We start from the raw sequence: 72,089 nt of genomic DNA, 5'->3' as shown, positions 1-72,089 counted from the left end.
CTCGTATCGATGACAACGACAGCGGACTTTATGTATCTATAACGGATATTCCGTTATAGTTCTATGATGTATTTTAAGGTGAGAATCCGTTAACCAGGGAATGTATTAAATGATTTCTTTAATAATATGAGTATGGTAGCAAATGAGTAGGCCTACTCGGTGAAGCAATGATCATTGTTGGCTACTTACTTAATGCCTAGCTTTTTGGGGGGGGATGCGCCTAGAATAGATTTAGGCCCTAAATATAATGGGTAGAGCCAGTCAGTGGAATGCCTTAATAGCAGCTAGTTATGGCCTGGTTTACACTGAATGTGCATGACAATTTATTTTGATTACTTTCTTTCCAGCTATTATTCGTGGAATGAACTGGGCACTACGGTCTTCAATTCCTTTGCGGATTCTTGCAGGAATATTAAACCACAGTGCGCAAATGTATGTTTCTAATTAGGCTTTTTCGACATTGACAGCCAAAGACGTAACTTAACACGCTAACTTAAGCGCAACTGTCTCAGATGCTGTAAGTACTTGACGTTTTGCGTAATTTTTTTTTTTGTAATGCAATATTTGGATTAGTAATCAGTCGTGCTAACGTACATGCAGAATTGGATTCATTGTAATTATGGGATGATAATTCATGGGCGTCACGAGTCCTGCGACATACCCTTGATATGAAGCCTTTTTAATGTTAATCATTGACTTGTTTTGGAGTAAACTGAATATCCCTTAAAATACCAATGCCACGTGGCTTGGTGTCTATGCTCTACGAGACTGTAGTAATAGATTTTCACAACAAACTCATGATTTCAAATAGTCTCCTAAGATATCTATATATTATTTCGCTCCTTACCTAAGTAATTCTTACATTTGATTGCTTAATTACAGATGGAAAGAGGTCAGATGGCATGAAAATCGACTGTGGCTGACTAATTGGCGCGAGTAACCAAAATGCTTCAATCATCAGGGGTAGACAAATTAGCCGAAGATGAATGAAAACTTCACCTTGATGATCATCAGTTGATTTTGCTATAATTATTTGCCTGGATATATCCTTCATTTCAAAATCTGTCTTCAGTAAAATTTCTTTCAATAAAATATTTTGAAGATTGAATTTGAATTGATCTTAAAACCAGAGAAAGCATTCAGAAATTTAGAAAATCCTTGACTCATAATCAAATTCTGTGAAGTCAGTTAAGATCTTTTTGGTCGAATCAAGCCGAGGGCTCAGGTGACTAAAACTCAATTCCTCGCTGTCTTATAATGCGGAGTACGACGGAGTTTACACACTGAAACACGTTGGGCTGTGTAAGTGTAATTTGTATAAGTCCACAATATAATGACCGCCCTGCCCCGCTGCATCTGAGACGTCAACAAGTTGGACTGTATTGCTTCGATGACAAACTGACTCCTACGCAAGATAACCATCCAATTCAAATGTAAATTAAGAAAGAAAACAACAAAACTAGTTGCGTTGATCAACAAAAATAAATCAATAGTTTATTACAATACTTCAATTTCAAAATAAGGATAGGAAAAAATTTAACAATAAGTGTGTTTGCCATGCGTCTTTAAATATTTCCCAAGAATATGTCTTTGTCTGGCCACCACCTGCCTCGACGTCAGACTTTTTCGAGATTTTCGCTAAAAATACGAAACAAGACAAAATTGATGGATGGGAATCATACATGCTACATTCACTTTTACTGCGAACATTGGAATGAGCTAAAGCAATTTTCTAGGAGGAAAAATTGAGTCAAATGATGTTTCAAAATCTGGACGGGAAAAGTTTTACTGAATTGTATGGCTAATGGCAAATACATGTTTATATTGATAAGGTAAATATCTGTATAAAAGGTTGTATAGCAACTTGAATTGAAGGATTAATGCAATAGGTCTCTTATTCTAAAAGACGGCAAAAGGTAGAAAGTTTCTAATGTCCGATCGACAGTACCGGTAGCGCCGCTACTTAGCAATAATAAGAACTAATGTTATTGACGATGTTTTGTTAAGTGGAAAGACGCCGAGTACCAGTATATATCCGATAGGTTCGAATCCCCAATTTCTTCGGGATGATTTGATTTTAAAATAGCGATCGTTTTAATAGATTTGGTGTACCTTATTAAACTTACCCACCGTCAACACACCTGCCGGATGTGAAACAGGGGACGTCCTATTCCAATGACGCTAAAGATTTTGTGTGAATTTTATGGTACTGTAACGGCGGTATGAATTAAATTCAGCTTAGACTGAGAGTAAAGTATTTTAAGGCAAACTCTAATGGGCTAACTGCACATCGTCGAAAGACTTCTCATCCATCGATACTTGATAAAAATGAAATAAAACATCTAGTTCCAATTATCTCATGTAAGCATAACATTTATTTTGAAAATCTCAACCATACATCAAAACATTTTAAAGCCTTCTATATCAAATGCAATCTTTTGCTAACATAAACAATAGACAAATGGCCATATCTCTATCATATTAATTATATCACGAATGCTAAATATTGCGATATTAATTGAAATCGTTCAACCAACAAATGAATTTAGTTAACATAATATCATCACAAACCATTCATATCCTTGGCAAAGGACTTATAAGCTTTTAGAATATCCAAACAGGAAAACTTTAGTCTCATTTCTATGCGAGTAGAAATACATTATCTTTGCATTATATATAACATCCATATCTGTGCATTATATATATGTTTATAATGTCATATCTCTTAATAATAATCAATCCAATAATTAGATTAATAATACTAATTTATTTATAAATTAATAATTGGTAATTAAACTATCAACTCTGCTATAATTGAGTTACACATGAGGTAAAAAAATTATGACATAAAAACTCCTGTCAGAGTAATAGAAGTAACTGTCTAATACATGAAATAACACATTTTATACAATGAACTGAGCTCTGAATCTGATGAAAATATTCAATCTGAGATCTTACGAATGATGTTATTTTAGCCCTCTACTTCTGAAAACTGAATAGCGCGCTGTGAACTTCAACTTCAAAACAAATTTGTTGAACAGCAGTGTATCGAAAAACTGTACGTACAGTGTACCGCGAACTGAACGCGGCGTCTTCTCACTTAGAAAATTATCGACTTGACAGATTAGTTCGATTTTCGACCGCAGCGGCGCTATACGACATTGGACAAAAGAAACTTTCTACCTTTTGCTAAAAGACGAGTGAGCCATACTTACTAGATTGGTCATGTGAATCAACATCAAATTTAGAACTATCATCCATTTTTAGTTTTCAATCAAAGACCAACCTATGAAATAAAGTACATATTTTTCTGATAACAACCTGGAATAAATTAAAATAAATCTGAGGAATTCACCAAATTTCTGTATCGAACCCCTAATAGGGCCTATATAACCTATAGATTGATACTTACATACGACAAATTGACGAAGAAACTTCATTTGACAGTATACAAACTCGCGGACAAACTCCCAAAATGAATCATGTCCTATTCACCTAGAATCAAACAAAATACAACTAAAAAATTCACAATACAGATTTCTGTTTCGAATCCTTCAAATAGCTGTTTACTTGAATGAAACGAATTATCAAACTACTTCTGCCGACAGCATACAAACTCGCTGACAAACCCCCAAAATGAAACGTGTCATGATAAACATCTGGAATTAAACGTAATAAAGCTACAAAATTTACAAAATGTCGGTTTCGAATCCCTCAAATAGCCTTACACTTACAAATGATGGATTATCAAACAAGTATGAACTCCCACAACGCCACATGTCTTTGATAATCTACAGTGAAAACCTGGAATTAAATGAAATAAATCTTAAAATTCCGATTTGAACCCAACGTAGGCCCTCTCTCTACTTGTAGGCCTAAGATCTTGAAATAGGATAAATAATGTTATGATGAAAGAGGCATAATGGTTCGGAAAAAATTGAATTCAATATGGCTCTTGGCCCGGCAAAGTTTGCTTTTGAAATATCCTTTTGATTAGGCCTAGTTACACATTTTAAAAGCAAATTTCATTTTGCATCAAACTAAAAGCGGCTTTGTTGAGGAAAAGATTCGTTTGAGTCGTAAAATTTATAGCCTAGAACCAATTTCTTCGTCAAAGCGTGATGCGCAATTTTGACTGGGTCTTTATTTCCACGTGGCAGTGGACAGAAAATTTGAATAGGCCTAAATAATAGAATAATCTTTCTCATTAGCGCCATCAGGAAGGTCTAGGGATTCAAAATCAGTAACTTTTGACCCAAAAAACTTACTTTTACTTGACTAAAATTTAGATATTTTGGCCCTAAATCGCGTGTAAAATCGCCGATTCGCGACGTCAACAACGCCATATTGGATGTCAATCAAAGTTTCTAACCCTCTACTGAAATGTCATGACATTAAAACTTTGCAAAAGCCATGTTTTCAAACATAACCATCTCTGAAAATGACGTGTATGTTTGCATTATTTTCATACTTAGCTATTGATCTAAAGATGTTCTGATGAAGAAAAGTTATATGCCCAAAAACGAAATTTTATCAATTCAATTCAATTAAATTTATTGAGATACATTTATTCAGATGTTTTTAGGTGGTAATTAGTGCGGAAACATGGCCGACCCATCGGTTTGGATCGAGGAAATCGGCCCCAAATTATCAGAATTTTGGCTAGGAAAAAATTAATTTTTTTTGTCAAAAGTAATTTATTTTGACTCTACAGACCTCCCTGATTAATAATATACAGAAATAAAAAATTTTGGGAGGGGGGTACGAAAGTGCAATAGCGCCCTAAAATCTTTCTAGTGGAGATATCTTGAATTAAACAGGCAATGTACTGGATTGCTGAATTTTGAATCTGAAACATTGATATTTAATGTAATTGATTGAACCGTTTACGCGGAGAGGTGCGGATCTGCACTTTTACCCAAAATGTTCCTTATTAGTTCCGCTGCATCGCTAAAAACAAATTGAGATAGGTTTCCCTGCATTTTTTACATATAACATCACTTACAACGATAAACGTCCGTCACCGACTGAAAAATTCACAAAAACTTCCGCATTGAGAGCGCCACCGCACCAATTCAAATTGGATCGGAAACCCTCCAGCGATGCACTCTATGATCTTTAGAACCTGTCTTTGCTGACTGGGAATAAGATATTTCTCAGGGCGAAGGGGGTGGGGCGCAGCGTCACCAGGTCCCGCTCCGCGAGGAAGCTAGATTTTCAAAGAAATGAGTGCACGCGACGGCCGTGACCACTTGTTAGTGACGTCATCAAGAATGATGGCTCCGAGGATCGCCACATCACAGGTTACTGTGAATAAATGGGATTCGACCATTCAAAAGTTCAAAATGTACTTTCTTGTTTTGTAAAACAAGTTTATTCATGTCGTTATATAAAGCATTTTGTTTGAAACATTCTTTAATAATGTTTGTTGAGTTTAAAGTCAATTGTCGTTGTGTAATTCGATACTGGTCACTGACATCAAAGTTTTATTTTCTGTTCACATGTTTCGACTTGTATGTTCTATCTTTTAATACAGGCCATGTGATTAATTGCGTATCACTCCATTAGTTTAAAATGAGAGCACATATTTCGATATTGTTAAATAATTAACTACATTTTTTTCTGTCACACGTTAATTTTTACCCATCACCTGTAAAATTCAAATGTACGTGATGTATTCTGTAAGCTATGTAAGCTTGTTCTTAAAAATACACTATGAATTTTCAATTTGTACTGACCATAATAGTTTATTTTTCGTAAAATTTATATTTTAATTAAATAATTTCAAAATCTTTTCTATGCCCTCTGCAACAGAAAGTTACTAAGGACTATTACATATTCAGATGTACGTTGATAATTGATTTCAATCCTCCCTTCAAATAATTGAACATTATTTCGGAAGATGCAGGTGGCGCACAATCATAATACATACAACTCATCAAGCTGACGAGTCGTTTCCGTAACCAATGTTACAGACGGGTAACCAATCTACTCGACTCCGCAGACAATAAACGACCCGAGTAACCCCCAATTTGACTATAACTATAAATTATGTTATGTTAAACCGCATTGGTGTGACTTGACACGTCAAATGCGTATCCCGTATTGATATATTTTTATTATCCACTTTTCAAACTATGAATAGCACGCCTGCTCAGAAAACCCGTTATCGCTGCTTTGCAGCTATATTTATTATTTTTTTTACCCTTTTCCACACAGTTTTTGTTAAAAGTGTAAAGGCTTCCTTACCTTACCGCTGTCGCCGATACAATCCGTATGACATCCTTCAGTCCACTTCAATCTCCAGATACTGCATGGGAATTTTGATAAATCCACGTTATAAAGGCACTGTCGAGCCGTAAACATCGGAAATTTGGCTCCGTTCAATTAGTAGCCATGTTGTGTTTTCTTGTCCGAAATTTCTCTCTTCTTTATGAGGAAGAGCTATCGAATTATTCCCTCTCTTCTCCACAATTAATTTCAAAGTCAATTTTATGAATTTATTGCTCAGCGGGTCCGAGTCCAAGAGTTTACGAGTCCGGCGTTCGCGAGTCTGACAGGTTTACGGGCATTTGTTGGTTACCTCTTTAATATTTTTGATTTGTTGTTATTCGGGTTATTTCATTTAAGTATATTGCTGATCAGTTCATGTAACCAAAAGAGTCAATAAACAGATTTTGACTTGATCAAGTTTAAATCAAGGTCGTTGAGTCGCGGAGGGCTATTAGAATTACGTTCGTCTCAGAGAGAAAACAAACGACAGAAAAGTATCAGGTGATTATCGATAGCCTACTACGGTACACACAGTCGACAAACAGTGTTAGGCCTGTGCCGGTTGGTGCATACTGGGAATAAATATACTGATTGGTCAGTTGGTTCGGTTGTGAAGTGTGGAAGCTCAGAAAGCCTACCGACTGTATGGTGATCTCCACAGGTTAACCGTACGTGAGTTCCTGTAATCTGCAAACACGCGTGCGTAAAAGAACAGAGTTTGGGTTAGGTGAGGCTAGGCTATTTGTAAATCAAATTTCATCTAACCTGCAGTTACATTCTGTGGCACAGTGGGTAAATCACTGGACTACTACTGGTTTGTTTTTTTTCGTTTGGTTTCGAATCCCAATATTGCATATCTGAGCGTCAAGGTACTCACATATGGCTAACCTGCAGTAATCGCCGTACAGTCACAGGTAACAACAGCGTTTTAAGTATTAAGTGAGTGCGACAAGCCTACCATGCCTATGTGCTACAAACACAACTTTTTCCCCTCTCGTCGGCCCTACAGTGATGTTACTAATAACTGGTGCCATTATTACATGGATAGGATTTGGTCAGGACTAGCCTAAAGTCTAATTCAGTCTATGTACTAATTCACTCGATAGGCCTATTTTTAGCCCACTTGGGACTTTAGTCCCAGCGGGCTATTGCGTTCACTTATCGTCCGTCGTCCGTCCGTCTGTAGACGGAATCCAGTTATTTTGGGAAGTTTTGAAGACGCTTCAATGTAATGTCTTGATATTTGGGTTACACATGTATCTACCCTAGACACATCTTCAGCCCAAAAACTGGCCCTGTCAGAATCAAGATGGCCGACTGGCAGCCATTGTTGTTCGCCAAAATCAACACTTTTTACACATTTTTGAACTTTTTGAGGTAAATTTTGAAGACGCTTTGATCAATTACCTTGATCTTTTGGATGTATGTGAATCCCCCCAGGGCCCATCAGCATAACAAAAATTGGGTCGATCGGACTCAAGATGACCGTCCTATGACCTTTTTAGTGCCCAAAAATGTCAATTTTGGCCCGAATTCGGAGTGCTGTAGCTCCCTACTGGTTCGCCATTTCTCATTGCAATTTGTGATGGGTATTCTTTGAAAAGGGATGTGTTATACCTGAGACAGGTATTTTTGATCAGCCAATTATGACGCAATTGGCGGCCATCTTGGTGTCATAAGCACTCATTCGTAGGTGGGAAAAGTTTTTCCACATTATATTGTTGATATTTAAGCATATTTTCTTACCACAATCAATTGGAAAGTTGTAGCTCATGACATGGTTTATGATTGTGGTGAGTTTGAAGGTCATTGGTTTTTGTATATGGCCACCAGGGGGCGTTGAATAATACAATATCTTAGTATTTCTATATTATATTCGTATCAATGCACATTTTGTAACCACAATCAATTGCAAAGTTGTAGCTCATGACATGATCTATGATTGTGGCATGTTTTAAGGCCATTAGTTATTCTATATGGTCACCAGGGGGCGTTGAATAGTAGAATAACTTAGTATTTCCTTATTATATTGGTACCTAGGCATATTTTGTTACCATGATCAATTACAAAGTTATAGTTCGTGACATGTTCTATGATTGTGGTGAGTTTCAAGGTCATTGGGTTTTGAATATGGTCACCAGGGGGCGTTGAATATTGAAATTGTTAGATTGTTGAGCATTCGGAACTACTTCCCAAGTGGGCATGGTGTCCCTGGACCCCTAGTTAAAACAATACAGTGAAGTATTCAAACGCAGAAAGGCCAATTGATTTGAGCCATGTGATTAAATTTGGCCAGGCCCTCTCTGACCTGCTGACATTAATAGTCAAACCTAGATCCAAAACGTTCATATGGTCACGGCTTGTATACCAGAAATCATTGTAGGCCTGTACATTTTGCTGTCCGTAGGTTTGGTATACCGATTTCTCCATTCTTGACTGATAAGTGTACGGTACAGCTGTATGCATTATACAATTGTTCCAATGGGAATAGGGCCTATTGATTGGGTTTATTATTTCCTGCTTTAGAATACTGAAATAAGCCTAACGTTTATTCAAATATCCAACATCGGTGAAATTTTGATTACTGTATACATGTACTGTAGGTTTTTCATGTTGTATGAATATTTTGCAGTTCAAATGAGTATGATGCTGATTCCAATGTCAAACGCATGAAGTTAGATGGACAGTCAACACCAAGATATCTCTCTTCGACCGATGTTGCACCATAGAAGATCTGATTCTTTCAACTCAAGCAAAGTGATTCAACACGATCGACATAACACTGGAATAGGTTTGCAGTAACTAAACGGTTCATTTCATTTAGTCCTATGTACTTTTTTAGCTGATTTGAATATTATTGTAATTGAAACTCTGGAACTGTTAACAAAAGACAAGTTAAAAAAAAACACAAGTTATGCCTGATTCTCATGTTCAAATTTAATTCAAATTCAAATTTATTTTATTATATCATATTTACAAAGCATATCATTGGTTCATACAGTAATAAAAATTAGGAAAGAACAAATATCATTACAGAATTTTAAAAAAGGCAATGAATTTTAAAAAACTAAATGAACATTATTTTTCTAATAACTCAGAACAAGAGTGACTCTCCCGTTTATTAGGAAACACACGCAACTAGTGGAATAGGTTTGATTTACACACATGTTGCAGGTATCAATTTTTTATCACTATAGAATTTGTAATCCATAAAAGCCAAAATCAACATCAGCCGGAAACCCAGACCAGATCAATTCATAATTTATTGATTGAATCTACACTACAATATATGTACATGTATTTATTCAAATATTTCAATAAAAACATTAACTTCTTCAATCTATTCTAAATCATAATACGTTCTTATCTGTAAATTCACTCAATCTATCGACTCAGGTGCGAGATGAGTTCTTAATAGGACAGATCCATTTTTAAGCATGGTGATAATACAGTATCATGATGTTTGAATGCCAAAATAAATGCCTGCTCAAATAGATTAATATTTGTTGATTGTACGTCCACGTATTTTTCAAAGCTGAATCATATTTGACGTTTACACAGTGGTAGCATATTAGATTCGAATCTGTCAATGCATTTTATTCTATGTATCGATATTTCAATTTACTACAATTCCGATCTTTCTGAATGGCTTTGCAGAAAACCCGTCATCGCTGCTTGGCAGCTATATTTGTGTTTATCATTGGTGGATCTTGAATTATATCTTCATTTAATTCATTTCCTTTATCCATTGATTTTAAAAATTGCTTTTTGTTATATATTTCTTTTCTATCTTGATCAGTTAATTCTATATTCAACGATTCAAAATCCCCATAAATTACAAATGGAACAATATTTTTAAATTTATGATTAGTAAATTTCAACTTACAATCTTTTTTGTTGGCATTATTAATTTGCAAAAATCCTTATTATCGCACAATTCTTTATGCTTTAATAATGTATTCTCAGTCATAAATTTAGATAAACATTTTCTACATAGATAAATTTTACGATGATAATCACTTTCTGTTCTAAAGAATAAATCAATTTGTTTTAACCACATATAATGTTCATTTTCATCTTTTTTGTAATATAACAAATCTATAGCATTTTCATCATCATAATATTCTGTTAAATATAAAGCTTCTAATGTATAATCTTTAATATTTTTACCTTTTGTCTTTGGTAATTGCATTAATTCAAATACATTTATTTTTAAATTATTAACTTTTTCTATTTTAGGAATCATTTTTATAGTTACTGGATATTGATCAATTTTATATAATGTTTCATATTTCCGGTAATCTGTTATTCTACAAACATTTTCCTGAGTTGGGTGTAAAGAACTAATAATTGATCATAGAAAACATTTATTATCTTCATTTTGAACATTTATAACTGCTTTTGTTGTAAATGGTAATTCAATATAAGGTGATCCTTTAATATCCTTTTCTGTTGTAAAGTTTGAATCATTTTTAAACATTGTTTTACTTTTTACTATCAAATCTAGTATTTTTTCCATTATTTCATTAAATTTACTATAATCTTCTATTGTTGTACCTTTAAAAAATCTAAATATAATGGCTGCAGGACCAATTTTACTATGTAATGTTTCAAAAATTCCAATTGTATCTACTATTTCTAGTGAATCGATATAATTTCTAACATTTTCCATGTAAGGTTTATTTGAAATGGATTTAGTTTTTGAAGTTGGTTTTTTTACTTGTTGAGGTTTATCATCAAAATAATCAGTTCCTAAAACATAATTACTTAAATTTTGATGGTGTTTTTGTGATTTGATATGTCTTTTAAAATTCCTTTTTACTATAAATTCATTACAAACTTCACATTTCATTTCATCCACATTCATATCATCTAATCGTTCTTTTCTTTCATTGGAATTTTCTGGAGTTTGAAAATCTATTACATTTTTTATATGATTTGCAGATTTTTCATGACGCGATTTTTGAGATTTATCAATGTATTTTTTACAATATGGACAATAATATTGATTTTCATTAACATCAATTTGTTCTGTCTTATTCCCTCCCATTTATAAGGAAAAAAAATTACTTGTGGTGATGAGTGGGGATTACTTCCCCTTGTATATAACAAGCACGCAATCGTCCGTTCTCATCCAAGCCTCACAGCATCTATCTATCCGAGCACAGTACTACAGTAATAGCACGCGTGTTAATAACCGTTCTCAGTAGCACCTCGCTGTATCGATCTATCCACGCGCAGCTGTTGTTACGCGCACTCACTGTATATGTGTATCACAAAGCAATCGTCCGTTCTCGTCAGCGCCTCGATCAATCAAATTGCTTAGATAAGTCATTTCGGATTCTCAATATGTTATGTTCAATTTCTTTTTTATTAGGGTTTTCTGACTTTCGTCGAAAACCCTCTTGAAATTCTGTTGATTATTATTATTATTATTATATATTTTCCGCCGATTTCGTCAAATAAAATTCATCTTCATTCAGATTCGGCAACTGACAGCTTCGAAACGAAATGTATAAATTGATACTGTAATATCGGTCTCTCTGAACCAACAGATTGTCTGAATGTACTTTCCACCCTATTTGAAACTTAAAATTACCTATTAGGTTACTGTAAATAAAGAATTCCAGCCTATTTGAAACTTAAAATTACTTATTAGGTTACTGTAAATAAAGAATTGAATTGAATTGTTAGACAACAAGCACCGGCGAAATAACAGTTTGTGACGTCATTTAGTAAGTAAATAACGGAGAGCTCCGAGAATTTCCAAATCACGGGGGACTATACTGGGGTTAGACCATTCAAAAGTTCATAATGTACTTTTAGGTTATTAAAAATATGATATTTGATTTGGTTTGGTCTGAATTTAATTAATGAGGCAACCAATGAAACTATGCTTAGAAAATATTGGTAATAAAGTAATTTTGAATTTAGTGCGTACCATGCTACTGGCAAAAACCGTAAAGTTTCCCAAGTCTCCGTTTCTACCTAACGCATGCGCATTAGTCAGTGCTGTAATGGCTCTAAGTCGAGAAATCGGCACATTGCGCATGCGGTACTACATGTGAACTGCATGTGAACTTTAAAGGTCCTATGACCTCTAATTATATCCGCGATTTTACTTCATCGGAAGTTTTTTTTATATTAAAGAATTGATTATAGAGACAATTAAGCAAGAAATAAATTGATCATTGGTTTCAAATTGGTGGTTGAAATTTCACTTTTTACGGTATTTGCCGAAACGCCAGTTCATAAAAATTCCGATAGGTGGCCCGATGCCGTGACGTAGGTTCCGACAAGCGATCTCGCCAATGTTGCGATAACAATAGAACAATACGTCGATTCAAGCGCTAATCATTCGTGCTATTGTCGCAAAATGTCATCGGATGAAGAAATTTTGGATATAACTGAAATAGATGCAAGGAACGTAAATAACGTAGCTCCTTACATGTTTGAACCGCTAGCAGCAAATAGGGAAATTAGGCCTAACTCCGACGACGACAGCTCGGCTTCATCTTCAGACGATATAAGCAGTGATGAAGAATATCGTCAGCGAGCTGACAATACGGACTGGTATGTAGGATATTTTTATTAATTAAATAAGAATAAATACGTTTAGGACTGCGTAGATTAATTCCCATGTTGGATTCTGGCATTTGGTAAAATTGTTTACGTCAATCAGCTGATCGAAATAAATTCAATAAACATTATTATTGCCGCTTGTTTGCAAAACAAATTTCCCGGTTTACATTTCTACTCTCCTCAGCGTGCAAGACTATTTTTGTATAAAATAAAGGTGAATAAAACCCTCTTTTTTCTTTTGCGCCAAAAATAACGAGGAAATATAGTGATTATTCGCTGAGCAAATTTTTTTTTTCAGGTAAGAAATAATTAGATAATATACAATATTTAAAAATGAATATATTTTTAGGTGTTTGTGCAGAAATGTCTGCAGCATTATGGAAAAAACTCGAATGAATGTGTGCTGCCAAGAGTTTCCATGCCTTAAAGAAATAAGCACTGCCAACAATGTACTCTGCATTACTGAAGTGCATGGTTTCAGAGCAAACTGCCTCGAGCCCGAGGTCTTAAAAGTATGTTTTTATGATTTCGTCCGAGATAACTGGCCTGTAGGTGATGAGGAACCAGTTGAAGAGTAAGTTCCTTAAAAATTCATTAAAAAATAATGCATACCTGTGATTATCAAAAACATACTGCTTAGTAAATTATTATTAAAATATTAATGACATTATTAAAACTAAACAGAAGGTAAAACAATTTTGAGAACACACCTAGTTAAATCGTCACAAAATATTTTGACCATTTAATTTTTGTTCTAATTCAACTTTCTCACGTTTATACTAATTTCCAGATTATATCGACACATTGCGTACCGTCGTTTCTGTCGTTGGGCATGGGGCATACTTGGTCGTGGAAATCGTCGTATCCTGCCTTCCTGTGTTGTCTCAACAATACGACTTAAGTGGCCTTCTCCAAATGAACTTTATACCGGCTTTGAGTATCCAGCTATACCAGAGAGGTTATAGGTTCGTGGATGACAAGTAAAAGGGATTTATATATAAAATGTTGTATTTGCCATATCATTTTTGTACATTGTATAATTACATAATAAATCCGATCTATGCATTGTTAAGATGTCTTTGTGTTTTACTTAGATTTCACAGGTAGATTAAATCGGCTAACATGAGCTAAAACGACTTCTTCTTTCACGATATCAGTCCGATCAAATTTATCCACAACATTTCCCTTCTCACTTGCCACACTTATTTCCTTCCATGCTCTAGAAGCTGCCTGATGATTCTCGTGTTCCATTCTTAATCTTATCACCTCATTCATACAGTCGGACAAATAATCTGAAATTGAATTAAGTGTGCATTCAAAATCAGAAACAGTTTCTGTAAAGAGATGTTGCAGCATTTTTCAAAAAATAGAAATTTAGTAAAACTCACAGTAGGTTATTGGGACTTTCACTTCTTTCGCTACTGGTGCACCATGACGAGCCTTTGGATACGACAATTTGAATTGTGGATTGCCAGATTTGTCAACTGCCTGTTCGCGAACACTGTTTTCATTAAAGTGCATAGCTGAGAGCTGAAGCCTGAAAATGGATGCCACAATGAACAATTTTGGGTAAACATTGACAAACGAATATTTGATATATAACTAAATAATTCTTTACCTTGACAACATTGAATCATAGAAGAAATGCATCGATTTTGGGGCAAAGTATATCACAATTTTGTGGTCGGACTCCAAGGCGGATGTTTGCGAACTTGGGGCTACTTGTCAAATATCTGCCAGGAGATTTCGTTTTAAGACAATGTCTTTGAGCAGTTTGTGGCACGCAGAACCTAAAACGAATAATGATATGAGAAAAAGAAAATTGAATGCATGTATTCACTCAGTCGTCTTATTTGGAGGTAAAAACTCCTGAAATTTCAAAATTTATTCAGATTTGTAATGATTTCCATATCAAAACCATAGGGTACCAGCTATCCCATCAGATGGAGCTACTTAGATATCAGACATACTCGACCAAAATAACTTCATATTCAATTAATTTTTATCTCAATATTCAGTCTTACACCAATTCTGTGTATCATACATAGATTTTGAAAAAATTATTTTAACATTTTCCTTGGAGTATACAGTCTTATAACTCCAAACATCTTCTAGATAAGAAATCTTCATACTGTCAGACACACTAACCTGACTTGAGCCAATTTCTTTCCTCCAAATCGCCGTGTTCGCATTGTTTAAATTTCTCGCCATGTCCGTCATGCTTATCAACGACATGGTTGACAATTGACTTCCATTTCGCTAACACCATTTCTGCATCACCCTCACTGCTTGAGGCCACCCAGTAGAGATGATTTGAAATTGACTTTGTCCACTCTGCAACACTCTTGAATTTTTTCTGTTTTGCTGCTTTTTCGAGTTGCTTTACTTCTCCTAAATAAAATCATACATGTAATTATCCAAAACCTGGTACCTTTTAATTAAAATTTTGTGAGAGAAATCCCACAATAGATTCAGCCAAAAATAAAAAGTTCTATTGTAAATTGTATATATTTCGAGCAACGTTTCGGCTAAATACTATTAGCCATCATCAGTACGCCTGATGATGGCTAATAGTTACTTATTAGCCAAAACGTTGCTCGTTATTCATCTTACATGGATATTGTGTATCTTCTCGACTCGACAATTCTAATTATCATATCTGCAAATTGAATACCTTTTGATATATGCCATGCATCAAAGAAGTGGGTAACATTTGTCATTTTCTGCCGTAAATATTTCTTTATTTGAACGTGACGATCGGTGGTAATATCTTTAACTCCCAGTTTATTTTCTTTCAAAAATGCCATGCATCGTTCGAATCCCTCCAACTCCATTGAATTTGAACTTCTTACTTCGTTGCTCTACAAAAAAAAACAATGAATAAAAAATCAGGTTTCACCTTAAGAATGTTTAAAAATTACCTCAACATCTTGTTAGAGTTTCACATAGCTGAGATATCCTGAGTTACCTGAATGAGTTGAAAGTCCAGAATTTTTTGGGTCTCCATATCGATGATCGAGTACGAACCATACTTTGCTGTATGGCCCGGTGAACAGCAGCGTCCATCTCCACCTAGCGATAGCTTGTTTCTCGTCTTTTTATTCGCTTCTGTAATTCCGTCACCATTACCTTCTGATTCCGAGTCCAAACATTATAGATAGCCAAACTCAGGTAACTCCGTTGTAGTCTGAAGAAATGGCGCAAGTTTATCATCTTGATGTTCAGACTTTGGCACATGGTGAAGAACTTACTTGGGCTCAGAGCACTGAAGAAGACACCCGCAGCAGCAAGTAAATTTCCTAGTGCCATCCGTTGATGTTCTGGCTGTGAAGACCATTCCCTAACATGCGAATCGGGACCACTACAGACTGTCTGGTACTTCACGGCTGATCCAGATACTGAACGTTTCGTTACTTGACATGGTGACAGGCAGATCGTACAGATAGTCAGCAGAGACAACACTGCTGACTCAAAACAGAGAAATTTTGCCTCCGTGAGTGGATCATCGGCTACTGATACTGAGTATGTCGTAACCTCTTCATCATCTCCGTCATCTCTGTAAAAAATTTTTAGAATCTAAAATGATTCATGATTTTAGTTTCACTAGCTGTATGTATTAATTGAATATCATAAGTATTCCTTGAGAATTAAAACTAGTGTTTCAGCCTTACGTTTCCAAATAAAGGGTTAGGTAAACATTTATATACTTACTTAAAATCATCAGGATTCCAGGTTGGATCCAAATATTCTTCCTCATTATCCTCACATTCCATGTCCGATTCATCCGATTCATTATTGTCACATAAGAGCTCGCACTGGATAACAGATGTTGTACTGGTAGGCCTACTCTCTGTTTGGGTATCAGCTTCAGCTCTAAAATAACTCGCATCATACTGTACTGCAGTATGACGACGTTCCTATAAAGATTATTTTTCATAAATTTTTAATGAAAGGAAAACTGAATTTCTACGACTGTTACGAAACAAAAGCTTGATAAAAACTTACAATTAATGTCTGTGTTCCAAAGGTACGGATTGGTAGGGCATAATCGTCAGGGTTGAAGATTGCTTTAGGTTTGGTGATAGCAGGTGGTGTAACAGGACTTGAGAACGGTATCAATATATCATCATCATCATCATCATCACGAGACGCGGTGTCCTGTTCCTCCATAGTGAACGTACTCGTGCTCTGCGTAGTTGGAAACAATTCTTTCATTATCTGTAATGAAAGTCTGAATGAAGTTTGTCGGAACCTACGTCACAAAATTAAAGCGCCACACCGTGAGTAGTGGCCAAAAAATGAACTAGTTTTTATGGATATGTGCGAGTAAAGTATTTTAAGACCCGATTTTTCCGAATATGTTCGCGCAAACATAAGAAATAGTGACACTGAGTAGTAAAGGGGTGTCTACTTAGTTTATCGATACCAAAAAAGGGGAAATTCCAAATCAGAGGTCATAGGACCTTTAATGACTAATAGTCGCTATAGTTTCCATTAGGTTCGAATCCCGTAAAAATATTGATCTTATTTACGCTGGTTCATCTTATAAGCAGGTTCGAAACCCGAAAATTACTGGTCGTATTTCAAGCGTTACGACATGAACTTTGATGATTAAAGTGTCGCTGGGTTATTGTTTGCCGAGTAAGTTACAGCATACCGAATATGAAACAGTGAACTTTGATAGCCCCAGGATTTACTTTTAAGTGCTATTAGGTTCGAATCCCGAATGTGTAGCAGAAAAATACATTCATACTTTTTTTTAATATACCGATATATATCTTAGATTTTCAGCTTATGGCAAGACCACTTGAACACAGGTTGGGGAATGACAGGTCTGTCATTCCCCAAAACACAAATGATCCTATTGATACACCGGTCACAATCCTCTCTTTAATCGTTATCTATAAAATACTTGAGTAAGGCCCTGGCGAGAGAACGTGTCCGTGCACAAATCCGAATAAATAAATTGAAATACCGGATGATAATATTGAAGATAATATATTTTATTTACCTTGAACAAAGAATGATTTTCCTAATCCCTATTGTATATGAATCCCTATCGTTCCGAAGCTTCTCCTGTCCTGCTGTCGACACTCGTCTTACTAAGGTACAGATTCTCCCGATTGACTGCTCTCTCAAGATGCGGATCCCTTTTATAGAAAGAATCGGCATTCTTAGAATACCGACTCTCCTACTCGACTTTTGGCAAGGAGCAGCAACCTTACTGTTTTGGTCATATAGAATGTGGCCTTAATGATTTGCTGATCTAAAATTATTTTCAAAACTGATTTGCTAAACTCACTATTTCCTTCCAACCCTCCTGTCATGACGCGTTGTGATTTACTCACTCCTTGCTTGTCGTTGTTGAGAGAGCAGCTATTGTCTGTGAATTACCAACGAGCGCATACAGACAACAGAAACTTCAGACAGCTAGTTTTAACATTTAACACAAATTAATTTTTCTAAAACATTAGCGATTATTAACAATTTGTTCTTAAACAACATCTAGATTACTCAAATTAAATATCTTTTCAAAACTTTGTTTTCTTTTCTAATTACAGTACAAATTCATTGTTTCTTTTTTAATTATTATAATTAACTACGATTCGGAATACATTGTGATTGATTATCAATTCTTAAATTATTTGAAATACTTATACTAATTATTTTATCTACAATTTAACTAATTCTATTTTAATACAGGATAAGCAAAACAACCACATCTTCCTAAACTTCCGGTTTTTCCTTTTACGGAAAGTAGCCGGGAATATCATCAAGTATCAGCGTGATCCCTTCACGAGCCTCATTATAAATACACTCCATTGTTCCGACCCAACCAAATATGGTTCCAACTATTTAAAAGTTTTATATAAAGATTTTCTGAATGTTTGCCAGATCTCACAGCAGAAGAACCGAGAAAGAATTGTTGTTTATAGACTGATTTATGGTTTGCGTTGGTAGATGAAAGCATCAAACAAGAACTTTCGTAATTCTTACTACTATTACGTTCTTGTCTAACGGCTTTAACGTAACCCCTACGCATACGGAAACAACATTAAGAACATTTCTAAATACTACGAAATATTTTCAAATACTACGAAAATCTAGCTGTGGATCAACACTCCCTATCCAGTTTAAATTTCGTCCCAAAATTTTGAATTTAAACCAACTAGTGAATATCCCGCTGATACCTCTAGAACAAATCCTGAAAAAGAACATTAGTATACAATTCATTATAACGAGTAACTATTTCTTAGAGTTCGACACTACAACGCATATTAAAGTTCATGATATAGTTATCATAAAACCGCATTTAAAGTTCTGGATACCCAATCGGAAAAAAGTTCATTCGAGACCGCTGTCCCCGCACACTAAACAGTCGAAAGTTAAGCACAAAACAGTTCACAGTTTGAGTTTAGAATTTACTGCAAAGTGACGCAACAGCTACCAGACACAACAAGGTACGTCATGGACGGACGAATGACGTCATCCACCGCAGTTCCTCGCAGCGCGTACTGCTACGTTGATAGTACGGCAAAACGCATTTATGTTCAGCTGATACTTGCTCGCTATTCATAGACGCTATAGTACTACGGTTACTATATCGGAGTCTTTTCTCCACAGTTAATATAGAAACGGAACAGTAATGTATTCGCATCTTACGGCTTGAGCGAACAACATTCCATCGAATGTTAATGTAACTACACGGGAGCCATCTTGAACACACTCGGCTTTACTCCGCTAAAATTTCTACGGAAATTATCACTTTTCATCATATTTCGTATCGCATTGGCCAGGTGTCTTTGTCCACCCTTCATCACTTAAGTTTGTGAGTATATAACAGGTCTTCGAGAGTGACAAACACCACTAACAATGGCCAGAATCGCATGACTAATCATCGAGCATGATTCCATCCCGTTGAAACGGCAACGCCCTAGATCGTTGTTGAAGGCTGTATATAGTTGTTCCTTTTTCCTCGTTAATTGACGAATCGGTGAATTAATATCACCCATCTCGGCCAGAGCATACCAGTTGCTGGTTTTTCAAACTATCAGTTGCATCGAATAGAGTTTCAGGATACCTCCCAACAAGTCCCCATCTCCATATGGTCACTATCAGGGGGTACCCATCAACATCTATTGCGGTTGACAGAAGAAGGCATTCTTCCATCTTAGTGCTATCGTATCTTCGGCGGTCTCATTCCAACACATCCGATACGGGTATCCTACAATTAATATCATAATAATACAGAGATTATTCAAACATATACGAACAAACAGTATTTATTCAAACAGTATTTGTTTCATTGTTATTATTAACAATAACTTTTTTTTTCGCAATAATAATTAATGACTTTTCTTTAAACTATCGATAATAAGTACCGGATACTTAGTCAGGCTAAAGCCGATGTCATGTCAATTACAATTATTAATATCAGCAATTGTCACGATTATCCTTATTTCCGTAACTCATGACCAGGCCATGAGTTCACTCACGAACTAAGTATTATGATTCTAAATTTTCATATTTCTTATGTAATGATATCTTAATCACTTACTACTATAAATCAAAACTTTCCGATAATTCAACAGGACATACGCATCCTGATTCAACTATTAATTAGATTATACTTACGACTTATAATACAACTAATTCAATTTTGACACGGAGCGCACCCGCGCGCCCTCGTCATAATATTTAAATTTTAATTTCAATACAAATGTGGATACAGTCTACTGGTATCAGCCAACATAGAATTCCTGGGAATTCCTACCGAATAATCCGGAGGCAATAGCCCATCACAAGGAGGAGCTGTGAGTGCCAGTACACCGGTCCCACGTTCAGTCTGGGCCTCATCATCTATTACTACGATCTCGGGCTCCACTGACGAAACTGTCAGCTGAGTCGCTTCTCGTAATTCAGTACTAAAACAACGATACACCGTGACAACCACTACCTTACTCGGAACTGATACGAGCTGTCTCATCGTGAAAAGACTAACCCGTAGGGGCACCGAGCAAGACGTCGGCAGATTGTACATCGTTCCTTGCGAACAAGTCAGTTGCTTAGTCTGCCAGGTTAAGTTCAAGCGGGCGACTCCACAAATGACCCGTAATGCAACCTTAGTGAGAGCTGGAGGTTCAAAACGACATCTCGTTTCACAACCGGACAATGTTAGTAGAGGCAAGTCCAATGTCTGAATTCCATTCTTAAGCCTTATGGCTAGCCTAACCGGATATTTTCCCGGTGAACAAGGTGCAGGCAAACAGTGTCGGCACCTGTAGCACATAGCACGCAATAAAGGTCGGAACACAATTATAACTATACCTACTACAATAACTAAGAACAGGACGACATCGACGCGCACATTTTTAGCCATGACAACTTCCCGAATGACTGTATTATTCCAGCCCCCTCGCTGTAAATCATGAATAGCGGGGTGAACAGTCACCATGGCCTCAGCGGTCGGAAGAAGTCCTGCTCCCAGAATTGATAAGGATCCTTGCGACTTAAGTAAAACAAATATCGAGAGCAACATGCTGCCCGCCGAGAGACCAATAGCAAGCCAAGTGAGCCACCCTGTACCGGTTCCAGACGAAATAACAGGTTCAGAATGATCAAATAAAGCGTCTGCTTGCGATCGGTACAGTTTAGCGTCAGTTTTAACGGTTCTTGCTAACTTTTTGAAATCCATGCTAAATTTTGTGTCCACTTTTGACCAGTTATTAGCCTTGAAATCCAGACTAGGCAGCGGTGCGTATGGCGTTCCCTGGAACATTGTTGCTCCAGTAACGTTGGACACTACATTCTTTGAAAAGAAACTATGTAGGACCGGTAAATTAACAGCGTGCGCAATGGTCACCGTGTCTTGGTTAATACATTTGTTAATTCTACCGGGCACAAAAAATTTTGATCCACGCAATGCACATGCACACCCAATTTTACCCAAAAAAACGACATGCTTTTATTGCTTTTGGTAACTTGCCAGGGCAGGCGAGAGTCCAAAAATCGTCAGTGCCTGAAACAACAAAGTAGCCATCCCCTACGTCGACTGCCAGTTCGGCCAGGCCCTGGACCTCATACCGTATGTGGCATAATGCTAGCACCTGTGAGGGTTTATCGAAGAAAAGGCTACTCAGGCATGATTCTACGGTTGCTTCGCGCATGGACACGCGCTGCCGGCAAGTCATCACATCGGTTACATGACAAGTAGCAAATATATCGTGACCCATTTCAGTGTAGTAACTACCGTCCCTAGTAGCGCCAAAATAAGGGGCTGTACCAACAATCATTGAAGTGTTATAGGACGTTGCGTTTATTGGCACTGGCATTAAGACAACCGAGTATAAATCAAAATATGTCTGACTAGATTGCAAGGGGATTTTGATTGATATGTAAACAAATTTATCGGTCTTAGTAAAGCACACATCCTTAACTATGTAATAATAGCCTACATCCCTATTAGCTATTGAAAACCCAGAATGCATCCTATTTAATTTTTCGGACACATCGTCAAGAACCTTCGAAACCATTTTTGGATTAACCAGGGCTCTAGGCAAATATCCCTCCAATAACTTTTCAACCCCCTGCAACCACTCACTGGAAACTGCCGTCAGTCGTTCCACTAGGATGATATTTCTTATTGTCATGTCAGACGCTAATGCTAGCATACTCGCATCGACACTTTGCTTTAGCAGTGTCGTTCGAATTGATTTAAGTTCTTTTGAATTGGCCACGTATGCAGAGGTCAGGCTGCTGATTCGTTTGTCAGTCGCGTTAATAAATGAAGAGAGTGTCCCCTGTATGTGGGTGATTTGATCCGAATTCAACTTGACTATTTTTTCGACGTGATTTTCTACTTGCTGAACTTCATCTTCGGTAGCAGTACCGAACAAGGAAGACGAAATCGATCCGATAAATGAAAGTGGTGCACGTTTGACCCTGCGCCCACTGGCGTGTCGTTTCTTTCGTGAGTCGGTATCTGCAGCATCAGGTATCATTTGTCTCATATCAGCCAATTGTCCCCTGATATGGGTCAACGTGTCTAACTGTAGGCGATGCGCCTCACGAAACATTTCCAAATAGCCGGAGCAGTGAGAACGAAGTTCTGGCTGGACAAGAGAACAGCGTAGCCGCAAGCCTTTACTCGGGGGGTCATTAACAACTAGCCATGGTATAGCGAACGTGTCAAACCAGGCACTGTCGCCATTATGGACTCCACCAATCCGATGAAAGGCGACACCATTGTTTGGCCTCAAGACCGTCGAGGGCATCAGACAATAGGCCGACGACCATATGGCCACCAAGATTACGACAATTTGCATCCTGAAAAATAGGGAGAGCAAGAATCAGTAATCTCGAAACCACGTACTAGTCGTCTCTTTCTCGACGTCTCCTCTTATTTTTACGAGTTTTTCGCTTCACTTTAGCGGCATGGTCATCCCAATAGGCTCGAATGATTTCAGGAGGCAGGTTTTCGGCTGGCTCAAACGTGTTCTCATTATCGTCATAGCCAACCCATTTTATAAGATATTTCAGAATGCCTTTCTCTTTTTTGTGACGAATCACTCGTTCTACGTAATAGATTGGCTCAACCGGATTCGCAGGCTGATTTTGATCGCCCGGATCATTCGGTGCGAGCACAGGCCCCTCCTCAGGTTTATCCCTGTCCTCCTTGTCAATAGGTGGATTCTCAGGTATGTCGTCCTCAAGCGGCCTAATGTCCGTTGAAAAGAAATGCTTCATTCTATTACAATGTACTGAGACGGCCAACTCTTGATTCCTCTCATTCTCCAAAATGAAAGATACAGGAGAAATCTGTCGGACAATTCGATAAGGGCCCGTCCATTGATGAAGCAATTTCTTACTAAGCCTCTTTATTTTCTTTGGAGTGAATAGCAACACTTGATCACCTACTGCGAAATTTGGAGGAACGGCAGTCCTGTCGAAACGTTCCTTCATCTTCTCCTGCGCCTTTTTGATATTAGCCTTGGCCAACTTCCTGGCCTCTTTTAACTTTGGCAACATTGCTTGGACAAAGCCTCCTGCATCAAAGTAAACGTCCCTCGGATTAAGTAAAGCAACGTCCATCGGCAACCTCGGTTCTCGGCCATACGTGAGGTAGAATGGCGAGTATTGCGACGTATCCGAAGCTGGACTTACCCGATATGCAAATAGAATGGGGTAAAGGTATTCGTCCCAATCGGTTTGGCGTTCATTGCAGTACATGCTCAGAGCCTTGACAATCACAAGATTCATGTGCTCGACTTGTACCTGAGTTTGTGGTCTATACGCACTGGACCGTGCCCGTGGCGTATTACATAGCCGCGAAACCTCAATGACTAATTTACTCAGGAAATTTGTTCCGCGATCGCTCTGCAAGACAGAGGGCGCCCCATGGCGACAAATGATTTGTTCATAGAAGATCGTAGCGACCGTCGTGGCTTCTTGATTAGGCATATCAAAAGCTTCAACCCACTTTGTAAGATAGTCGACAAAGACCAATATGTATTTATTTCCCGAGTCCGTTGTTGGAAAAGGACCACAGACATCCATTGAGACTCTATCCCACGGCCCTGTGACAGCTATGGGGTTAACCGGGGCCCTAATGGGCTTCCCTGGCTGATTCTTAGTCGCACAGTCCTTACAGGATTTAATCCAATTTTCAACGTCTCGATACATACCATGCCAGTAATACCTTGCTCGCAAGGTTTCGTAGGTCCGTTTGTGACCCAAGTGACCGCCAGTCATTGAATCATGACCAGCCTCTAACATTTCCGCATACATACTTTTAGGTATGACTAACTGACGAGGCCCATCAGCCTCAATTTTCTTTTTAGAGTCTACATGGTAAAGAACTCCATCATCATCAACAAAGAAGTAGTCTGACTGCAAGATAATTCTCCGGGCTTCCTTGTCATCATCTGGCAAGGTACCATCAAGTAAATAGTCTATAAGACACACTAATTGTAACTCAGACCGCTGGAGCTCGTCCATGTTGACGGGCACAGGCCGCTCATTGTCAGCCTCGAGAGCACACGTGTCGATAGTGTCTTCCATACTATCAGAAATGGGATACGGGCGACGAGAGAGCCCATCGGCGTTCCCGTTTGCCTTGCCCGGGTGATGCGATATGGAGTAGTCAAATTGCTCTAAGTAGAGTGCAATACGGCCAACACGACCCGAAAGGGTTTTCATAGTCTGAAGATACCGTAGGCAACTGTGGTCTGTGATAATCTCGAAATGGTATCCCCGTAAGTAAGGTTCAAACTTTTTGACTCCTGCTGCAACAGCTAAGAGTTCACGGTCCGTTGTAGAATAATTTTTCTCCGCTTTATTCAATCCTCGCCCCGCATATGCAATTGCTCTTTCTTGCCCATCCTGTACCTGCGCCAGTACCATGCCGATACCTTCATCGGAGGCGTCAGTATATAATAAAAATGGCGATGCCCCATAAATGGGGTAGGCCAATACTGGGGCTTCGAGCATCGCTTGCTTAAGGGTGTCGAAAGCCTGTTGACAAGAAGCGTCCCATCTATATGGCACGCCTTTCTTAGTCAACTGGTGTAAGGGGGCCGCCATAGTGCTGTAACCTTTACAAAAACGCCGATAATAATTGGTGAACCCCAGAAAACTTCGTAGTTCTTTTAAAGTCGTGGGGACAGGCCATTCCTGTACGGCTGCTACCTTTTCCGGGTCAGTAGCAATGCCATCCCTGGATATTCGATGTCCAAGGAAGTCAATGGTTTTGACAGCAAACCGACATTTCTTGGGATTTAGGCGAAGGTCTGACTCACGAAATCGATCGAAAATTTGAGCCAGGTGAATTAAATGACCATCAAAAGAATTCGAGTAACAGATAATATCGTCCAAATATACTAGACAAAATTTCCCAACCAAGTCTCTCAGCAGACCACCAGTCAACCTCTGAAAGGTAGATCGCGCCGATTTCAGACTAAATGGGAGTACCTTAAATTCCAAAAGAGACGACTGTGTTATAAAAGCAGTCTTATCCCTACTGGCCTCGTCAACTTCAACTTGCCAGTAGCCACTCAGAAAATCAAGTGAGCTAAAGAATGTAGGTGCCGCTTGACCAACCTGAGCCAAGAGATCATCGATTCTAGGCAGGGGAAAAGAGTCTGAACGGGTGACAGCATTCAATCCCCGATAGTCAACACAGAATCTCCACTTAACCTCTCCGTCCGGGCTCTTTTTCCGAACGAGAACGACCGGGGCAGCCCATGGGCTAGTACTACGTTGTACTATCCCCATGTCTAACATCTGTTTGACATGCGTGTCAATAACTTCTTGCATGGCCGGAGAGGCTCTATAAGGCCTTTTCCGAATTGGGGCCGCGTCCCCTGTGTATATGACGTGTTTGACTAAGTCAGTTTTACCAAGTTCGTCCGGTGTTCATGCAAAAATGTCCCGATACGATCGTATTAGTTCAAGAAGTTTCGCTTTCTGTGATGGGGAAAGGTCCGAGTCTGACATATCTATTTCCGGTATCCCAATGTCAGCAGATATCTGAGGGTAGTCTACATGTGTGACAGACACCTCTGGAGGTCGGGTCAGCTGTCCCGAATTCCCTTCATTCTTCAGGGATTGGTCAAGTGACCACCCATCTGTCCATAAGTGGCCAAGACACATATCCTCATAGAGGGTGACATGTCGTGACCTGGGATTCATGACCCGAACTGGAATGCCTGATTGCGTAACGTCGACAACTGACCTTGCACTCATAAGATCATGTGCCCTTAATTGATTTGCCGGCTCAAAGACTGCCACCGATGCTTGTGTCCTGTCAATCAAGTATTTTCCGTCTATGATGACCTCACATGAGGGGGGAATGACAGTCATTCGCGTAACCTTGACGGACGAAGACTTGCCCAAATTGACAGTATTGTCGAAGTAAATTGCATCGGCCCCTGGTAACAAAAGGGCCTTTCTTGCATAATCAATAACTGCCTGGTTTTGTTCTAAGAAATCAGCTCCAAGAATTACATCGGACGTGATACCGTCTACCACGTACATAGAGTGCGTAATTTCCAAATTGCCTAACACAAAATCCACAGAAATAACTCCTCTCAGGTCAAATTTAGTTCCCATCTTCCCCACGGGCAGATTGGAATTGACCGACCTGCAAAGGGCCATTTGATATCTGAGGATGAGTCGTAAAATAATCGTTCGATAATACAGAGATTTCGGCGCCCGTGTCGATCAAAATACGTAACGGTGTCCCCGAATGGCTACCTGTCACTCGGTTAGCGACAGTTGCCATGATTGACGGGGAATAAACCTCTTGTTCAATAGGATTATTCTGACTAGAAAGAGACCCTATGTCGTTGGTTGGCGTGTTACCTAAAGTCGTCGTAATAGGTGGAAGTTGTTCCTGACAGTGAATAGTAGGTTGAAACTCGGAGTTCGAATCTCCTATCCCAACATTTTCGTTGATTGGCATATTCGGTTTAGACGTGAGGACAACTTGACCTCTGTCCTGTTCATGGGACATTCCATCCCCAACTGGATGGTGAAAACTGCTGGCATTTGAGGTGAGAGGAAAGTTCTGTCCTCTTTCAAACGAGTGACACAAATTCTCCGACATTGACTCCTAGATATCTTTGACAAAATAGTTTCCATATTACTCTGATCATTAAGACATTCCGATCGTGAATTATTGTTACTACTTGAACCTGATGACACAAGATCACATTGTATTGCTGATTCGGAGGTTGCTGGGTACCTATACTGATCAAAAGCGCCTTCGTGACAATCTAAATGACACTTCTTATCTCTAAAAAGGTCATCTTCTGCCGAATCCGTCGGACCATTAACCCCTCTAGGGTGTGACCTATCAATACTAATATTGTCACCCGAGCACGCCATATCAGCACGTACCTCCTGCAATTTAACCGGATCGCTAAACGTAACCCTCCTGTGTCTTTTTATATGCTCGTAAGTAGTCGACAACTGGGAATTGTTCCTCCAGATGTCCTCAAAATTGGATCCCTGATCCATATAAAAATTTCCATCTAACGACAACTGGGAATTGTCCCTCCAGCTATCCCCAAAGTTACGATCTTGAATGTCACAAACGTCATCAGCACCCCACGAAGGAGTGTGATGGCCGGCAAACCTATCTAAATTCAGAGACTCATTGCCATGAAAGTAATACGCAGTACAGTTTTCCTCAGGTCCAAAATAATCGTCAACTGAATCAGCTAGCATGTTGCCCTGATCAAATGACGTGTCAAATATATCATCCCTATCGTCCTCAAAATAATCATCAACATCATCAAAAATATAATTATCAATTACCGGACTGTCATTATCATAACTATGATAACCCGAATATGTGTCATCCCACCAATAATCACTCCTTATTAACGAGTCCCGCGAGGGCTCAGTTGACCATTCATTGCGCGACCCCACCCTTATCGGTCCATAGGATGAGGTCTCCGGTCGTTTCCCTGACCAAATGTTCGACTAATCCGGTGGAAATCACGCCCAAGATTCTGTGACCGAAACTGACCCCTACCAGAATTTCGAGGACGGCGACTATCACGCTGAAATGCGTCCCGGTTTGGCGAGACCCGTGACCTTTGTTGGTCGTAACTCCAAGACGGACAATTCCTGGCGTAATGACCAGGGGCGTGGCATTGATAGCACACCACCTGTCCATCTTGCGACCTTTGTGATTGACGGTTCTCACTATAGTAGGTACCTCTATCATTTTGCTGAGTACGGGTAGATTTTTGAGTGTCCATGATCTGGCGAAACATGTCCCGTAGCTCAGCATGACATCTCCTGTCGCCTTAATTGGTTCGGTCCCAATTTGCGATACCTTGGGAGACGACAGAGCCTTTCGTTGTTCAATATGTTCAGCCATTCTGGCTGCTTCCCATGCATCCCTAAACGTCGTAGGACGCTGTGACAACAGGTAGACAGAGATGTCAGGGCGAGAGTTGTTAATTAGTAACATCTTTTTCTGGTGGTCCGAAAATTTCAAACTCGAGGCCACACGATCAATCTCTTCCGCAAACCTATCGACCGGTTGTGTCTCCCCCTGTCGCATCGTCGTCAAAGCCGACTCCTTGACCAAAGCCCACGAGGTGGGGCTAAATTGCGCGCAAAACGCACGGACAATATTTTCCCAGGGAGTGACAACTTTGCCACCGGCCGCATCGGTTCCCTGATCAATTCGAAGATCATTAAATAAGATTAGGGCCGGGCCAGCCAAAAACCAATACAACTGTTTCCTTTTAGCGTCATCGTTCCAACCCCTTAGATCGGCCAAACGGTCAAATCCTTTGAACCAATCAGAGACGCACTGGTCGTCTCGTCCCGTAAATTTAGGGAGCAAAGAGAAATTCATGAACGCCGTGGCTGTGTCCACCTGTTCGCGAAGGCCAGAGAGGGCCTGCAGAACGTCGTTGCTTACAGCGGATCGTTCCCGTGAGCCACCCGCGCCGTACGTCGTCTCCCCTCCTGTCGACATTGTATATCTTTAAGCGAATACTAATCTAAAATAACATTTTAAACAGATGTAGGTTCGATTCCCCATCCTGGCCGGACGGTTTTGGCAATTCACAAGGTGGAGGGTTCGAACCCCTCAATGGCTGTAGTGCAGCCCCATCGGTGTCGACCTGCATGGCGAGTGGGTTAGAATCCCACAGAGGTCCCCGACACTCCTCCGGTATTACACATGAGCGTGCAGTGGTGGGTTCGAATCCCACGACGGCTCTCGGTGTCCGGAATCTCAAATGGTCGTGCACTTCGCGGGTTCGAATCCCGCAATGTCTCAACAGGGACGACCGGAGTTGGCAATGGGTTCGAATCGCACAATGGTTCCCGAAACTCCTCCGGGATCTGAAATGGTCGTGCACGGGGTGGGTTCGAATCCCACAATGCCTGTGTCGGCCTGTTTATTGGAGTGCGGCGCTTCTTTGAGAAAGCGTTCTTCGCACCACAGTGTGAAAAAATAAAAATTCGAACCATTAAAATTAATAAATTACAAATAATAAAAGCTCGACACAATAATTAATCAATATGGTTTCGGCACCAGTGATACGCCAATATCCCGGGTTTCGGCACCAGTGATACGCCAATATCCCGGGTTTCGGCACCAGTGATACACCAATATCCCGGGTTTCGGCACCAGTGATACACCGGTCACAATCCTCTCTTTAATCGTTATCTATAAAATACTTGAGTAAGGCCCTGGCGAGAGAACGTGTCCGTGCACAAATCCGAATAAATAAATTGAAATACCGGATGATAATATTGAAGATAATATATTTTATTTACCTTGAACAAAGAATGATTTTCCTAATCCCTATTGTATATGAATCCCTATCGTTCCGAAGCTTCTCCTGTCCTGCTGTCGACACTCGTCTTACTAAGGTACAGATTCTCCCGATTGACTGCTCTCTCAAGATGCGGGTCCCTTTTATAGAAAGAATCGGCATTCTTAAAATACCGACTCTCCCACTCGACTTTTGGCAAGGAGCAGCAACCTTACTGTTTTGGTCATATAGAATTTGGCCTTAATGATTTGCTGATCTAAAATTATTTTCAAAACTGATTTGCTAAACTAACTATTTCCTTCCAACCCTCCTGTCATGACGCGTTGTGATTTACTCACTCCTTGCTTGTCGTTGTTGAGGGAGCAGCTATTGTCTGTGAATTACCAACGAGCGCATACAGACAACAGAAACTTCAGACAGCTAGTTTTAACATTTAACACAAATTAATTTTTCTAAAACATTAGCGATTATTAACAATTTGTTCTTAAACAACATCTTTCTCAAATTAAATATCTTTTCAAAATTTTGTTTTCTTTTCTAATTACAGTACAAATTCATTGTTTCTTTTTTAATTATTATAATTAACTACGATTCGGAATACATTGTGATTGATTATCAATTCTTAAATTATTTGAAATACTTATACTAATTATTTTATCTACAATTTAACTAATTCTATTTTAATACAGGATAAGCAAAACAACCACATCTTCCTAAACTTCCGGTTTTTCCTTTTACGGAAAGTAGCCGGGAATATCATCAAGTATCAGCGTGATCCCTTCACCAGCCTCATTATAAATACACTCCATTGTTCCGACCCAACCAAATATGGTTCCAACTATTTAAAAGTTTTATATAAAGATTTTCTGAATGTTTCCAGATCTCACAGCAGAAGAACCGAGAAAGAATTGTTGTTTATAGACTGATTTATGGTTTGCGTTGGTAGATGAAAGCATCGAACAAGAACTTTCGTAATTCTTACTACTATTACGTTCTTGTCTGACAACTTTAACGTAACCCCTACGCATACGGAAACAACATTAAGAACATTTCTAAATACTACGAAATATTTTCAAATACTACGAAAATCTAGCTGTGGATCACTATTAAGTGACCAAACAAACTGCGCCTTCCCGCTGCGCAAAAGTTCACGCAGGTTCATTCCGTTATAGTTCTATGTTTCAGCGTTCTGACATGACCCAGTTAAGGAAAAAATACACATGTAGCGACGCATGCGCACGTGACCAATTTCTGATTTCCCCAACACTTCCTAATGCGCATGCGTTATAAACAGAGTCTTGGGAAACTTTACGGTTTATTTCGGAATGACAAAAACTTCCGCATTGAGAGCGCCACCGCACCAATTGAAATTCAATTATATGGATCGGAAACCCTCCAGCGATGCACTCTATGATCTTTAGAACCTGTCTCTGCTGACTGGGAATAAGATATTTCTCAGCGCGAAGGGGGTGGGGCGCAGCGTCACCATGTCCCGCTCCGCGAGGAAGCTAGATTTTCAAAGAAATGAGTCCACGCGTACGGCCGTGACCACTTGTTAGTGACGTCACCAAGAAGGATGGCTCCGAGAATCGCCACATCACAGGTTACTGTGAATAAATGGGATTCAAAAGTTCAAAATGTACTTTCTTGTTTTGTAAAACAAGTTTATTCATGTTATTTTATAAAGCATTTTGTTTGAAACATTCTTTAATAATGTTTGTTGAGTTTAAAGCCAATTGTCGTTGTGTAATTCCATACTGGTCACTGACATCAGAGTTTTAGTTTCTTTTCACATGTTTCGACTTATAAATATCCATTTTGTATGTTCTATCTTTTAATACAGGCCATGTGATTAATTGCGTATCACTCCATTAGTTTAAAAAGAGAGCACATATTTCGATATTTTTAAATAATTAACTACACTTTTTTCTGTCACACGTTGATTTTTACCCATCACTTATAAAATTCAAATGTACGTGATGTATTCTGTAAGCTATGTAAGCTTGTTCTTTGAAATACACTATGAATTTTCAATTTGTACTGACCATAATAGTTTATTTTTCGTAAATAAAATTTATATTTTAATTAAATAATTCAAAATCTTTTCTATGCCCTCTGCAACAGAAAGTTACTAAGGACTATTACATATTCAGATGTACGTTGATAATTGATTTCAATCGTCCCTTCAAATAATTATATGAACATTATTTCGGAAAATGCAGGTGGCGCACAATCATAATACATACAACTCATCAAGCTGACGAGTCTCCATAACCAATGTTACAGACGGGTAACCAATCTACTCGACTCCACAGACAACTAAACGACCCGAGTAACCCCCAATTTGACTATAACTATAAATTATGTTATGTTAAACTGCATTGGTGTGACTTGACTCATCAAATGCGTATCCCGTATAGATATATTTCTATTATCCACTTTTCAAATTATGAATAGCACGCCTGCTCAGAAAACCCGTTATCGCTGCTTTGCAGCTATATTTTCAAATTGTTTTTTTTTGCTGGTTTTATTCTGTTATTTATTATTGCTAAGAATGCTTTTTTATCTGCCATTTATTAGGGAAAAATTATTTGTGGTAATGAGGTGTCTCGACCTCACGACCTCTGATCTGAAAGCCGCAATTTCCCATTACTCCTGATATCCGCGTTACGGCAGTAACCTGATACCTGTGTTAGGGCAGTATCCTGATATCCGCGTTACGGCAGTAGCCTGATATCCGCGTTACGGCAGTAGCCTGATAATCGCGTTACGGCAGTAGCTTGATATCCGCGTTACGGCAGTAGCCTGATATCCGCGTTACGGTAGTAGCCTGATATCCGCGTTACGACAGTAGCCTGATACCCGCGTTAGGGCAGTAGCCTTATATCCGCGTTAGAGATACAAGTGTTTATACAGATTTTATGATGTTGTTAGTGGTAGACAGAGCAACTGTTACCAAAGGAAAAAAAAACATCCTTAGCCAAAACAAACTCAAACGTTTTATTCACAACATAGATTTTGCTGACAGATTTTTACTCCTTACATGTGCGACATTTACGAAAGAATCTCAACTATCCAATAAAACTACTTATTTTAATTGGAAGTTATTAAATGTTGTTTATTTTTTACTCATTTGTTTCTGTAAAATTCAGTACTATTTATTTATTTATTTTCAGAGTGACTTTCCTACAACATCCGAACAATGTGGCGATACTATATTCAAAGGCCAGTTTATTCCTGGCATAGTCACGAGCCATCTGGAAAGTGCCAGGAAAAGAGTTGTAAATAATTATTTTATTAGTGAAAATATCAGTTAGGCCACATTATAACTAAGATATACGTTTGGTTGGTCAGATTGCAAAAACGATTTTGGTGATTGAATTTATGTCTTTCCTAGCATTCAGAATTAAAAACATTTAATACTTCTTTGAGTTTTTTTGTTTTTTATATCATAATTGTTATCCAACATTTTTAGTATAGTTCACTTGGAGAATCTGCAAGAAATAATAGGAAAAACAAATCTAAAGTATCTAAAGTATGTAGGTATGTGATTCAAAAAATGGTTTTACATTTAAAATGATTAATCAATTTTGGGAATGTCCATCTTATAAGTTGTCCCTTAAATGGTAGCAGTTTTCTTATGCATTCACTTCTTTTTCAGGCAGCGGAGTTATAAATGTATATCTTGTGGTTTTAAATGCGCCAGTCAGTCCGCAATGGGAGATCATCAGGTCGATAAACATTTGGAGCAATACATGGAGGAAATAGGCGTCGAAAGGTACAACACCCTGATTATGATAGCTAACCTTATTGATGAAGTTATAAATTTTTTCCTTTCATTTTAGTTCAGAACCTCCATCATCTGATGATGACTTAACAAGTTATGTTGATGTCAGGTAAGCACTTCATGTTAGAATATCTAGAACATGTTAGAATATCTATGTTAGAACATCATATCAAAATTCTGTGACATGTGAAGAATAAGAAAATCAGTAAATGACAGACATTTAGATGGGGTTTGTTTGTTATTGTCATTGATGAAGATTTATGAGTCGATGATAATTTTTTTAATATGTTATCAATTCCTACTTTCAGTACAAATCTAAAGGAAGTCATCGAAATATCGTCTGATGATTGTACAGACGACGTTATGAATGGAATAACAAATAGTGACGAGTAAGCTTGCTTAATTTAGCTGCAGTTCTTTGAATTTTCTCGCTATTCAGCTGAACTTAAGTTATCTTTTTATTTGACCGAATACCAATTTGCTATACCGGTATTGCTGATTTGAACTCATTTATCTATTTAGGATTATGAACTTACCATCCAACAGCACTAATAGCACAGATGTCTCGGACTGTATAGTAATCTCTGATGACAGTGAGGAAAATGACGATACAAGGTAAATACATATATACAATTGGTCACTTTACCTTACGATATACATAATATATTGTGTTTACATCAATAATGAATAATTGAATAACTTTACAGATCTGTTCCGATGAAACTGTACAATGGTGACGAGCAATTACCCATATTCAAAGAGGGCAAAGAATTGGATATCGACACTGTATGTACTACTTTACTCAACGAAAATATTATAAAGTGTACCAAAGTTCCGTATTGTGTTGATAAAAATGTCGTTTTTATCATTGATTTAAAAAGAGTTCCATTTGCTGATATAAAATGTGATGGAAATGGTGTTTATATTCATAAAGGGAAAACTAAATTAAATATTGTAAACAATGGTCAGAAATATTCCATGACTAAGCAGAAAATTGAACGTAATTTATACCTTTACAAGACCTACTACAGGCACAAATATGATGTAGACCATTCTAGGAAGCTAATGTATTTAACCGACAAGAATGGTACTATAGTCAACAGTTCAGTATTAATTCAGTATTCATTTGACAATGAAGAACATCCGATATCTGCTAGACCCCATGGAAATTCTAAAACTAATCAAAAACCTCATACGAGAGTTAAACCCTCTATTGTAACTGCAACTAAGGAAAATATGCTTGGACAAACATCTGCTGAATCTATATCTGTATCGTCAGTATTAACTGCTGATTCCCAAGCTGATTTAGCCACAAGAGGTTTATCCTATAAAGTTAGACAAAGTAAAAAAGGTATTACTCATTGCCATGAAAACGATGAATTAGCAGTATTAATGGACCTGGCTAAGGGTGAACTAAAGGAGTTTATTCAGTTTTTGGGGGTTCACCCCAACGTCGCTGCAGTTCTTTTTTTTAATGAGCAGTTAGATGATATGTTTAAGTTTTCATCTGATCCAATTGATTTTGCACCTATTTCAGTTGATCCCACATTTAAATTTGGAAGGTTTCATGTAACCCCGATCACATATAAGAATTTAATGCTTCAATGTAAAAGATCAGCAGAATCACCTATATTCACAGGCCCCGTTTTGCTTCATTTCACTAAGAAAAAAGACGATTACGGGACCCTTTTTCGAACATTAACTGAAAAGCATGATCTAAAAGACATTATAGCTTTCGGTACTGATGGGGAAACCGAACTTTTTCAGGCAGTATCGTCTTATTTTCCAAATGCTTTGCATTTACGTTGTACCAGACACTTTAAAAAAAATGTTATAAGTAAGTTAAGTAGTATTGGTCTGGATCAAAATTCTAGTAATGAAATTCTAGCTAGTATTTTTGGAAATGATAGTATAAATGCATTGATTAATTCCCGTACTGCGGATGAATGTGATATTCAATTTAAGAAACTGGAAATTCGTTGGAATGAATTAGATAAGTCTAAAAAATTTTCAAAGTACATGAATGAAAATCTATCCATGATTAAGAGTTGTTTTATTTCTAATGTAAGACAAAATGCAGGAATGGGTGATCCACCTTCCTACTTTTATACTAACTCTTCGGAGAGCACGAATTCTAGAATGAGGAACTGGATGCAAAACAGAGAGTTGGGTTTATGTGCTTTTATTAAATCGTTAAAAAATATGATTCTGAGTGAAAGGGAAGAGTTATACCGAGCGTTTTCTAATGTTTCCGAACGATATGTCGTAAGGGATGAATTTAAATCAGTTGTTTGTAAAAATATATTTCAATTGACGCACCCACAGCGCATAGAGCATTTGAAAATGGTCCAATCATTAACGATGCATGAACTTTATAATCGCGTGGATTCAAATCTGATTACTATACCATCTTCAAACATATCCATATCCGTTAAAGATGCTAAAGATAAATATGGAGTTCAGATTGTTGAGTCATTGTTATTTTCAATTTGGAAAAAAGCTGATAATATTTTGTCATCTTCAAATGCTATTGCCTGTGCCCCTTCAAATAATCCATTGATTAAGAAGTTCAGTGTTATAAGCGATACTTCGATAACAAATAATTCGGTTAATGTTAATGTGCAAAGTGGCAATTGTTTCTGTACGTGTAAACAGTTTTCCTTCCATTCCCTTTGTTCACATTCAGTTTCAGCTGCCGAAAAAGCAGCAAGTCTTGGTCAGTATTTGAAGTGGCACAAAAGTAGTAAAAAAAGAACAAACTTATTTAAAATTGCAACATCTAGTGTAAATTTACAGTCTTGTGGAACCAAAGGTAACCAACCCAGGAGATGTGGTTCTTCAGGTTCGACATCGCAGCAATGCGACTCCCTTAATTTGGATGATTTTTCAGTAACCTTTTTACAAGGTTTAATAAAAAAATGTTATGGCTGCGGTAAAGAGTTCCGCAATTCAGAATCAACTAATTGTGACCTTATTGTTAGAAAATGGGATTTCAGAACGTATAAACATCCCCACACTGGTGAATTAACGAAATCCAATAAACCCCAAAGAACCTATTATCACTTAAATTTGCATTGTATTAGAAACAAATATCGGTCATTTTCAACTCGGTCCCTTTCTGTTAGTACAGAGGTTCAAACCAAATGTCACCAGAACAGATATCTCAGTTAAACTCATTTCTAGAATCTTAAGAATGTGATTACTTAGCGTATCTAATGTTGATGTTACTGCAGTCAATTCATAAATGTTAAACAATTTTCTCTATTTTCAGAATAATCATAAAGGATTACAGGTAAAGCGTTGTGAAGTACGCCTAGCCGTCTTCCGAAATCATAAAGGATTACAGGTAAAGCGTTGTGAAGTATGCTTAGCCGTCTTCCGAAATTGTAAAAGATTACAGGTAAAGCGCTATGAGGTACGCCTAACCTTCCGAAATCTTAGGTAGGCGTTAACAAGCCTAGCTAAATTTTTATCAGAAAATAACCACAGATAATTCTGGACTTAGAAAATGCCAGGACGGAATTTGGTAGAATTGTATTTCAAACGCATTTCATTATTTTCTGATATAATTCTAGTTGAAGGTTATAACAAATCAATACGCAAATGTATAAAAATAATATAATATATGTAAATACGTCATCATGTTACATCCCAAATTTTTTTTAGTTGAGCTTACAGTTTTGAGTTAGTGTAATAAGCTTTGAATTAATGTTCTAAAATTCTGTCCTGGTATTATTTAGGTCTGGCATTTTCACAGCTGTTATTTTCTAGCGACCTGCACTAGATTTCATGCAAACTGTTGTACTTCATACTTTCTCAATATTATACATATTTCTTTCTGAATACTGTTTTTCTTTGGTTAGGTGAAGTTAAACGTTATATTCATTTTTTATTATCTTACTTCACTGGTGATGGATATGTATTGGTGGCCCTTTTTGGTTTTTCTGTAAAATCCTTTCATTAATAGGGCTGAGTACGGTTGTAGGTAAAAATCCCCTAGGTAATAATCCCCCAGGTAAAAATCCCCAATTATTCAAAGTAGGTAAAAATCCCCACTTCACATCTAGAGAACATTTTAAAGCAAGATATTTCTCAAGTACTATCCATTTATTATCATTTTTACTAAATTTATTATCATTATTTCTGCCTTTTTGCGATTGAATTTTTTTCTTCCTTAAATTTGTAGCTTTGTATGGATTTAACTGTATTTTGTTTAGCATTTAAGTTTATCTTAATAAAGTCAATGGTCAAAAATCATTTTTAGGAAAAACGAAGATAAAGAAACAAAATCTAGTAAACGTAGTTACTATTTATTGTGAATAACTGGTTAGCTAACTTACTCAAAATTAATGAGTGACAAGCTAACTTACTCAATTAATAAGTGACAATACTTTTTAAACTTCAAAATCTATTTCATGAGCCATTTTTAACTTGTGATATGTTATTTAAGCTGTGCGATATCAATGAACTTTTAATTTGGAGTGCATTTTGAAATTTAAGATCATGATATGTTTGAACTCTGCGATGACCTCTTTTTTTCTTTTTAACTTATATTTTCTGCGATACAGTATTAATGAAGTACCAATTTTTTGTGATTTACTATGTGATGCGATTTTGTAAATTAACTAACTTCTAATTTTATATTTTTCATTCAAATACGATAACTTCTATATTCATGATATTTCTATTTAACGTAACTAAATAGAATATATTAATACAAATAAATTGACCTTAAAATTGTATCTAATCTGGACTCCATTCAAAAGGTGGGGGATTTTTACCTACTTTGAATAATTGGGGATTTTGACCTAGGGGATTTTTACCGCTAACCCTGAGTACTGCTATACTGCTAGGCCCTATATCTCAAGTTAGAAGGCCATAAGCGAGTCTGGCAGTTCTAAAGTTTCTTCTAATAAAGTTTGTTTTAAAGATCTCTACATTTTGTATTTGTTCATTTACGATGGAATAGTTGAGCTGAACACCAATGAAATACAAGTATTTAAGAACAAAGAATTAAAATTCGTTTTCTTATTTTATGGAGGATAATATTCTATTTATTGGACGATATGTCTACATTTCATTCTCAATCACGATGTCCCTAAAAATGAAATTGAGTCCATGGCGATCGTCGAAAATCAACGCAAATCAACACCCCTGGACACCAATTGTTTTGGTATAACCTTCAAAAATCAGTTAGTCGAATGCCGGTACCTACCATACCTCTAAGTGACTATTTACCCTGATGTTAAATTTGATTCTAAAGATCATGAAAATATAGATCGTCAAAGCTTAGCCTTATTAAAATGGCCTTCTTCTTTCGTGAAACTGAATGATAAAGATATTTTGTATTGTACAGTAGCTCTGCCCAAAACGGTAACGGTCTATTCGGTAATCCGTTCATATTGGCAGAATGATAAAAAATATTTCCACTGTTTGTTACCGTGTCTGTCGTATGTAATCGTGATATTACTCGGAAGCAATAAATCTGAATTGAATTGTCTATACCGGTAACATTTTGTATGCTACTACTGTATTTGAAAAGGATATACCTATGTATTAATATGAAAATAATCTAGGCCTTTTATTATTTACTTGTTCTCAGACGAACTGCCGTTTACCGCTGACCATTAGACCCGATGCGCTATATACTCCGCAATCTCGAGTATCCGGTATCCGGTATTTAGGTGTCCGGTATCCGGTATCCGTGATATTCGAACAGCCGTTACGGCAGTAGCCTGATATCCGCGTTACGGCAGTAGCCTGATACCTGCGTTAGGCAGTAGCTCAATACTCGCGAAGGCTTGTAGGTCAATACCCACGTTAGAGCAGTAGCCTGCATTAACCACAGTTGCCTCATACCGGCGTTAGACTAGTTGCTCATTACCGGCATTAAGGCAGTCGCCTCATTCCTGCGTTAGGGCAGTAGTCTGATACCTGCGTTAGAGCCGCAGTTGCCTGATACCGGCGTTAGACTAGTAGCTGGATACCCGTGTTTAGAGCAGTAGCTCGATACCCGCCTTAGGGTAGTAGCCTGATACCAGCATTAGACTAGTAGCTCAATACTCACGTAGGCTTGTAGCTGCATGGATACTCGCGTTAGGGCAGTAGCCTGATAACCGCGTTAAGAGCATTAGCTCAATATCCACGCAGGCTAGTAGCCGGATACCAGCGTTATTATAGCCTAATACTCGCATTAGAGCATATTGATATTGCATCGATATAGGCCTAGCTCATGTCTCAAGTTAAATCAAATCAACTCCATTCATAGCTCAGCTATTTATACGATATACTTCATTTGGATATGATATTATTCAATCTAAAATTTTACGTGACCTAGCTCTGTAAGATAGTTTGGATCATTGACTGGGCTAGGCTATTGAAATTCATTGATGAAATATCTTAGGCAAATTTTCTATTTTTTTCTATTGTTGTTTCCTTACAGATTTTTCAAAAATGGAAAATGCACGTGTTTGTGTGTATGAAATCGACAAATCATAGTAATAGGGGTAATGGGCTTTCAGATCAAAGGTCGAAGGGTCGAGCTCGTAAAAAAATGAAAATAACAATAATTTACAGTTGAATTAGTCGCGCACACTCCTAATTCAACTGTAAATTATTGTTATTTTCATTTTTTACTCACTCGCCCCTTCAACCTTTAACCTGAAAGCCCATTACCCCTATTACTCTTAAAATAATCATATACATGAATAACATTTAAATTGACAGATTATTCAATATAAAAGTGTAAGCTCTTATAGAATAGATATATAGATATATTTACAACATTATTTCAATATTTATATTTGTATGAGTTAGATTTTTAAACATTGAAAGTGTTAGTAAAGTGTGATTGAAATAATACATATATAAATCATTGAACTTCTAAAATCAATTTAGTAAAAAAATATGTATAATAAATGGAACCAGAACAACCACAAACTATCAATATTACAAATAACTCTGGTGTCATAAACATATACTACAAGAAGTGTTCTAAATGTGAATTAGATAAATTAGCTATAACAGAATTTAATAAGCGTAAGATTAGCAAAGATGGTTTTCAATATTGCTGTAAAACTTGTTTTAAACTATATACCAAACAATACCGAGAAGATAATAGAGGAGTTTATAATGATTATATGACAGAATATATGAGAGAAAGATATCAAACAGATCTTAATTTTAGATTGAAACAATGCTTAAGGACTAGATTAACACAATTATTCAACAAAGAAACACATTCAGAAACACTATCTAATTTATTGGGTTGTTCAGATGAATTTCTCAAATCATGGATAATATATCAATTCGATGATAAAATGAATATAGATAATTATGGTGAATACTTTCATATTGATCACGTGTTACCAATATCTAAATTTAACACAATATAAAACTTATTTGGGGTTGGAAAAATTTAAGACCTTTAGAAAAGAAGGAAAATATAATTAAATCTTACAAACTAGATATGAAATTATATTTAGATCAACTGGATAAAGCAAAGACATTTGTTGAATTATGGAATTCAACACATAATGAAAAATACGTTGAAGCTTAAACGCTTAGAAAACCGGTTACTCTCGATCTATTTCAAACCGCCTATATGTAATTGTATTAGGTTGTTTAGAAAAACATCTGTGCCGTATTTCATATTCAGTTGAATGGGGCGCACCTCATTTGAATATTGATCGAATGTGCTATTTCAGTTGAAAAGGATTAATCAATTACATCACAAAGGAACATCTGTTACAATCCAGGCAAACATGCAGAAGTAATTAGTTTGGACGAACGTGCGCCACGTCGGCAGTTAGAAATCAACTTTCACATAGTACGTATCGGATATTCTCTCTCAAAACACAGTTTACAGTTCTAAATCTAAATATAAGTACATATATTATGAAGTAGGGAAACCTTTAAACATATTTAAGTATAGTAATTCATTTTCATGACATCTTTTAGATTAAAATGGAATACAGAGATCGACCAGCAATTCTAAGCCAACCAACGGGTGAGGAACCAGAAACGATGGATAGTGAAACGCAGGAATCAATAGAGATGGAGGATATAACTCTCGTAATTGACGAACAAACTTCACAAAAATACAAGAACATTTGGACTATCATCAAGAAATGGTGAAAATTCTGAGTGATGTAATACATAATAAACAATTACCGCGCGAACTACAATTACCAAAATTACCAGCAACGCGACTTAAATTGCTGTTGGGACTCAAAGAATCGAAAATTAAGAAAATGAGTGGAGATATCAGTGCCGGCTTTGAAAGAAAACTGAGAAGAGTAGGTAGATTAATAAAATATAAAAAATTCAAAATATTAGGATTAGCATTTAGTGAAGTAGTCAGATATTTACCAGAAATTGAAGAAATGATTGGAAATAATCCAGTAATTAAAGAATTCTGGACAAAATTATAAATTATAACACTGAAGGTCTTAGATATCAAAAATGTAATCTCGATTGTGTATATCTGTTTTAATATTGTATTGATTACTGTTAACTGTGTATTGCGCAATAACCGGTCCGATTAAACCGCTTTTCTATTGTTCTCCATTGTTCTATTATTGATCGTTGTTAATGGCGGCGGTTGTTCTGTATTGATTGTTTACTGTTAACTTAGTATTGCGCAATAACCGGTCCGATTGGACCGCTTTTCTATTGTTCTCCATTGTTCTATTATCGATCGCTAAAATTCAAATAATAAATATATGTGTTTGTGAAATTATATTTCCACCAGTCGTTTCGTTGAATTGATTTTCAGTTGAGGATTTATTATCGAGGATCCGAAATGACTTATCAAAAGCAGCGAGGAATGAAAAAGGATGACGTTAGTCGAAGAAATGGAAGAGGATTCTAAAATATTAATAAATTTTATTAAAAATTTGATTTATAAATGGAAAGGAATGATGAATACAATAAAAAACTTATTTGGAATTTGACATTTAAGACCTCTTAAAAAGAAAGAAAATAAAATAAAATCTAATAAACTAGATTTACAGTTATATTTAGAACAGTTAACAAAGGCAAAGACATTTATTGATCAATGGAACAATGATCCAAATAATGAACAATACGTTGAGGAATTTGATACCAAGGATCCGAAATGACTTATCTGGACAGTTATAATTACTGCTCCTAATAGATAAACAAAAGTAGTGAGATATCAAATAGAATTCAAATAAAATATATTAAAAATTACATACCTTCAACTAGCCATTATTTCTATTTTAATTTTTAATATTTTCTTTTACAATTCTTTTCAAAAGAGAATACTTTATATCGCAAATAAAAAATACTAAAAACACAATAACTAATACTAAAATTCTTTACCTTTAACTAACTAGTATTAACCCAAAGAGATGCTGGTATCATTTTATAATACTTATATTTTTTTTCGCTTTTTTCTCTAATATAAATGTCAAAGAAATCTAATAAGAATAGTATTGATATTGAAAAGACATTAGATGTTTTGGGTATAAGTGATAATAAAGATACAGTTGTAACTAATTGTGCTCAAGTTAACTGTTATATAGATTATGAATACTATTTATATTGTAAGCATCATCTTGAATTACTAATTGCTGGCGGGAAATCTAAGGATTTCTTGGGAAAAATAATAACTTTTCAAGAATTAGATGCTATGAAACCCGATAAAGTAATAAAATATTTCAAGATTTATGAAGAAGCAAGATTAGTCCGAATAAATGATTCTATTTCAGATGGTATTGTCAAATGTTATTCTAAGTTATGTAACCAGTTAATACCAATTAATGATGAAAATAAATTATATAGTGATTTGAAAAATGACTATTTAGTTATGACTGAATTACAAAAATGGGTTGGTTATGCTTCATTTCAATTAGGATCGGTTATGACATTAATTTCTACTGGTGTCATAACATTTTCGAACATCAAGCCTATGGAATATAAATCAGGTAAGAACGAAACAGATGTACTACAACCAAACGTCGAAACAGAAAATGAATCAGAACAAAAATTAACTAAAATAAATTAGTGATGGAGTTAAGAAAAAGGCTAGATCAGAGAAACAAATTAAATGGGCAAGAGAATTAGGTAAAAGATCTTCAGAATTAAAAAAAGCTAAGAAAAAGAAATTAACTGATATAAATGAATCACCTGATATTGATTCAAATACCAATCCATCTGATTCTTCTAATGCTGGAAGTAATTATAAATTATATATTACAATTGGATTAGTAACAGTTATTATATTATCCGGTGTAATATATAAATCAAAATTCAAATCTGATGATAAAGATGATTCCAATGATAATCGGAAACTTAGTTATCCGTGTACAGACAATAAACCTATTATATCAGAAAATACGTCAAATCATAAAGTCATTGAAACTAAATCTAAATTATTATTAATGGATTAAAATAAGATGAAAAAAGAACAATATTTAAGAGATTATTTTCAGAATTATGGAATAAAATTAAATCTGATAATGAAAATGGTGCCGTACGGCACCCACATGGTGATATAAAATATAGCGAATTGAAATCATGGTTACAAAATCAACCAACATATCAAATCCACAAGAAAATGGATAAAACTTATTTAACAAGAAAAGTTATGGTTTCATATATCGATCAACAATGGCAAGCTGATTTAATTGACATGAAGAACTTAGAAGAATACAACAAAGGATATTTCTGGATATTAAATGTTATAGACATATTCAGTAGATACGCATGGTCAATTCCAATCAAAAATAAAACTGGTATAGAAGTAACAAATGCTTTTAAATCAATATTTAAAGAAGCTATTCCAGATAAGATACAATTTGATGAAGGTAAGGAATTTTATAACAAACATTTTAAAAAACTATTATCTGATAACGATGTAGATTATTTTTCAATACACTCAGATAAAAAAGCATCTATTATAGAAAGATTTAATAAAACATTGAAAACTAGAATGTGGAAATATTTTACTGCTAATGAAACAAATAAATATATCGATGTGTTTGGTGAAAGGTTATAATAATTCTAAACATAGTTCTATAAATATGAAACCTATACAAGCTAGAAAAGAAGATAATTCAGAAATAGTTTGGAATAATTTTTACGGAGCGTTTGTTACACATGATTTCGGAGAACCTAAATTTGAAAATGGACAACACGTAAGAATATCTAAATATAGAAAAACCTTTTATAAAGGTTATACTCCAAATTTTACAGAAGAAATATTCAAGATTAAAAAGATAATATTAACTAAACCATTTGTTTATAAATTAGAAGATCTAAAAGATGAAGAAATATTAGGTTATTTCTATGAACAAGAATTATCACTTGTACCAAATCCAGATGAAATAGAATACAAAATAGAAAAAGTATTGAAAACAAAAACTCTTAAGAAAAAAATGATTTCTTTAGTGAAATATAAAGGATACGATGATAAATTTAATGAATGGATTTTATCTAGTAAAATTAAAAGAATAAATGAATAAAGATTTATTTATATTCGAACCGCATAATATGTTAGTTACTGGTGTAACAAACTGTGGTAAAACACATTTCATATTAGATTTGTTAGAAACTATTTATAAGAATCATTTTGATAACATAATATTATTTTGTCCTACTTATGAAATGAATAAAACATATAATAGAGATATAGTTAAGATGAAAAAGTTTATTATATTAGATCCTAAAACAGTAAAAGAAAATTTAGATAATTGTATTAAAATAGCAATTGATACTTATAAAGGATCAAATACATTATTCATTATAGATGATTGCGCAAATTTACATGATTCAAAAGTTAGAGAAAGTGAGTTATGTTATCTAGCTTTCTCTGGGAGACATTTTGGGATAACAACATGGGTTTTAAATCAAAAATATTATTCAATTGTTAAAGACTTTAGGGAGAATATAAGATTTCTAGTTTATTTTATAACAAAGATAAAAAATCTATGCAACAATCATTGGAAGAAAATCAAATTATACCTACTGAATTACATGATGAATATATGAATAAATTAAAGAATAATAAAGGTTCAAAATTATAACTGAGATTACAATTTCCTTATGAATATAAATTTATAAAATAAAATTTATATACCTATGTATTAGATACCCTGTTAGATACCCTAATACCTGATACCCTATTATATTCCCTGATACCTGATACCCTATTAGATACCTTAAATACTTAAAACCCCCTTTTTTAAAATGAATATTATTTATACAATTTTCAACCAATTTATTTTTATTTTTTCAACTAATATATGAATAAGTTTGAAAATAAAAAAGGTTATTTATTATTACTGAGGTTTCAATTTCCATATGAATATCAGTTTATAAAATAAGATATTTTATGTATTAGATTGTATTAGATATGTATTAGATATGTATTAGATACCTTAAATACCTTAAATACTTAAAACCCCCTTTTTTATTTACTATTATTTTATACAATTTTCAACCTTTATTACTTTTTGAGTTAAATATAATTAATATCTTAATCACTTTCACTATCAATTATTTCGCTAACAATTTATTCAAATTCTCTACCAAATTTTCTTCTTCAAATTCTCTATTATTTCTATACTTATTTTTCACCTTTTATACCGCATCATCAAAAGTTGTTTCATTGTTATGCTTATTCATCCAATCAAATTTATCATTATTTTCTACTTTATGTTTCATAGAATCTTTATTAGTGTTTGCTCCTAATATTTCATTTACAGTGTTTGATCCTAATATTTCATTAGCATCGGTTAGATCTAATTCATCTTTATTAGGTGTTGCTAATAATAAATCTTCATATATTTTTTCACCATTTACTTTTTGATTTGAAACAAACTTTGTAACATATCTAAATGGGTGTTCTATAAATTCTTTTAAACCAACACGTTCTATAACATTATTTATATGTACCCTTGTATTCATATGTTTATTCCAATTTGATGTAGCGTTTGAAAATTCACTTTTACAATATCCACAATAATTTCTATTTTCACTAACATTTAATATTATTTCATTATTTGATGTAGAAGGTATTACATTATTAGATGTAGAGGGTATTACATTATTAGATGTAGAAGGTATTACATTATTAGATGTAGAAGGTATTACAGTATTAGATGTAGAAGGTATTACATTATTAGATGTAGAAGGTATTACATTATTATCAATTACATTACTTAAATTATCAACAACACCACTTTTATTATTATCGATTTCTATTAGTTTAGTTTTATAAATTTTGAAAATAGGATCAAATATCAAAGCTATATTACAAGGTATTACATAATATAAACCATCATTATTTTCATGTGTATCGATGTTTATATGAATATGTTTATATACTTTACCTCCTTCCATTTATTATATAAATTTGTATTAAAGTTAAAATTTTAATACATAACACTATTTAATTGAGAATTTACAATATTTAATTGCGCGTCAGATATAATATAAATGTGCATTTTGAAATTTTTGATTCCTTTATTCTTTGTCATGAATAATTGTATTCCATCTTTAGTGTTTTGTAATTTTTTCCCAGAACCATGTAATGAATTATCCTCTGTTGTTCTAAAATCTAACCATAATGCATATTTATTACCGGTATAATAATCAATTTGATTAATATTACAATTTTCAGATGATTTTACCTTTACATTCATAAAATGTTTTCTAATTTCTGGCCATTGATCAATCATTCTCATTCCTTGACAAAATATTTTATTTGCTATTCCTTCGATAGTTATTTCTACTTTTGTTATTTCAGGATTATAATAATTATCAACATTTATTGCGCCATTAGTATATGCTGCAATGTTAAAAAATATTAATATACCTTTAATAGATCTTCTTGGTAAGTTAATATTCTCATTAATTATTTCATCATTTGCATTTATAGTTACAGTTTTAAATTTATCAATATAATCATATAATAATGAAAATCCTTGATTGTATTTAGTTTGAATTATACTTGCAATATTTTCATCAGTTACTGTATCATATTCTAAACATATATTCGATAATTTATAACTCATATCTTTATTAACGCTAGATATTACAATTTCATTTACAGGAGCAAATGTTATTTCGAATATAACGTCTTCTTGAATTGCGTATTTATATAAAGGCGCATTGTTATTTATCAATTCAAAGTCTAATGGAATTTTATATTTGCTTCCATATATACTTTTTATCAATTTATCTACAGCATTAGTTAATATTGCTCTATTAGCTTCTGATCTTAATTTATTTTGGTTTTCTGATTGGATTCCTTGAAATATCATATTATTTCTATTTTCTTTAGTTAACCATAAATCTTTATAATGCATAAATAAATTATAATCGTCTAATGAGAAAACTGTTTCTGGTCCAATCTTCATAGTTAATTTTTTAATCAAATATCTTCCAACATTATCAACAACATAATTATTATTATTACCGATTACTTTTATATCGGCTGATAAATAAATACTATTTGGAACATAAAAAGTATTTTGTGTTAATCTCGGAATTCTAAAATATAAAGTTTCATCGGGATTAATATTAGAAGGGTTATGAGTAATTATATGATGTGATCTTTTTGCTTTAATAGCATTAGATATTCTATGATTCTTAGAAGGATTGATATAACTCCCACTCATTTATTTAACAAAAAAATTAATTATTTATTTTTCATCATGTTTACTTGATATTTTTTGATATCATATTTACTAACCCAAAAATAATTGCACTTACAACTGTAATTAAAAATAAAATAATATGTTCAGCAGCAAAGTTAATAATGTTTCCTGCAGATTTCAATATAAAACCAACAATTGATGCAATAATTTCTGGTAATGCTGCAGCAGATTTTTTAGATAGTTCCCATAAATATTTTGCTAATTTCTTTAACTTTATCTTGTATAGAATTATTTTCATTCGGGGGTTTATCTGGTTTATTGGGAGTAGGAGTAGATTTCAAAGCATTTGATATAGCTAAACCAATTGTTGTAAATAACATAGTTACAGCTGTTAGAATTGAAAGAATTGTTATTCCTTCTAACTTAAATAATAATCTTATTCTATCTTTTAGTGATATGTCAGAATTTGGTTTTATCAACAAATCTTTAAAAATAACTTTTAATCTATTAATATTATAATCATATGATTTTGATAATAATCTAATTTCTTCTTTTTGTAATTCTATGTTATATTCTAAATCATCTTTTTCTTTTTCTAAATACGCATTTCTTTTTTTAAATTCGATTTCTTCAATAACTTTATTATCTCTATCTAATTTTAGTTGTTCCGATTCTTTTCTTGATTTAAATAATTCATCTTCTAAAGTTCTAATTTTTTAATCTCTTATACTTTTATCATGCGCAATTTTATCAGCTTCATTTCTTATACTAATAATTTCTCTAATTGTTTCATCGGAAAATATATCATTTAAATCTTCTAATTGTTGATCTGTTGCATCAATTAATCCATTCGGTAAAAGTTTTTCAATTGGAACTTTATTTGATTTAAGTTTACTAGTTTTGGAAGTTTTATTCTGTTCAGAAGTTGTTTCTGTTTCTGGATTATCTTTGATTGTTTCAAATAATTCATTAATTCTTTTTTTAAAAACTCTTTTTTTTTAATTTATTTTTTCTTGTGTTACATCTTCTATTTCATTACTATTTCTTATTCTCTTAATTCTAGATAGTAATGAGTCAGACTTAAGCAAAGTTGGTTTTGCTATTATTTTGTCTTGATTTTTATTTGAGATATTAATATAATAATCCGATTTATCTTTCAAACTATAATAATATTCACCATCTAAAAACTTTAAATCTTGTACTAAAAGTCTGGCGCCTCTATTGTTTATACTATATCCAGAATCTTTAAATACACGTTGAAAATCATACATACATTCATAATTTTCAAAATTTTCTCTTTCTAAACCTTGATTTAAATTTTCAGGAGGTATTCTCGACCTAGTTCTTCTATCAAATTCATCTGTTGATGGGGCTTTAGAACCAATATCTGCTAAATTAGAATTATATGCTGATTCATTACCATCATCAATATTAGATTCTGCATCATTATAATCATCATCAATATATCCTTCAATATTATTTCCCATGCCTTCCATTTCATAATCTTCTCCACCTTCTGCCATTTACATAATACAAAATTAAAATTTAAAATATAATATTCCTCCGATTACAATTCCTATACAAGTTAAAGCTAATTTAGTATTTTCATGGGATTTATTATCATCATTTAGTTCCATTATATCATGTTGAATAATATCAGTTTTAATATTTTCTGATGTATTGTAATCTTTTATTTTAGAATCATTATTTAATTTAATATTATTAGTTTTTGTTTCTGTTGATTGAATGTGTTTTTAATTTTTTTCACCTTCCATTAATTTTGGAGCAGTAATAATCTTTTAATTTATATCATTTAATCCAAATGAATTATTTATTGTTGCAGTTTTAATTAGATTATTATAACCAATTATGTTTCCCATCTTTAATACTAAATTATTAGAAATAATAAATAGATTAGGGCCTATACAATAATTTAGTCTTAGATGAGATTTATCTAAATAATTTTGATATCTTACAATGTTTTCTGGAATCGATCTATTTTTATCATTATGAATTGAATCTTCAAATAATACTTTGAATTGTTTCTGTGTATCAAATGATGTGTTTAAATTTCCAATTATTGGGGATCTTGTTTCAACTTGCGCACCTAAAATACATATCAAATAAGTTCTAATAGATTGATTTATTCTTTGTATACCTGATTTTGTAAAACCTTCATTATTTTCTAAAATGAAATAAACCCAACCATTATTGTTTTCTTGTTTTAAATTATCATAAAATGTCGGTAATTTATTGAAATTTAATGTTTCTAAATCCTTAGTTTCTATTTTACCATAACCTAATTTATTACTATAGATATTATACAAACTATTAGATGGTATGGGAAGTGCACAATATTCTGCAATCTTTTTAGGGCAAGGAAGTGATCTTATTGTTCCAATTTTTGTTCTAAAATCAGAATTATTTATATCTATATTAAATTCATTACAAATTTTATAAAACTTTGATAAATTAAAATTATTATCTAATTCTTTAAAATACCTAGATCCTGGTAAAGCGCACTCTAATTCATTTAATATTATTCTGATTTGAAAGTATGTATGAAATCTAAATAAACTTTGAATTAATTTATATTTAGAATTATTCAAATAATCATTCCAACTAATTCCACAACCTGTTGTTGCACAATAAACAGCAAAATTTAATTGGTTCTGCCAATACTTCATATTAGATTTTAATAACCATTGTTTTTCATCTTTCAATTTTTTAATATTAATTAAATATACATGAAATATATTTTCCATCTTTGCATTAAAATTATTAGTTTCAGTAACATAAATTTCTAAATTAGTTAATGAATCTAAAACTTCATTTCTATATGTAATATCTTTATTAAAATCTAATGCTGGAATATTATATTTAATTGCTTTATTATATTGGAAAGCTTTTGGAAAACTATCTACCATTTATTTAATTAAAAAATTAATAATTTATTAATTCTTTTAATAATTTATCTTGTTCTTCAACTGTTATATGACCATTTAAACTTATTATATAATCTAGTGTATTCTTCAATTTATTAATTTCTTTTATATTAGTTTTAATTTTTTCTTTATTACTTTTTATATTTAATTTTGAACTTATACCAGTTAATACACTTGAACTTAATCCTAATACACCAATTGATATAGCTAAAGGTGTTAATGGACTGAATATTGCTAGAAATGTTATTACAGAACTAATTGTAACTGAACCACTGATAATAAGATAATATATAATTTTACTTTTTAAATATTTTTTTCTTTTTTATCTTTAAGTCACTTTCAAATTCTAATATTTGTTTTTCTAAATATGTTTTTAATTTTGTTTTATTTATATCATGAGGAATAATATCAATATTATCAACTTTATCTTCCATTTATTTAGAAAAAAAATTACTAATTAGTAAATTTATATGCTACAAATATAACAATAACAGTTCCGCCTAAAATCCATATTATTTCATATTTCTTCTGCTCATTACTTGGGGTATAATAATCTGATAATTTAGGTTTGTATAGATGTAATTTTTCTTTATTTGTTACTGCGTTATATAAACTCATTGCATCATCAACTGATTGAAAATCTCTATGTGAAATCTTCTGATCATATAATTCTTTATTGATGTAATCCATATAGTTTCGTCGTTTTTCTCTATATTCTTCCGCTGCTTTATTGTATTTCTCTAATTCTAAGTTATGTCTTCTTTGTTCTCCTAATGAACTATTTTTATCAATATGCTTAAATAAATAAATGCACCAGTAAATGCTAAAGCGTTAACAATTGCCGATCCTATAATAGTTATAATTGCAGAAGCCATTTATTTAGCAAAAAAATTATGCATTTATATGGGAGGAATATATTTTTGCTTTTCCAAATAATCAATAGTTAAATTAGATAAAGTAACTGCTAATGTTAATTTTAAAATATCATTTATATCAAATCTATCAACATTAATACTTCCCATTTTGAATACTTTTTTTAATACCATTGAATAACCAACAGTTCCAACTGATAGTAATGCTTCATTATATAATCCAATTATTATCCACTTATTATCACTCATTTATTTATCAAAAAATTACTATCATCAAAATATTTAGTTAACTTATTTATGATTAATTCAACATTTATTTCATTACTAGATTCATTTGTATATATTTCAATTATTATTTTTTTAACATCATCGATGATAAAATCTTCATCTAATTCATTAAATCTTAAAGATTCTCTAATTAAATTAGTAATCTTTTCTACATTTAAAGTTTCTTTATCTATTGTTGTTTTATACTCAAATGTTGTTTCATTAGAAAATGCAATATTTTTAATATGTGTAATTACATCATTAACGTTAAATTTCATTTCTTTCTCATGTTTAAAATCAAACCCAAAACATATACTCGGTCCAACAGTTATATTGATTTATATAGTGAAAAAATTACTCTCTACATCTTATAACTAACTCATATATCACAGGAAAGTTATTCAAATCAATTAAATAACCATTATGATTTCTTATTTCTAATTTAAAATTATTGAAATGTGGAATACAAGGTTTGAAATCACATTCAGTTAAATTATAATTTATTTGAGTTCCAAATTGTTTAACATTTTTTAGCGGTAAAATATTTAGTATACTAGAACTACAAATTGTTTCTTTAGTTGCTTCGAAAGTTTTTGTAGGCTCGATTAAATTGCAATAAATATAAAAGTGTGTAAAAGGTATTATATTTGAGCTGCCTTCTGCGTTTCCAGTAACTGTAAGCGGTTTAATTCCTAACATTTTAGCCAGTGGTTTGTTTACCATAAATTTATGTTGTTAATTAGATATCTTTGTTCTAATTTTATTAGTACTATCAATGCAATTTTATTAAATTTAATTTCAAATACAGAAGTGCCCCCGATTTTCAACCGAGCTCTTCTATTAATTTCCTGCGCTAATGATTCTAAATTATATAATCCTGGTTTTAAAAATATATGAAACCATTTATCTTTATTTCTCATATAAATCATAAAACCTCTATGTTCAAAAGTTTTATCCGATATATTATAAAAAGAATTACATAAACTTATATTAACTAATTTTAAATCTACGCAATTCTTAAATTCTCTATCTAATTGAACTAGTAAATTATGAGATTTATAATTAGTAAGTTTTCTTGAATCAACAAATATTCTGTATTCTTTTAATTCCGCCATTTATTTTACATATTTTCTTATTCGAAATCTATTTCATGATGCCCCTTTTCATTCTTGCCTTTGTATACGAAATAGAAATCACCAGAACATAATTCTTCTAGATCTTCACTTGATAATCTATGGAATCTATCCGGTAAATATGTTCTGAATTTATATGTATTTCCTTTTAATCCTTCATATTCTAAGTGTATAACTAATTTATCTCCATAGTTATTAGTAACTGTATCAATATTTGTAATTAGATATTTCTTATGAATTGTTAATTCTGTTAACTTTTTGAATTTATAATCTACAGATTTTACATTTGTTATATCTTTAATTCTATCTAGAAATAATTTGTTGTTCTCACTGTGTGTTTGTTTACTCTCCATTTATAATATATATTTTTATTAAAATTTGATTAACACGTTAGAATTCTTTTCATTATCTCGTTCTCTTTGGTTTCTTCTCTTTTAAATTTTAAGTATTCATCTAAATTCCAACCATAGTCAACTGTATGAATTCCATCATCTAAAATGTATCTTTTATCATCAAATGGGTTTAGACTTATCTTTTCAATTTCTTCAATAAACATTTCATGATCTTCAGATCTTAAACATCTCATCTTATGTTTTCTAACTTCTTCATTGAATATACAATTGATGTAATCTTTGAAATGAATATTCTTTTCAACTACACTTTTGGTTATTCCTTTTAACTTTTTAGCTTCATGTTCTTTAGTTTTATATGAATACATTTTAGATCTAATACCAATGAATTCAATCATTTCTTCACCACCTAATTCATCTTTGAATTTACCAGGAACTTTTTTATTATCATTGCTAAACAATTCATGATTTTTAGGATAATAACTAAAATCAAAATGATGTTTTAATGTTTTTAAATCATCAGTTATGTTATCAGTTTTTATCTTTAATATGTAAGAATCGGTATCAAAATATAGTATTTCTATATGTTTTTCTCCAAAAGGTGGTTGTAATACATTATAATAGAATTCATACATTAGTAATTTTGATAATTCTAAAACTGAAGCGCCAACATAGATTGGTTTATTAAATTTCATTGATGTTCTTCTCATCTTAACTGCGGCTAAATTTTCATCAAATATTCTGTTACCAATGAACTTAGGATATGATTGTAAATGTCTAATTCTTTTACCATTACTAACTAACTCAATATCATTTCTATTTCTAATATTTTCACAAGTCTTACCATAGAATGCATTATTCATTAACTTGAAGAAATCTTTCTCGAAATCAGTTTTAGCTTCAGTTCTCTGTTTGGTGTTAAAATCTATATATTTTTCTAACCATTTAGATTGACTAAATGAAAAATATCTATGTACTTTTTTAGGATCAGTCCTTGTTTTAGATAAAACTTTAACATTCTATAATGTACTACATAATTATATTTATCTTCTTGAGTTACCATTAACTTTCCTGTATGAATATGCTTTTCGGGTTTAATTCTTTTTTGGTAATTTGATAATTCTTCATGAGTTACAGTTTTATGTTCGGGACAGTAAGCTAGATTTCTAGATTTAAATTTAATATGTTCAGGATATTCTAAATCTACAACAAAGAAGTAACCAGTATCTGACTTATCTGCAATATCTAGAATTCTTTTCTTCCAATCAAATTTATCATTATTTTCACTCTGTAAAACTTCACTTATTTCAAATACTCCATAAGGTTGTGGTTCCATCATTGCCCAACCATACAAATTATTTGCATCTATATATAATAACTTATATCCAGGGTTATCATTTACATTGAAATATCTATCGCCTAATACACCTGAAACTCCTCCTCTTATAGATTTTTCAAATAATAATAATTGATCTATATTTGTTAACAAATCCATTTTTATATCTGTAAATTTTAATCCACAATCCCATGTTAAACCTGGGCTAGAATAACAATGACAAGGATCAATATTGAAATATTTTAGGTTTACATCTCTTAACTTTTCGAATATATCGGTTAATAATAATACATCTGATTTTAGATATAAATCTACTAATTGTCCATGATTTTTCATTCTAAAATTATTCCAAATATTCAATGTTCTATTATATACTTCATCTTTAACATATTCATTTTTTAATTCATCATAGAATTGTTCTTTCAATAATTCAGTTATATTGAAATCATTATGTGAATTATAAAATGAATATGGAATTGCTCCTTTATATCTCATTAATTGAAAATCATCATTATTTGGATAGTGTTGTTTCAATATCTTTAATTCATCATCAACTAATGATTTTGATAAGTTATCTAATGAACTATTTAAAAATCTATATGAATCTATAAATCTTAGACATCCAAATTGGAATGATATATAATTCTCAGATGTTTTAGCTAACATTCTAAATTTATAAGTTGGTATTTTATCTTTTGATCTATTTGAATTTAATCTTTCTATTTCATTATTAATTTCTTCTATTTTATGACATAACTGTTTAATGAATAAATGTGCATCATATCCTGATAGATTATGAAATATAACTGGTACAAAGTTAATTTTCTTAGCTTGTAAGTTACAATTCTCATGTGCAGCGCCTCTAAACTTTCCGTTCAAATGATCATGGTCTCTTACTTTTTTATCTTTATAATTAAATATCTTTTCACAATAATAACATTTATCTGCAAACGCAAATTCTTCTTTATCTTCTTCTGTCATTATAATTTCTATATTTGTATTCAATAATTTACTAAATCTTATTTCATATTCAATTAATAAGTCACAAAAATTATTGATAACATTTTCATTTCTATAATCATAATATTCACTTTCAATAAGTTCTGGATAATCAGATTTAATATTGATGAATCTTTTTAATGGTATTTGTTTTTGGTGGTTCATCTGAAAAATCATTGTCATTAGAATTTAATTTCTTTCTTTTATAATATATTTCTTTTCTATCTTGATCAGTTAATTCTTTATTTAATGATTCAAAATCTCCATATATTACAAATGGTACTTTATTTTTGTAATCATATTTTTTGAATTCTAATATTTTATCCTTTTCATTTGGTAAAACTAATTTACAATAATCATGATTTTCACATAATTGTTTATGATTTAATAATGTACTTTGATTACTGAATTTATGTAAACATTTTCTACATAGATATATTTTATGGTGATCATTTTCTGATTTAAAAAATAAATCGATTTGTTTAATCCACATATAATGATTCTCATAATATAGTATATCTATAACATCGTTTGAATCATAATCTTTTGATAGATATAAAGGTTCTAATGTATAATGTTTTATGTTGTTACCTTTTGTATTTGGTAATTTGATTAAATCAAATACATTTATCTTTATATTATTATCTCTTTCTATTTTTGGGATGTTTTCAATTATAACAGGATACTTATCTATCTTATAATTATTTTCAAATGGTTTATAATGAGTTAATCTACAAATATTATAAGTTGCAGGATGTCAACAACTTATTATAGCCCATAGAAAACATTTATCATCAAAATTTTGTACATTTATTACAGCATTAGTTTTAAATGGTAGTTTAATATAACTCGATGCTTCAATATCTGGTTCTTTATAATATGATACATTATTTTCATCTATTGGTTTTGATTTAGTTAACTTATTATATTTTGTGTTATAAACATGTGAAGTCATAAATATTATTTCATCAAATATTAAACCAGATCCTTCAAAATATTTCTCGTCTATTTTAGTTTTTACTTCATTATAACATTTATCTAATTTATCATCTATATGTTGTTTAGATATAATATGTTGTGAATGAGAATTTATATTATATATAAGTTTATCTTCAGATTTTATGAATTTAACTTTAGAAGATATACTTATTTTAGGATATTCAACATCAGTTATTATTTTTATTATTTCTTTCATATTTTCTAAATGTTTTTTATTTTCTTCTAATGTTTTTCCTTTATGAAATTTAAACTCGATAGCTGCTGGGCCAATATCACTTTTAAATGCTTCGGTTATCTCTATATCTTTTTTTTATCTAATGAATTAATATAATTTCTTACATCTTCCATGTATGGTCTTTTATTGTTTAATTTATTTTTTATGCTTTTAATTGTCTTCTGTTTCTTATCATTATCTTTATCAAAATAATCTTCACCTAAAATATCATTATTCTTATTTCTAATATGACTTTTAGATTTTAAATGTTCATTATAATATCTTTTATCACTGAATGATTGATTACATGTATCACATTTGTATGTTTCTTTTTCATTCTTTAATTCATCTAATTTAGTTTCTAATATATCATCTTCATCTTCTAGTTTCAATTTATTCTCTAAATGTGTTTTAGTTTTATTGTGCCTTGCTTTTTGGGATTTATCTATATTGATATTACATGTTGGGCAGTAGTACTTATTTCCTCCCATTTTAATACTAAATTTTTCATTAAAATTGATTTATGAAGTTCAATGATTTATATCATGTATTATTTCAATCACACTTTACTAACACTTTTAATGTTTAAAATCTAACTCATACAAATATAAATATTGAAATAATGTTGTAGATATATCTATATATCTATTCTGTAAGAGTTTACACCATTATATTGAATAATCTATCAATTTAAATGTTATTCATGTAAATTATGTTTATATATATATATATATATATGAATATTTTAATAGTAATAGGGGTAATGGGCTTTCAGGTTAAAGGTTGAAGGGGCGAGTGAGTAAAAAATGAAAATAACAATAATTTACAGTTGAATTAGGAGTGTGCGCGACTAATTCAACTGTAAATTATTATTTTCATTTTTTTACGAGCTCGACCCTTCGACCTTTGATCTGAAAGCCCATTACCCCTATTACTAATCATTACTGGACGCGCACTGCAATCGCAGCTGTACTCAAATCTGCAATGTAATTTTAGATCTGGCTGCATATGTCGATTCCTCACATTCTGTGATACTGAATGTGACGATGAAATATCAGTCATCAGTTAATATTCTTTATTGAAAGTGGAGGTTTTTCTGGATATTCAAAGGATACGCATGAACTCACTTATCCAATTTTTAACAAGATTGATATTGAAAGTGGAGCGTCATATTTAATGCAACGTCGTGAAAGCATGAGTCGATAGAAAGGTACAATGCATTTATCGTTACAAATAGTACTTAATGTACCCTCATTCTACTTTTGGTATATTCGTAGTTTCTCTCTTAATCATCATTTTATAAATTATTTTGTTTTCACCCTTGTGAAATACTAATTTGTATGCCATGAGCAATTGATACTTAATATCCTGGGCCAGTTTTATAGACTGGTATCAACTTTTACCCGGGGGCTAACTAAATTCATTGTCAATTGAGTTTGCCCCTGGCTTAAAGTTAATACCAGTCTATAAAACTGAGCTCTTATGTATCTGTATGTAACGAGGTCCTATTCTCCGTCCTACAGTAGAAGTATCCTCCAAACATCGATTCCGAGAGCCCAAAAACCAGTAAAAAGGCGGACAAAAGATATTAACACAATCACCTATTGTTCTGTACTTATCAAGAGAGAGAGAGCAGCACCCTCAAGTTACAACATAGAAGACTGATGACAATTCAATTCAATTCAATACTTTATTACAACTTAAAAGTTTTACAGTAAAACATACAAGTATATAATGCAATAAAGGAGAAAAAGGACAATTAATTTTACAGAGTAGAAAATTACAATTTAAAATAGACAGGATAACACATTTGCGGAACAAGCATGATTTAGAGGACACACTCCGGGGCTCCATCATGAGAAAACTGGAGGAAGCATATGTATACTACCCGGGAGGTGGGAGTGAAAAACCAAGTTGAGGGTTCACTCCCACCTCCCAGGCATATCTAACAAAAAAACCCGTTTCTTTTGTCTGTTATTTGTTGTGTATAGTTACAGAAAAGGTTACAGATCTCAAAGTCGTTACCATAGGACATCAGGAGAATAAAAAGTTCATCCTCGGAAAAATTGTCGATGGGCATAATTAATCGGAGCGAATTCAAAAAGTTTTTCCCTTCGGTGTCATATAGTTGACATTGGAGGATGAAATGTTGCTCATCCTCAATTTGGGCCGAATCACATAACCTACAAATTCTGTCCTTAGCAGGAACAAAAGGCTTTTTATATCTGTCAGCTTCTATTCTTAGTTGGTGTGCGCTTGTTCGTAACCTAGCAAGAACCTTGTGTTTATGAAATTTTTTTATATATAAATGATACCTTTCGAGGGAGAAATTATATTTGAAACGTTTTTACGTTCTTAATTTAGATTTCTCCCTACCGAGATCATTGGAGAACACAAAGGACGTCCAATTATATTTATATAAAGCCTGGGTGTATAATTTGAGTTCACGAGCGGTTTTACAAAAATTAATTGAGCCTTGATTCTCCCAGGTTTCACTGAAGCCAAAATTCAACATCAATTTCTTCATTGCTAATCCCCAGTTATAACAGTTAGGTGATAAATGTATAGAGGAAAGGCAGTCCAAATACGACTTCCTAACCAGGGAATTGATGTCAGACGAATACACTCGAAACCAAAATTTTGAGCTAAGATAAATGACAGGGATGAGAATAGGGTATTGCCCGAGCTCACCCATAATTGCTGCGTTGGTAGCATTCTTATGCACACCTAACAAATATTTACAAAAGTTTACATTAATTTTCTCGGCTGGTAAAGTATTGCAAATAGACATAAAATTTGTATCATTGACCTTCTCAGTGTAGAAGGGACCCCAAACTTCACAGCAGTACGTTAGAATTGGTACCACAGAGATATTGAACAGTTTCAAAGCCATGACAACATTATCTCTCAGGTCAAAAGTTTTAATCTTAAAAAGTGCCTTACGGGCTTGGTCAGTTAGGTGATCACACGCCTTCTTAAAATTACCCTTGGCAGTGAAAATTATTCCAAGGTAGCAGTAATTGTCGACTACTTCGATAGGTGTATTTTCATATTTGAAGACGTGATTGTCTATCTTACGTCCATGCATATTAAAAATGATCACTTTCGTTTTTGAAAGATTAACTGTTAGTTGCCATTTTCCACAGTAAGTTCCAAGGTTATCTAGTGCATTTTGTAAACCTACTTTGGATTTTGATATAATAACTAGATCATCTGCATAAAGAAGACAGCTGATGGGGTTATTGTACAACATAACAGGTTGACAGCTATCGTTAAAAATTTTGGGCAAATCTGATATAAAAAGGTTGAAGAGTAACGGACTTAACACACAACCTTGTTTTACTCCTACTTTCGAAGAGAAGCTAGAGGTTATACCTTCCTGTAGTTTTACAGCATATTTCACCTCCGAGTACATACTTTCAATAACTGATAACATATTACCGTCGATACCCATATTGAGGAGCTTAAAAATTAAAGCTCTCCTAGGGATAGAGTCAAATGCTGACTTGAAATCAACGAAACAACAATATACATTAGTTCTGCAAAGTTTGTTAACATATTTATCAATTATTGTTTTTAGAGTAAGTATATGATCTGAAGTACGAGCACCTTTCTTGAAACCAATCTGACAGTTTGGTATAAGGTTGTTTTTTTCTACAAACACTGATAATCTGTTATACAATATAGTACAAAAAAGTTTAGCAATATTGCTCCCAACTGCTATACCCCTATAATTTTCAGGGTTTGAGGCATCACCTTTTTTATGTAAAGGGGTTAAAGTATTGCATCTCCAAGCAGCAGGGAATTTTCCGCTATAAAGGATTTTATTAAACGCTTTCTTAAGTGCTGGCAAAAGAATGTAGTTTCCGGCTTTCAGCATTTCATTTAATACAGGGTCAGTGCCACTAGCTTTACCACTCTTAAGTTTGCAAATACTCTGCGAGATCTCCGATTCAGTTATAGAAAAATTAGTTTCATAGAAAATTTTGCCCCTGGTTTTAGTTATAAAGTTTTCGATTTCTTCATCAGGTACCTTATGTAAGCTTGGTACAGAACTGTTGACTAATGAGGTGAAATGTTCAACCCATTGGGTGGCGGTTACATTACAAGTGGTCTTACAACTGTTTAAGTTTTTCAGTTCATTGAACAACGACCAGAAACTTTTAGGGTTACGGTTACATAGATTCTCCATCTGTTCTAGGATATTTGACTTGAAAACTTGTCTCGTTTTATATAAAAATTTCTTATAGAGTTTGCGTTTCTTTTTAAAATCAGCCAGCAAGGTAAGATTAAATGGATTTTTATGAAGTTTATTACCAATTTCCCTAAGGTCTTTTCTGAGGGTTGCACAATCTGAGTCGAACCATTTCTTGCTCCGAGTTTTGAGTTGTGGATTCTTGGTAAGTTTGGAGGTACGAGGTGTACATTTTATCTTAGCAATATCAGCAGCGGTAATAAGCAATGTTGTGATATCATTAATAGTTTCAGCTTCGTCTTTGTTGTCAGTAACTATATCTGACAGTTTAGAGATGAGCGTGAGGCTGTGAAGTGCAAATCGATACTTTTCACAGTCACCTTCCCTCCAAATATATTTAGGTAGTGGATCCAAAGGGTGATAGCATCTAGTTTCAGTTTTATGAAAGAGACCAGTTTTAATTACAGTTGTAACCAAACAGTGAATCGACATATCTGTTGGGGAATGTACAAATAGTAAGTCTATGTCATTAACCATGCCAAAAGGGCAAAGTACATAGTCAATAACGCTAGGAGACCCCACGTAAAATGTCCAGGATGATCACCGAGAGTGCGACCATTTAAAATCCGAAGCCCGGTAGCTTTACATAGCGACAATAGCTGTAGCCCACGTTCATCAAATGGACGTAAATGGCGATTCTGTCTGGGAACGCAATTATCTGATATATAATTGGGAAGAGATGTGCTTAGTGGGGAAGCATCATCTAGACAAAAATCAGGCTGTATATCTGTACGCGCATTGAAATCACCATATACCATACAGTTTCCAAGTTTGGAATACTTGGCAATGTCATTCTCAAGCAAGTCGAAGACATTCTCATTCTTTTTGCCAAATGCAGAGTTACTAACATAGATGAAAGAAACATATAAATCGTAATCAAGTTGAAAGAAATCCTTTAGTAATTTAACCAAGAAGATTTCGGTACTATTTGATTCTAGGATTTTGATGCCCTGACGAATATTCTTTTTGATACATACTGATATTCCACCATAGAATCGTGTAGCATTTATAGCTTTTTTACGACATTTAGAGATGGTTATAAAACCGGGTAGACTTGCGAAAGTATCATTTGGACTACAGTGAGTCTCTACTAAGCCAATTATGTCTAGGTTTTTAACAGTATTGATAAAAACAGGGTCTTCCAGTTTACAGGTACGCTGACCACCGATCCTTCTAAACATGCCATCGATGTTCCAGCAAGATATTGATACATTATTATGCATCAATGGAAGAAAAAGATATAAAATGTCGTGCGGGTTAATACGGTAAACAGTTGAGCAGTTTTTTGTTTTTTTAAGCACATACCATCTAAAATTAGATATAATTGAAAATATGGGTAGGTACATCACTATACTGGGATGCCTACAATAAAATTTCTTTACTACAGAATGTGAAAACGCCATGCATGTACATATAAATACATGTACATATATACACACATACATACACAAAATACATATACGTACATATACATATACATGCACACATACACATACATACACACACACAAATGCATATAACCTACGCATTCATATGCAAATACATATGTATATATATACATACATACACATACATGAACACGCATGCACTACGTATGTACACGCACGAGCTGCTTTTAAGCAAGTTTCAGACTAGTACTTGCGCTACTGTTGCTGTTGTAGAAGAAACGACGAAAGAAGCTTCAAAGTGTGATGTATTTCAGAGTTTCGCACGTTTGGTCGCTTGTTTCGGAAATGTGACTTTTGTGCCTTTTCGCCACTGAGCGATCTCTCGTTGTCCTTGTGTGCAGCGCGTTTCGCGGTTCGTCTTTCTCGAGTGTCGGAGGTTTGCCTGCGGTCAGGCCGAGATTTGGGTCTGCCAGAGTAGTTCACGGGTTCCAAACCAAGTAGGGGGTTCAACACGGTTTTTAGCCCCCTTACGAAAGCTGCGATACCATATTCGGACACGATCGTCACTAAACATGTCACGCGACAGCGAATGCGAGATGATATGAGGCGCGTTACTGAAATTCTTCACGGACACCAAGAACATTGCGCATTTATCCATGTAGGTTGTCGAGTCTCTGGGTAACGGCAAAGATACACAGATATCTGCATCCGAAGCTGCCTGTTTACAGGTATCGATAAGGTCGGACATTTCATTTACACACGAAATTGCACTCTGGGAATCCAGGCTGTTATCAGCGACGTGTAAAACGATCACTTTAGCTTGGCACTTACTCTTAGCAATGTAATCGTTAGCACCTTTAATAGTCTTATCGCGCAAAGAGACAATATCACATTTCTTATAACGGAACATTTTTTCTGCAACAAGGTTTCTAGTGTGAGAATTCCCGAGGATCAAAACATCGGCCAGTTTACGGGACTGAGGTTGTTCACGGCTGTCGTGAGTTGAAGTCACCTTACGTTTTCGCTGAGTCGGCACGGGTTCAAACGGGGATGAGTCAGCAGAGGCTGCGCAGTGCGACTTAAGCGACTGGCACTCATCACTGAGCTCCGAGATTGTTTGTCTTGACTAAGGTAAGTCACTCTGATAGGCCGCACAGGTCTCCTCAATGCACCCAATTTGACGACGTAACGAGTTCAACTCTTGGACGTGTGATTTGTTCGAATTTTTGGAAGTGACAAGTTCAAAGAAGACTTCATCACTGAGCTTTTTGTTCTGAAGGAGTTCGTTGCCACGAGAGAGTACTTCATCTTGCAACTTCGAGATTTCAGCTGCGTTCTTCCCATGTTGGCTGGTATGCTCAACCGTCATCTCCGTGATGGTCATTTGCAGTTTGTCACATTTGGTGCAGGGGTTATAAGCTACACCGCAAACCACTGACTGCTGACTACGAATCCGGAACTTTATAAACGAAACGGAGGAGCTTGATCTGAGTTAAACGCTCGATTCTTTTTTGTTCATCATCATCATAACTTTCTTCGATAACACATAACCACCGGCTTGACCGGAGACATCTTACAGCTTATACTCTTATCTGCTTAAAATCGTCAATCATCGACGATACTGAACCGAATTAATAGTACATCATAAACCTTACAAACGAGCAACGAGGTTTCTATAAAAGAGTTAAAAACAAATCTTAGAAAAGACCCGGCTAAAAATTACAAGAGAAATAAACTTAAGCCTACTTACAGACACATTAAAGCTCCTGTCTTTACAAAACCGTAACGTTAACAAGATCTCTGGACTATCCAAAGCAACATGGCTTCCCAAACTCTCACCAATCTTTATGTAAATTAACCGGAAATGCCACAGAGGGCAGCACCAGCTTAACAGGGGTTGTTCATACGTTCCGAGCGACTGTCGGATTTCAGCTTCGAGATGCCCGTTTTCAGTTCAGCAATTTCCTTATTGGCTAGCTCGAGTTTCAACTTCTCGTTCTCAAGTCCTGCATGCGTAAGCTTATCGAGGAGTTTTTGCTCAGTATCCCGCACGGTGGATTGTAACACTGAGTTGGATTTCAGGATGCAATCAGTCAGACTATCGATATCAATGTCGGTCTGGGTGCTAATTGTGGAGAAACTAGTCTTCGGCGAGACAGAATCACTATCACTGTTTCCCGGAGAGGCCTGATCTGGGGTTGTCTGAGACAGTACAAGAGCGTGGCGTAGAATGTACCATGATGTTAGCAAATGCAGATGGTATCTCCGTACAGGCGGCACATTGATATTTCCTTTGTGTAGACACAAGGTTAAAAAGTTGATATTTTGGCAGTCTGGAACAAATATAATGTATCCATAACTTACACACAGTACACTGGATCATCTGATCACTTTCTTCGAGTTCACAACACCTAGTCGATCTTGGCTGCACCCCGGGTGAAATGTTCTTACCATTGTCGTCGTTATCGATGGGCTGTGAAGTCGGCGCCATTTTGAATTTCCCTCTCTCATCTCTAAATCGTATCGACACGACTGTTTGAATTTACTTGGCGGAGTCGTATCAAGGGAAAAAGCTGCCAAATCACGTCGTTGAAATCATATTATTTTACTGCTTTTTTACCATATTTCCCAGAGCGAGTTACACTATACACATGTACATAGCGCCACCTCGCGGAAGACATATTCCATCACATCACCCCCCCCCCCCCTTCAACTTGTTCAAACTCCTATTTGAACAGGAATGTATAGTCAAAATATCTACACAAATTTAAACAATGATAGTCCTTATTTTACAATATTAAGCTCCAAACTTCTCGGCTCTGGATACAGCAGATATCTAACACGACACCTTACCCTAGTAGTCGTTGTTTCGCATTCGGGTTGCATCTCAGTGATTATGATGTATGCAGCTTTCGATCTCCACTTATGGTTTGTGGTTCGTTTTCGGGGCGCACCTAAGTGTAGCGTCTAACCAAAAATATCTATACCATCAAAAGGTAGATACGGCCAATGGACGCTGCACTTGGCTTGCCCCTCTGCCACTGTTCCTCATCCTGGGAAGCTGAAAAATATAATCGAAAGAAAACGGAAACTGTTCACAATGGGGTGTGCTACATCTGGGGGGTCACGCGTGGTAGTATTTGGACTGAATGGCTTTTTGTCACTATCATTACAAAGAATAAGCGACTCCAGGTGAACCATCGTTAGGTACCGAAGGAAACACATTCGACGGACGCGATCTACCACATGGATTATTTCCCGACAGACATAGTGCATGACTGACTTTTTGTAGTGGATCCCCACAAAATCAGAATCCGGGATATCTGGATGGTCGGCCTGTTGGAACCCGGCACGGAGGGCGAAGACGTTAACCCGGTTGATGTTGTTTACCCGATTGTGGTCACCACGCCAGCAAGGAGGGACAGGGGTCTGTAGGTGGAAAAGGGGGACAAGGGTGCTTGCCCTTGAGTAGCGCCATAACGTCCGCAAACTCCTCTGTCGTCCTGTCATAATCACTGGCATGGTTCATACAATGCGTGACCACAATCGCACTTGCCCTAAAGGATACATGTGGGAGGTACTCCAACAAATCACCGAGTCGTTCACCAGGGTGGCAAAACGGAATCAGACTGCCGCTGGCCTTTAGCCCCGTAAACATTGAGTCTCCCAGCAACACGATTGGTAGGTCCTCGACTGCCCTCTATTTCAAGTCTTTAAGTTTCGGCCAGATGTGTGACGAGTCGCCACCACATTCGGCCAGGGCGTTCACTAGTTCCTGGCTGATGTACTCAAACGCGCTCATCTTCGGCCGAAAACGTCGGGTCTTTGTCGTCTTGAGACCGGTTACTACCGCACCGGTTACTATGCGACCAGGATCCTCCACAAACGACTGTTCTATGGCAGAGATATAAAGTCTGCCCATCTTTGCTCTCAATTCGCCGAGGGTCTTGTCCTGTCTGTGAAGGGTGGAACAAACTTCTTTCGAGACCTGCCGTTTAAGGGTCTGTGTCACCTCGTGGAGGCTAGATAACTGGTCTAACTCGATACAGTCCATACTAGAAATGATTTTTTTATTAACACCCTCAACCCGCTAAGCGCCGCGCAGGGCATTATAAGCGGGTTCGATGTTTCTTTTTCCCAATGGGGGAGAGACCAGAGAAGTGTCGCCACCAGGGTTTGAACCCATAAACCCTGGATTGACGAGACCAGTGACCGGCGGCTTAAACCACTCGGCCACTGCGCCTCTCGAAATGATAACTAGTTCAAAATATGAGTTGGCTGCAACGACAAGACTAAATTGTGAGAATTGTATTCATTCAGATACCACCCGAATCATGCAAGAAAGGGTGGTCCCAAGCATACCATCAGGAGGCATGAGTGGCTTAGAATGGGACCACAAAATGCTTAGCTTTTAGTCGAGTTACATGTAACTTGTAACATTATATATGATGGGCAGTCAGCCCCTGATATTGCATATAAAAAAAATATAACCTTTTATCTCAATGTGGAAAAAGTGAAATATGAGTGTAATCCCTGTTCTTCATAGTGAAACGTAAGTGAATATTTGTAACACCCTGTAACACCTGTAACGCTATGAAACACTAGTAACTAAAATGAAAAATCTGTGAAACCCCTGTTAGTCAAAGTGAAATATGTGTAGCGCTATGTAACACCTTTTAACAAGGGTGTAACAGGCTGTAACGCCCTTTAACACCATGTGAAACCCCTGTAACTATAAGTGAAATATGTGTGTAACTAAAAGTGAAAAATCTGTGAAACCCCTGTTGGTCAAAGTGAAATATGTGTAACGCTATGTAACACCCTGTAACAAGGGTGTAACAGGCTGTAACGCCCTGTAACACCATGTGAAACCCCTGTAACTGAAAGTGAAATATGTGTAACGCTATGTAACACCCTGTAACAAGGGTGTAACAGGCTGTAACGCCCTGTAACACCATGTGAAACCCCAGTAACTAAAAGTGAAATATCTGTTACGCCATGTAAAATCCTTTTAATGTTACATAGACTATAAAATTATGATTATACTATGTAACAGAACCGCTGTACAGCTGCAATACCTTTCTGCCGGTGAGTCTGCTGCATAAACTAATGGACATCAAGTGAATCCAAGGAATAATTATCATAAGCAAATAACAAATGATTGAATAATAATGGTATGTAGGATTTATTTCAATATCTTTACTAATTCAACAGGTTGGATTTATTTCAATATCTTTACTAATTCAACAGGTTGGTTCCATTTCTCATCGATTTCGATTAAATGTCTGTATAAAGAAACAGATAACTTCACACATTTTTTGTGATACCATTGGCCGCATTTATCACACGCTATCCACTGTCCTTTCCCGGTTGAACTGGTGCATAGTTCTTGAGGACAAGTATCCTTCACGATTTTTTTTCTGATTTGCAGGTCTTTGATTCCTTTGACCAAAGGAGCTAGAAAAGATAAAGAATAATTGGCCTAATCTTTATTAAAGTCATTTACCCTACATTTAACCGCGGTCGTATAATCCACTTCATACATGACTTCATACATATAACTTCATAATACTTCATAATACTTGTTTTCAGACAACCCCGGCTAATATAAAACGTAGTTTACAGATATTTAAATTGTCTACCTAAAACCACCAATTAAGACAATCCAAAGTAATACAAATCAACCAAGGTTCATTGTAATTATCAATTCAATCATTACTCATTTTGTATTCAATGTCAATTAAGACAATCCAAAGCAATACGAATTAACCAAGGTTCATTGTAATTATCAATTCAATCATAACTCATTTTGTATTCAATGTTAATAGTAAACAGACGATTTTTACCATTTTCACTAATTTCGGAAACTGATTCCTCAGTTTCAGATTCAAGGTCTGACTCGGAATCCGATTCACTTTCGGTGAAAGAATGTAATTGCAGTTCGGGTGCTATTTCAGGTGCCACATCAGTTTCCGAATCACTGTCGTTTGAAGAATCTGATTGCAGTTCGGGTGCTGCATCATTTTCCGAATCACTGTCGTTTGAAGAATCTGATTGCAGTTCGGGTGCTGCATCAGTTTCCAAATCACTGTCGTTTGAAGAATCTGATTGCAGTTTGGGTGATGCATCAGTTTCCGATTCATTTGAAGATTCGCAAACACGTTCTGAATTGAGGTTTATATCTGGAATGGAAATGCTGAGTCAGATTCACGCCATCAAATTGAATGATGCAGATGATGTAATGATAATATACCTACCATTACTTCCAGTTTTCAATTTTATTTTTTGCAATGTCGCTGCTGCTAAAGAATTGAATGGAACTGTTACGGTTCCTGAACTTCGCTGAAAAAGCTGAATCACTGAAACGCTGAAACGCTGAAATAAAAACGCTGAAATTTCAGGGAATTTCCGAAAAACGCCGAAATTTCAGGGAATTCCCGAAAAACGCTGAAATCGTGCTAGGTACCAACAATACACGTTTTGAAATATTTTCCGGGCCGGTGTCCGCTGCCGAGTCCTGAACCGTGTTTTAGTCTCTACCTTCGGTTACAGAGACACGCATGGACAGTATGTGTGGAGTATACTTTTAGAGGGCCACTTGTTGGACAAATTAATTCGCTTGAAATCCGGATTTTTAATGCATACAGGCAGCATAATGAGGAAAACCCATTCACAAACCGTGCAAGCCAACTTAAACACTATGCTCAATATTCCCTGCAAGACGCAAAATATCTTATTTGAACGTTCATGTATAAAACATGGAGCAACTTTTCTTTTGTCAACACGTTGATGGGCGACGGACTATGTCACTATGGTATTCTCTGAAGGAGGTAAATTAAATTTGACAGCTAGTTATATAAATGATGCAGCTTTTGGACAAAAGGGATCTAACTAAATTTCTTTTTAATTCACTGTGGAATGGAATGGAATGGATTGACGCCAATGGCATGCAGTAGGCCCCTACGTATGGGTCATACTGATTAGCATCAACCAATTAATCTAAATCGGGCTAACCATTCAACAACTGTGAATAATTTATTTGCTGTGGCGTGATAATAATTAGTTTTTTTGAAGAAATGACATACCAACTGTTAGAAAAATGTACCGATTCTTATTTTTAGACTACTACTGAATCTATAAAAGGAGTCATAGACAAAGTTGATTTGCTTAGCTGGTGACACTTCTTGTCAAGTACATCATCTCAAGTACTGGGTGTTTTGTAAGTTTAATTTCAGTATTTATTTACTAAGTGCTGTTCTCTCGGACCTCAGTGCTTTCAAACTAGGCCCACCCCATAGGCTATATAGTCCAGGGTGTATTAGCCACTATTCTTTTATATCCGACTAAAATGCACCTTTTTCTATTTTTAGATTCAGGCTTAGAATGTGCAAATTTTTTGAGATACTGAGAAATCAGATGGCACCAGTAAACTTCAACTGCGAAATTTGCAGCAGGATAGCTGAACGACACAATTTTTAAAAATAAAATGGCTATTCGAATGCTATTTCAATTATAACTTGATTCAACCAGAGAGAAATAAGTCAATTGCGGATGTACAGTACACCCACTTTTCTTCCCTGTTTCCTGGTACCAAATTTTTAGTCTTAAGCTAAGCGATATTCTAAGGTATACTAGTGGATTTCATTAGAATATGAAGCAATGGAACCAGAATTCTATTTAAGCGAACTATTGATTCTGATATAATGTAAGAACTGATTTCCTTTGTATACTCTTGCAGAATGTGTTATGTATTATTTCAAGCTGTTAAATAATATAGTTAGACAAATGTCCAATTATTGGATCTTTCTTGTTGACTCGTTTAATTTTGTGAGTTAAGAGTTCCAGTCAATCCACAATGTGCAGTGCCTAGCCTTCATCTACACTAAAGCCATGCCTGTGTATGGGAAAAAAATATCGTTCGACTCCTATAGGCCAGACACATCAAAGCATGCAATACATTGCAGATAGTAGTCTCCGGCAAGTCGAAAGAGAAAGTAAACCAGGTTTTACCCCGTACCCTACCCGGGAACAAAGACACTTAAAGATTCCTTCCTCCTTGTAGAAATTGTAGAAATATGGCACCCAATTGTAGCAATGCTAAGTACAGTATACTATGACGGTTGAACCTTTATTAACGAATTTCAATGACACCGAAAATAGAATCAAAATAATCATTAGTTCCATGCTAGCACTTAATTTGGGTTATCAGGTTCAGCCTGATAACCCAACTGTACTTTCAACTGTACTTTCAGCTACTACTTGTATGAGACTTGGCAATGATAAGTTGCAAGAAATCACCAAACATAAGAAAAAATATTGTGAATTAATATTACTGTGATAAAGAATTTATTCAAATGAAGTGATAACTTCATTGTTAGATCGTACCGGTATATGCACATAAAACTATGGCAAAAAACACATCTAACAATCCACGCAATCCGCAATCGATCAAGTCGATCATGACGACGACCTTCGGGCATGTCTCTGTAACCGAAGGTAGAGCATAAAACACGGTTCAGGACTCGTCAGCGGACACCGGCCCGGAAATCATTTCAAAACGTGTATTGTCGGTACCTAGCACGATTTCAGCGTTTTTCGGGAATTCCCTGAAATTTCGGCGTTTTTCGGAAATTCCCTGAAATTTCAGCGTTTTTATTTCAGCGTTTCAGCTTTTCAGTGTTTCAGCTTTTTCAGCGAAGTTCAGGAACCGGAACTGTTATGCACCTTTTAGCAACTCTCTTTCCATTTGGCCCTAT

At 34.7% G+C, this 72,089-nt stretch overlaps 2 protein-coding genes across 2 annotated transcripts; one reads left to right on the top strand and one right to left on the bottom strand.

Moving 5' to 3' along the window:
* Positions 1-13,941: 13,941 nt before the first annotated feature.
* Positions 13,942-17,025, bottom strand: LOC141904346 (uncharacterized). Its single transcript, XM_074792932.1, is given in 8 exon segments — positions 13,942-14,147; positions 14,244-14,392; positions 14,474-14,645; positions 15,530-15,716; positions 15,824-15,987; positions 16,107-16,411; positions 16,567-16,772; positions 16,861-17,025. Coding segments are annotated over 8 exon segments (1,554 nt in total).
* A 12,626-nt stretch (positions 17,026-29,651) lies between these two features.
* Positions 29,652-69,506, top strand: LOC141904345 (uncharacterized). Its single transcript, XM_074792931.1, has 11 exons — positions 29,652-29,744; positions 33,338-33,442; positions 33,637-33,704; positions 33,823-33,939; positions 34,007-34,057; positions 34,257-34,337; positions 34,471-34,563; positions 34,656-34,734; positions 37,220-37,294; positions 41,908-42,021; positions 69,291-69,506. Exons 1-11 carry the CDS (start codon positions 29,652-29,654, stop codon positions 69,504-69,506), a joined length of 1,092 nt encoding a protein of 363 aa, XP_074649032.1.
* Positions 69,507-72,089: the final 2,583 nt, after the last annotated feature.

This window comes from Tubulanus polymorphus, chromosome 4, assembly GCF_964204645.1.
Source record: "Tubulanus polymorphus chromosome 4, tnTubPoly1.2, whole genome shotgun sequence".
NCBI classification, from domain to species: Eukaryota; Metazoa; Nemertea; class Palaeonemertea; order Tubulaniformes; family Tubulanidae; genus Tubulanus; species Tubulanus polymorphus.
Note: the sequence above shows the minus strand (reverse complement) of the source record. Positions and strands in the feature narration are given on the sequence as shown.

What these genes read in the sequence shown, in the direction of transcription:
- LOC141904345 (XM_074792931.1), top strand. Translation starts at nt 29,652, where the DNA reads ATGTCTCAACAGGGACGACCGGAGTTGGCAATGGGTTCGAATCGCACA. An exon ending in ACAAGTTATGTTGATGTCAG is followed by an intron (nt 34,058 to 34,256) that starts GTAAGCACTTCA and finishes TCCTACTTTCAG; the next exon opens with TACAAATCTAAAGGAAGTCA. An exon ending in GAAATCATAAAGGATTACAG is followed by an intron (nt 37,295 to 41,907) that starts GTAAAGCGTTGT and finishes GACATCTTTTAG; the next exon opens with ATTAAAATGGAATACAGAGA.